At 48.4% G+C, this 72,089-nt stretch overlaps 1 long non-coding RNA gene across 1 annotated transcript; it reads left to right on the top strand.

Moving 5' to 3' along the window:
• The first annotated feature begins 26,571 nt into the window (after window positions 1–26,571).
• LOC139021585 (uncharacterized) lies at window positions 26,572–37,140 on the top strand. Its single transcript, XR_011473523.1, has 2 exons — window positions 26,572–26,628; window positions 35,910–37,140. It is a non-coding gene; the product is annotated as an uncharacterized lncRNA (long non-coding RNA).
• Window positions 37,141–72,089: the final 34,949 nt, after the last annotated feature.

Raw genomic sequence — 72,089 nt, 5'->3', positions numbered from 1 at the left:
TCAAGAGCACTATTGTGGGAGAAAACACGTTGTATTGGAGACTCTGGGAATTGCAGGGAGGTTTTGCAAGAATTCAAAGAAGCAAGGAGGAAAGAAAAGACGCAGCCAGCATTTGCTGAGTGCTTGCTCCGTGCTGGGCTTCCTATGAAGCCTTTCCAGTCATTGTTTCCAGGAATCTTCAGGACCTGCGGGGCCTGCTCCGCTCATTAACCCTCCGAGTGAAGTAATCCCACGAGGTCACCGAGTAGGTAGGAGACCGAGACGCATGTCCCTGGCAGCCACACTGTGACCCGTGTGAGATCGCAGGGTTTGTAGAGAGGAGAATGCAGGCAGGACTGCAATCCAGCCTCACAGAAGCAGCTTATGATAAAGCCAGCAGCCCTGGACTCACTCCTCACCCCTCGCCAGCTCCCGGGGCCTCGGGGCCATCCCTGTGCTGCTCTGTCCCGACTCTGCTCACTGGCAAGACTCGGGTTTCAGTGCAAGGACCCCAGGCCCAGCTGTGTACCCCATCCTTTCGCGGTCCACAGACCTGCACAGTTTGGCTCAGGAACAGGGCGTGGAGTTCAGTGGCCCATCTGAACCAAACAGTCCCGGGCCCTGAAGGCCCTCCACCACATGCCGAGGAACTCTGGGCCCTGCTGCCCGGGCTCTGAGATGGGAATGATGAGGCCAAGGCTGCTCACACCGCCTGCGGAGAGGGCCCAGCAGTCTGCCTGCCAGCCGGGAGCGCGGTCGGTGTTGGATGCATACTTACTGAGCAGATGCGGGGTTTTCAGCATCCTGTCCCCAGGTCCTTGCTCTGTTGTGGCAGGAGCAGCAGCCTTGAGCTCCTTGTCTGTATTGAATCCACCCAGTGTCCCTGGCATAGTTTTGACAGCCAGACCCTTGGCCGCCTCTGCCTCAGGGGTAGGGGATTCAGGGCAGGCCGTGACTCAGCGAAGGGAAGAAACTCATTTCTAGCAGCTGAGTTAGAGGAAGGCGCTGTCCAGTGGACTAAAGGGCATGCAGTACGGCGGCCCAGTGCACCTGGATGAACTGCTGCTGACACTCCCTGGCTGGTGACTCCTGACAAAACCCCTCCCAAGCACGCAGCTTGCTTTTCTTCTCTGAATAGATGTAGGAATCAGCCCACTGGAGTCAGGCGCCAGGAGGGAAGGGTGGGTGTGTTCAGGATGCTCACTGCAGCCCTGTCTGGAGCAAGAACTGAGAGAGCAGGGTGGTGCCCAGCAGGGGGGAGGGGTGTCAGCTGCTGCGCCTCCCTCAGCATGGAGTCCTGTGCGGCCTTGTTAGAAAGCACGGGCCCGCTGACCTGGAGGGGGTGCTAATGCAGACAAGTGTATACACTGTGACCCCATTTTATAAAATCAGGAGCAACAGGAAGTGTATTTCTATATGATTATGTGAGCACTGAAGAAGATGCATGAGGGACACTCTTTAGGCCATTCCCACTGGTTGCCGGCGTATGTGGCGATGGATTGCAAAGTGAAGTCAGGAGGTGGGAGAAAAGGAGAAGAGTGGACCAAGGAGATGAGCACACAAAGGAAGCATGGAATTAAGTTATCCATAAGCAAAGAACAGCATGTCTGTTAGGGTATTTGCATGCACAAGGAAACGGATGAAGAAATGCTCAATAGAATGCAACTCTTTTCACCAGGATGCTGACGTGTCTCAGAGAGCTGTCCTAGGGTCAGGTGATGTCATCACAGGTCAGGACGAGAGAACCATCTGAAGTTCTATTCAATCCAGAGGAGATCAGGGACTTGAATTCCAGTGTGTGGACCCCGGGCCAGTATCTCCCTCACGCCTCAAGTGCCTCACTAAGTAATCACGGACCAGGCACATTCCCGTGACTGACTTGGTGAATATGGGGCATCGATTAGTTATCTGTCAGACGAAGAGCGGAAATCAAAACAGATGACAGTCCCCTCACATTAGGTGGGTGAGTGTCACCCAGTCAGCCACGAACGCTGTAATCATGATGTCAAGGCAGCAATCGCATTTCTGTTTTAAAATAACTGGATGTGCCCACTTGAACTAAGTGTGTGACAAGCATGATGCTAATGAGTGGTACCAGTGGATGAGTTTTGACACCAGCCCGTGGTCAGACACGTGCTCAGTGCTGGGTGCTCATTCTGTGCAAAGCACTTGGCATGCGCTATTTGAAAGAACACTGTTAAGCACCCCATGGAAGTGCCCCCCTTTACTGATCAGGAAACGGAGTCTCAGTGAGGTTAGTGAACTTGCTCAAGGTCTCCTGGCTGGTGTATCATAGGACCAGGATGAAAACCCTGGGCAGTCTGATTACAGAACCCACATTCGTAACGCTACACCACATGGTGCACCTCCAAATGGGGAGAATTTTTCAGGCTCTATTCATCGAGATTGCTGGGTGTGTCCACAGTGATCTAACTCAGCTCTTCAAGCCATCAGTAGGGGCTTAATTATGGTGTACTCTTGATATGGTTGGATTACATTTTTCAGTGTGTTCATTTGCAATGGGATCTGACTCGCAGGTGTAATTTATGTGTCCTTTGGGTGTTATTAATGGCTGCTCTCAATGGAGGTTTAATTTTGGAAGTGGTTTTCCATAGGGTTGTGGAGACCTGAGAATTAATTGGAGCAACGCCGTCTAAATGAAAACAAAAGCGCCCTGTTGCTCCCGCAAAGGTCACAGTGGCCTCTGGGACCCCAGGCCAGTAGACTGGTCTCATCTGCTCCCTCCTCCACCTGCCACATATGGGACACTGTGGCTGTTCCCTCCCGATTGCTCTCTCCTCTTCCCACGGTGGGTCTTCCAGGAATATCACCATGGAGACCCAGATGTGCGGAGGTGGAGGAGTGTTTGGTTGAGTCATCACTTCCCGTGGCTCAGCTTTTGCTGGAGCCTCCTCAACAACCCCCCTGCTAAGCCGGTGTCCGGCATCGGTAGGATGCCTGTCGTCATGGTATTTGCACGCACAAGGAAATGGATAAAGAAAGTTCAATGGAATTGGGAAGCTCACTTCCTTCCAATATAGTAGTTTCACCTCTGGGCACTTTAGTGCTGTTATTTCGTTCAAAATATGGAAGGACCCAAAATACAGAGGGCTCTGCTTCTTGGTGCTAATTTGAACCCTTGGGCAGCAGACATTGTGTTTAGTCCTTTAAATAGTTGAAAGTAGAGAATATACACCTTCTGAATTTTGGGGGGGCTGAACCTCTCTACTTCCTTTTACTCTTGTGATGATGTTTGAGAATGTTCAAGGTTGTCAGTTTTCTTCCTCAACCTTGGGGCTGAGAACTGAATACAGATAAGACTCAGGGGAGACCGGACTGAGAAAGCCTTGAATATGAGGCTTTGACCTTTGTTCTGCACAATCTACTTCTGCTAATGTAACCCCCGAATGCTATGGGCAATGAGAGCTGGAGCACAGTGCTGATGCCTAATGAATGGCTGATGACCAAACTCTCTTTCTCAGGCTGCCTGCACGACTAGCTCCTTCCCCACGTTTATCACACGACCAGCTCTTCCCTATCTTTATTACATGATGAGATCCTCCTCCATGTTTATAGTAGAGGTTTGGAGACACAGTTTCCGAAGCTCACTTTTCCCCATTATTTTATTTTATTTATTTGCCCTGTAAGTTTTGTTGCATCACTACAACCCACTGAGAGCTTTCTGGATTGCGATTTTTCCATCTACCTCATTTGTCATCCCCTCCGAATTCAGCGGCTCCAGAGATTTGATAAGGAGCTTTCTCTGCCTTCATTCAAGTATTCACAAAATTTGCTTTAACAGGAGAGAGCCAAGGACAAAGCCTTATCTCAGGCCCCTGGAGAGCTCCTGAAGTGACAAGCTCACCAGGAATGAATTAATCAGCAAGCCCTGGGCATGGCTCTTGAAGTGGTTACAAGTCTACCTTCCTAGCTGTGTTATTACCTTTGCTAGAGTTTTTTATGTTACCCAAAAAGATGTCATAAAAATGTATTATATACCATGTGGAAATTCAAATAGACTGTGACCAATTGTGTTTTCCTCATCTAACAATCTAATAATTGCAAACACTACCAAAAAAGGAAGGAAGGAAGGAAGGAAGGAAGGAAGGAAGGAAGGAAGGAAGGAAGGAAGGAAGGAAAGATATCAGATTGTTTTATCAGAACTCATTTTTAAATGGACATCCTGATTGCTAGGAACCAACTTAAGTTCATGGACCATCCTTCTATAAAAGCCATTCCTTTTGCTGCTATATTATTGCTCAGGAACAACATTAGGCATGGGCCTTTCATTGTTGCCTTCATGTTATTTTTGAAAACTGGAAGAGCCTTGCTCATCTTGATCCATTCCTCATACTTTCTCAGGGACCTGCTCTCTGTGTGGCACTGGGCTAGCAGCCAGAGTTCAAAGTATGGGAAATTCATGGGGCTGCACCAATATCCTCAGCATCTTCACTTCTCCCTTATTTCACAACTCCTTCAACTCATTCTCCAGCAAAGAATGAGTGACCCCATGTTCAATTTGTCTACATGCCAAGTGGCCAGAGGTCTTGAATTAATTTAAAACTGCCAGGTGGGTTCTCTTTCCTCGTCAGAACCCCAAGCATCCTCCTTGAGTTCAAAGAACATGGTCCTGAGCTGGAAAGACAAAAGTCCATTCCCATCATCACAGATGCATCATCTTATTGGGCCTAAGCAATAGGTTAATTTCATACTCATCCTCTTAACTCTGGGTATAAATTTAAAAGCTCATTTCCCCCAGATCTCAGTCTACTCTGGACTGAAGCCCTTTTGACACTAGGGTATTAGGATTCGTGTATTCGCAATGATGGAGAGCCACGTGCAAACCAGCTAAAGCAAAAACGGGTAATGTATCAGCGTGAATAATGAAAAGTCTGAGGACAGACCAGGTTTTAGGAATTGTGGTCAGGGGTGCAAACAGCAGCAGCAGCAGCACCTGATCACTCTCTCGATGTCACTGGAGTTAGTTCTCTGGCTTCATTTCCAAAGGGCAGCTTTGGCCTCCCAGGAAGTTTCAGCTTTATCTCCACTGCTATAGAGCACAAAAGAGAAGTATCCCTCCTGGTCAGTAAATAAAGTACTAGGATTAACAGTGATTGGATCCCTCACTTGGGTCACATACTCACCCCTGACCAATCATCATCGCAAAGCAATGCTGTGATCTGATTGGCCTGGAAGAGTCACATGTCCACTGTAATAGTTGGGATTAGAGCTAGCTTCACCTGACACTTGAACTGAGCATGCGAAGGTTTCCAGAGGAACACTGGGTACTGCTACTGAAAGAAAGGGGAATGAATGCTGAATTGTAAAAACAAAACAAAACAAAAACAAACAAAAAAAAACCCAAACAAAAAACAACAACAACAACAGAAACCCCACACCAAACCTAGAAGAGTTCCTCAGTGCTTATAAGGTGCCTGGTAAAGCGTAGCTACTCAATACATCTTCACTGAATGAGTTAAAACCCTGGCATCCATTATGTTCTTGCATGTCCATCTTTCTCTGATGTCTTCACCAATAGCAAGCTGGTCCTATGGTTGTCTGTGTAAGAACCAGCCTCTCTTTCTCCCTTGTAAATAAAACCTGATTTGGCTGAAGTCTTCCTGAAGTCTTCGTGCCTAAGGGAAGATGATGTCTGAGACAAAACCTGATGAATCCAGACTAATGGTTCTCCAACTTCAGCATGCTCAGAAATACCTAGAGGGCTTCGAAAATAGATTGCTGGCCAATGCAGAGACCATGTTTTAAGAGCCATGTTCTAGAGCAATCTCTTCAGTGCAGGATGGAAGCTAAAGTTTGAGAACCTCTGTTCCAGAAAAAGCCAAGAAACAGAAAAGCCCAGATTGGATGGTATTGGTATGTCTTAACTAAACAACAACAAAAAAGGCAGCTGTCCCATATTTATAAAATACTAGAAGCCCAGTGCACAAATTTGTGCATGGGTGGGGTCCCTTGGGGTGGCCTGTGGAGATCAGGCCCCAGCTCACGCCCCCAGCCTTGAAGGTCCCCAGCCCCGCCTGGCATCCTGTCTTGGCCTGGTGCCGTGCCCTCATCTGCTCCACCATCCCATCTGAGGGGCAATTGATCAGGCCTGCCCCCCCTTCCACCTGGCTCCCTCAGTGCCTGGGAGTCCGGCAGTGACCCCCCCCCCCCCCGCCCCCGCCTGCCAGCTGCCACTGGTTGCCATCTGCAGGGTGATTGGTGTGGCAATTGGGCCCCTGGCTGGCACCCGCCTTGGCCTAGCACCGCCCACTCTCTTGCTCCACCATCTCGCTATGGTCCAGCTCTCATGGGGGGCCCATTCAGGCCGGCAGCGCCTCCACTGCCGCCTGCTGCCAGTGCCTCATCGCTGATGCCTGTCATGTTCTGCGCTGACCCTTGGTGGTCAGCGTACATCATAGCAAGCTGTCAAATTCCCTGTCTCCTGGTCAAACAACCACCCTAGGGGACAATTTGCATATTAGGCTTTTATATATAGGATAGGCCAACCCTCCCAATCAGGGCTTTTTTGGCCATACCTGGTCTTCCAGCCCCAGCCCCAATCCTGCCATAGCTTTCTTCCTGGACACACAGAACCAATGATTTCATGGATTTCTGCCTTTTCTAGAGCTCTTGTCCACCTTGTCTGTCCACTCATACTCCATGGAGAAGCTCTCTCAAGAAGGCTACCCTCACTCCTCTCCCCTCTCTTGTAAAGCCCTTAAATGGGCAAACCACCCACTGCAGGTCCCCAGTTGTCTCCCTGCCCTGGACTCAGCTTCTGAAGGACATATACCTATCTCTTCTCCTGATGGTCCAGTGCCCAGCACCAGGCTGGTGCAGGATGAGTTGAATGAAGTTTCCCAAGGGCGGAAATAACATCTGTCACCCTTTACCTTGCTGGGCACAGACCATCTGCTTACTATACACAAGGGCTAAAAAATAAGGCATCTGAATGGCCACTGCACACCTAATCTCATGCCAGGAAGCACAGGGCCAAGAGCGCCAATGTGAACATCAAACAAACAATGTGTTATCCTGGCTCTTCCTAGTTACTAGCTGTGAGATCTGGGAAAATTATCTGAGCTTGCTAAGCCTCACTGTCCTCTTCTGTAAAATGGGAATATTAACAACACCGAAATTATTCCTATTAAGATAATTTGAGTTGAGATACCTAAGGCTCTAGGCACCATGTTTGTCACATAGCAAGACTCCATACCTTGGAGATTTTATTATTATTCTATCATCATGGTTCAAATACTACAACCAAACAGGTGTTCCAGCTTGGTCAATTCTGGTTTCAGTGACCTTGTTTCTAGGACAGAATCCAGCACAGGATGGCAAGGGTCTCATATAACTTGAGGCTGCTTGATGCAGCCAAATTCACCAAGCAATCACAGGATGCCCAAACTTACTCCTAGGCCAGTGGTCGCCAACCTTTCGGACCTCATGGACCATCAGTGGTCTGCGGACCACTGGTTGGCGACCGCTGCTCCAAAGGTTTCCTTAAACCCTTGGTCGCCAACCTTTCGGACCTCATGGACCACCAATGGTCCACAGAACATCGGTTGGCTACCACTGCTCTAGGCAATCTCTGAGTGTTGAGGAAGAGAGTGTAACAGTTCATCAGAAATGAAGACACAGTCCTACAAAAACCAAATTCTTCTTCATCTCCTCAAATGTAATCTCAGCATTCTTTGTCCAGAAGCCATTCTTGCATCTTGAGTTGTCACTCAGCTTCCATGTCACCCCTGAATCCTGTTCTCACATCTGATTTAGCCTCATTTCCATTGTGTGATGCTCAGTTGTTGGCACATCTGTCTTCAGCAGTGAACTGGGAGCTCCTTGAGCCTAGCCTGGAGCCTGGCACAACTGGGGGTTGCAAAGTCGGTGGTCTTCCTCTCTGGGGAGCTGTTAGCCTCTTTGAGGAAGTCTCTATTGACCCACAAAACGACCACAGTGAGCTTTAAGCGGAGTGGTGCTTTACGATTCAGCCTGGGCTCAAGGGCCCATCAATCCTGTCACCACACTCTGTGGATGAGAGAGGAGGCCTGGCTGTTGGAGGATTCAGACAGCCACAAGATGAATGGATTTATGGAGGGGGAGGAGAAGGAGGACAGCCAGGAAGTGAGGACAGCCAGAGAGGAGGAGGGAAGGGACCTACAAGACAGGGACATCCTCAGCCCTTTGCATCGGCTGAGGCTTCCCTGGGCTCTATCCCAGCCCCAGGGTCATTGAGGCAGCTGAACCCGCAGCCCCCCAATACAGATGAAACCTGAGTCCTAGTTAAAATATTCACATGGACATTTGTTTATTGGATTTGAGCACTTGGTGCTCTGCCTTCCTCCCACTCACTAGGTAGCCTAGGGTAGGCTTTGCATCTCTGATAGCCATTTTCCTCGTGATGTCTGTCCCATATCATTGGTAGCAGTGTGGTGAGGATCAAAGCTGGTGGTGTTTGAGAGTGTTGAAAACAGGAGCACACTACGTGCATTCAAGGCATTCCTGAGGCTGGCACCTGGGCATATCACTTCAGCCTGCAAGTACGGAGGAAGAGGGAGGGACCTAGAGAGAAGAAATGCCAGGCAGGAGTGTCCTGTCATAGCCAATCATGGTACTATACACCCCTGAGCCTTTTACTAATCCTTCATGTCGCATATGTTCCTTTATGTAAAACTCTAATACTCATGGGTTATCCGAAATGCCAGAAGTCAGTGCCACCCTGAAAGCCAAGAGAAGGAAACAGAAAACTGGCCATTCCGTCTTTCTTGTTAACAACAACCCCATGACCCACTGGATGTGTTTTTAGGAAAAGGATCACAGATGCCAGTTCATGCATCAGGGGTCCTGGTGTTCCCATCAGATGAATCATTTGAAACGGGACCTCAGTTTATTTGAGCAGAACCGTGTCAGCACTCCTCACAATGAAATGTGTCCGAAAATGCATATCCATGTGAAAAAGTTCTCACCACAGCAAAGGTAGGAAGCCTGTATGTCAGCCTGGTGCTTCCTGAGCCCTGCGCTCTCTTGGTGAGAATCGACTTTCCTCAAAGAGAGGAGGGAGCTACGTATGACCGAACTTAATAAGGAAGGAATGGACCCAGTCCAGTTTCCATGGCGGTGAAGTGATACCACACCCACAAGCTGCAAAACCCCAGCCAGAGGAAAAACAGGAGGCTGACTTGTTCCCCTTGTGCCCGCGATTCCTCTCTCCCCACCCTCCTTTCTCTCCCACACACCAGGGTGTTCAAGGCACCGTGCGTTTGCCCAGATCACGCTCTCTTCTTGTAAATTTTCTTTTGTAGCTGACACCTATTAATAATGTAAAATGCCTGCTCTTCTGAACAATGATCAAAATTAAGCTATTACCCACAGGGGGATATTTACATACAGTTAGTCGGCAGCTGTTCAACAGCCTTTTCCACTCAAGATTTCTCATGACCCTCACATATCATTTGTAATCAGAAGAATATTTGGTTATTGTATGATTTTTTTTTCATGTATTTGATAAACAGCCACTGGGAATCACTTAGGAAGTAAATAAGGTAATTCCTTGTGATTTCTGCAAGCTGCTGAAGTTAAGGGAGGAGAGCAATTACTTTTATATCCCTCTACATGCAATTTACTAATAAGCCACAGAATGCAGAAACATGTAATTAGTAATTACTATAGTATGTAGTGACGCGGTGCGTACCCAGCCAGTCTATGGGCCTATAATCTAGTCGCAGAAAGTGAATTTGGCTCGGGGCACCCAGGCAAGCCCCAGTACATATGAAGGGAGGTGTGAGGATAAATGTAATTGCTGTTTAGGAATACTGTGGAGGGCATGTCAAACATTGTGATATCTGGGTCTCACCTGACCCCCACTCTAGGCTCATGTGAAATTGCCTCTTTGTCCCCAAATTAAAGGAGAGTCCAGACTCAAAAAATGTTGAAAGGCTGCCTGAGATCACAGGCTAATGAGTGGTGGGCCCAGCCCAAATCCTGAGCTGCAGGCTCAGAGCATCCCTGCCGGGCCCACGAGGGCCTGGCTTAGTCTTGCTGCTGGAGAAGTGACAGCACATCTTAGAGCTCAGGACCCAAAGGTGCATCTTCATGGCAGAGTGGGGACATGAAGAGAAGAAAGAAGAAAAGTGTCACTATAACAAGTGCCGGGTTTTGAGGAGTGAACAATGGACACGTGATGTATATTATCTTAGTTACAACAGCCAGGTGCTGTTGCACCCATTTTACAGGAGAGAAAACCAAGGTTCAATTGAGGTTACGTCATTCGGTCAGGATCACTCAGTGGTAAGTGGTAAGAGCTGGAATGTGACCCGCATACGTGTGACTTTAATAACAATGATCTCTCCCTCCTGCCAAGACGTGATTCTGATGAATGTGATCCTTATTTCAGGAAACTAAGTGTATCTACATCAAATATCTTAAAAAGGGTGTTTTTTTTTTGCGGGGGGGGGGGGGGGGGGCGGCAAATTCGAGGAACTACAGAGAGCAGGAGCTTAAAGCTGATTACTTTCACCCACTAATCTCAATTTTAGAAAATTATCCTAAAAAGAGACAATCTAAAAATTGAAAAGAGTTCATGCACAGAGATGTTTAACAAAGATGTTATTTATAATAGCAGAACCTGGAGAAAAATACAAATGCCCAGTAACACAATAATAGAGAACTAGGTAGCGTTGTAGCCATATGATTGAATATTAGGCAACCACAAAAAAATGATATTAATGAAGAGTTCTTAAAAACACAGGAAAAACCTTCAAACCTCACAAAGAGGAGGCAAAATACAAAATTATGTACACATTAAGAACTCATTAAAGTAACATATTTATGAAAAGAGAGTTATAGACCAAACCTGTGTCTAGTAGGTTCAGGGGTGACATTATTTTTATATTAAGTAACACTGTAATTGAGATATAATTCACATACCATAAAACACACCCTTTCAATGTGTAATACTTATGGGTCTTAGCATATTCAGAGTTGTACAACTATCAACCATCTTTGAATTTCAGAAGAATTTCACAATCCTATACCCGTTAACTGTCACTCTCGCCCCCCTTCTCCCCCAGCACCTGGATAACACGAATCCATTTTCTGTCTCTACACATTTACCTATTCTGAACATTTTATATACATGAAATCATATCATGTGTGGCCTTGTGTGTCTGGCTTCTCTCAATTGGCATAATGTTTTCAGGGTTGATTCATGGTGTAGCATATCTTGGTTCTTCATTCCTTTATATGGCTATATGACATTTTTTATTATAGATATTTGAATTGTTTTCATTTGGGGCTATTTTGAATATTACTGATATGAACATTGATGCACAATATATTTTCAGTTCTCTTGGGTATATACTGAGAAGTGGAATCACAGGTAACTCCATGTTTAACTTTTTGGAACTGGCTGTACCACTCTGTATTCTCACCAGCAATGACTGAGGGTTCCTACATGCTACATCATTACTTGTTTTTATCTGTCTTTCTTATTTTAACCATACTAGTGAGTATGAAGTGCTATCTCATTATGGTTTTGATTTATCTTTCCTAGTGACTAACCAGGCTGATCACTTTTTAAAATGTGTTTTATATCTTCTTTGGATAAATGTCTGTGGAAATTCTTTGCCCATTTTGTAATCAAATTATTTGTCTTTTTTAAAATTATTGACTTATTAGGGTTCTTTATATATTCTGGATACTAGTCCCTTATCAAACATAGGATCTGCAAATATTTTCTCAGTCTATCTGTTGTCTTCTCACTTTCTTGATGATAAAACATGAAAGTTTTGAATTTTGAGGATGTCCAAATTAACTACTTTTTTCTTTAGTTGCTTATGCCTAATGGAAGGTCATGAAGACTAATTTGCATGTTTTCTTCTGAGAGTTTGGCAGTTAAGACTAACATCTCCAGCCCATTTGTGTCCGGTTGAGATAAGAGTCCAACACCATTCCCTGCCTGCGGATATCAGTTATCCTAGAGCCATTTGTTGAAACAAAGACATCTTTGCCATTAAATGGTCTTGGCACCTTTGTCAGAAACCAGTGGGCCACAAGTGTAAGGATTTTATTTATGGGTTTCAGTTCTATTCCATTGGCATGCCTATCCTCACGCCAGTACCACACTGTCTCGATCACGGCAGCTTTGTTGAGAGTTCTCCAACTTTGTTCTTTTTAAAGATCATTTTGGCTGCTTTGAGTCCCTTGCCAATTCCATATGAATTTTAGGATTAGCTTGTCAATTTTGGCAGGAAAGGCAGGTGGGGTTTTGCTAGGGCTTGTGTTGAAGTCCTAGGTCTGCTCGCTGGGGTTCGCTGTCCTGTTGACAAAATGATGGCTGAGCCCACGTGGAGCCGCGTGGCTTTTCTGAGCTGTAAGTGAGCACCATCTTTGCCTGCCGGAGCAGCACGGCTCCATGGAACATTAAGGCAGGCTTGGAAATTGCATCTATATGGAGATGACCTATTAGGGCGAGGAGGCTGCTCCCCCGAGGCCAGTTCTCAGTCACTCCACACACCATGCGGCTTCTATTACTTAGGCGGCCGTGGCTTTAAATGCCTCTGGGCACCCCCTCTGCCGTTTCCTGTGGAATACTATTTCACAGTCTAATAGATCTTTCTACAGGGAATTTCCCCTGCTACTTAGCCTACATTTCCTCGTATGCTTTCCCCCGGTGCTTCCTCGGGACCAGTCATTCCAGACTGATTCACCTACTTGGGATTCCCATGTTTTACAGCCTCAGAGGCCATATTCTATCCCAAGTGTTGAGTAAACTCCGGGTTTTACAGACAAAGGCTCTCAAAGGATGGCCCCAGTGAGGGCTGACACCAAGCCCAGGGCCCTGGCTCAGGAAGCCAAAAGCAGATGTGGCCAATCTGAGAACACCAAGGAGCCAAGGTTGTCCTCACCGAGAACTCGGAGAGGACTTTCTGAAGTTTGGGGAAGGAGGTCTTGCTTCTCTGGGCCCCTCTTTTGTTGTCCAGAGCTGGGGCTCTCCTCCTCCCAGGCTCATGCTCGAGCAAGAAGGGCAGGCGCCAGGCGTCAGCTGAGTGCCTGCTTGGTAAGCTCACAGAAGAGCTGGCGATCAGGCCAAGGGGGGCTCCTTTGTCACTCTGGAGGGAGACTGGGGGGGGACTATATAGAGCCTCAGAAGAGAGAGAAGGGCCAGAATGGACAAGGGTATGGAATGAACATTCCAGAGAGCTTTTTGCACACACAATCTGTGTCACGGCTTTGCCCAGCATCCACTGAATCAGCGCACACAGGCTGGGAGCCCTAAGGGAAGACTGCTGTGCAAAGGGGTGAAGTCACCAGCCTGAGCCCAAACCCACACTCTCCCTGGTGCAGAGCTGGGCCTCAGTTTCCCCACCTATGGGATGGAATAAATGCAATATCACAGAGCAGTTGAGAGAGCTGAGGAGGAGAATCTAGGCGAAAAAAATCGGGCTCAATAGATGTTATATTGCTTCCTGCCTCTTTTCCCCCCGGATGGCTGATCAGGGCCATTTCTGCAAGTAATTTAGCAAGGCGAGTGTCTGCATTCCCTCTCCTCTCAGCCTCCTGCCCTGCACTGATAAGTTTTATTAGCAAAGAGGGAAGGGATTTTTCTATGACCAAATTTCTTTTGGGCTTTCCAGAAGAAATTGATGGAGCTGCCTGGCTCCTTGGCCAGCACCTCATTCTACCAGGATTGGCTGGCCTCAGGGACTGAATGCTACAGTAACCCGCCTAGCCTAGAGGGAGGGTTGGGCAATGTTATTCTTCTGAAGGGGAAAATCATCATTTGGCTTCTTGGGTTTATGGACCCTGGGCACAAGGGAAACAGCTGGAATTTGCCTGGAAGCTGCAATGCTGTCTGCTTGGTTCTCAATAGGTGACTGGGGACAAGATGCATTTGACAGTCCGTCACCTGCCATTCTGTTCTGCATAATAAAGATCAGTTCTCCATTGCATTGGCTCTGCTGGGCTCAGGCTGCTATTTGGTTTCCTGAAAAGGTGTGTGTATGGATGTATGTGTCTCTCTGTGTGAATGTGTATATATGAATGCATGTGGGGGGGCATATGCATGTGCTGTGGATGTGTATGCATGTTTGTATGTAGGCATGAGTGTGTACAAATATGTATATATGTGGAGTATATGTTTGTGTCTGTGTGTATGTATGCATTGGGTATGTATATGGGTGTATGGGTATAATTGTGTAAATGTGTATGTGTGTGTCTATATGTGTGGAACATATGCTTGGATCTGTGTGTGTGAGTGTATGGGTGTATATGTGTGTGAATATGTGTGTGTTTGGGGGACAAGTGTGCATAAGAATGTATATGAAGATTTATCTGAATGTGTTTGTGTGTTGCTGCTTCCATTGGGTGCTAGGAGCGGGGCTCAGAGACACCTGAGGAGGTAAAGCTTTGGGAGATGGAGAGACACATATGTGGATGCCCCACCCAACCAGTGACCTCAACCGACCTTGAGAAGCAGTAGTGTGCAAGGGAAGTTCCACCCACACTGGGTCCAGGGTTGGCCTGGTGAACAAAGTGGACATCTCAGGCAAGACCTCCTGTTCCTGCCCCCTGATCGCTACAAGGGTAACTATTCTCCTTGTCCCTCTACTTCCTCCTGGAAGCCTTTGATTCTGACTCCCATTCCACACCTGGGTGAATGTCTCTCTCTGAGCTTTCATTACATCAGCACTATAGATGCCATCCTGAATTAGCACAAGGTTCTGTTTACATATCTGCTCCCACCCGGGACTGTGGCACCCTGAGAGCAGGATTGTATCCCAGGGTCTAGTACTATAAGCACCTCTTAGGCACTCAACAAGTGTATGTGGAATGAGTAAATGAATGAACAAATGATCCTGGTGCTTCAGTGTTCCCATCTGTGAATTGCAGGTAACAATACTAATACCTGGTTCTTGGGAGGATGACCCAAGATGAACTCGATGAAAGTGTGCTTTAAAGTGTTAATAGTTAATATAGCATGCAGCCCTTTGGGGTCTGGAGCACCCCAACAGTTGAACAGGACAGCAGGCAGCAGGCAGGGTAGAAGGGGAGCAGGCTTTGGAGTCAGAAGGTTCTGGTTCAAATTCTGGTTCCTCTACTCACAGTTTTTGATGGACTCTGGGCTCTCAGCCTCCCATCTCCTCAACTGTAGAAGAGAGCCATAACATTTTTTTTACTAAGTACAGTACACACAGAGCACCCTGTAAAAGCTGGTTAAACAGAGTAATACATACGTGTAGGAACATGGGGTATATGAGGAAGAACCAGGAACCTTGAGCAGGGTAATGAATATGCCCTAGAGGAGAAGGGCCTGGAGTGGGGCTCAGAACAGGGGGCTTGAAAAAGCAGGAGGGAAGGTATCTGGATGGGTGGACCAGAGTAAGAATATGGGCTGGAGGTGAAAGTGCTGATGGGAGTTCAGGGATAAATTACCAGACACTTAGTGGCTTAGAACAACAATCATGTGTGATCGCAGACTTTCTACAGGTCAGAGTATATACAAACCTTAACAGGGGTCTCTGCTCATTGTATCCCAAGGCTGAAATCAAGGTGTCAGCTGGGCTGTGTTCTCATCTGGAGGCCTGACCGGGGAAGGATGTACTCCCTTGATTTTTTGGGAAAATTTTCCTTGTAAATCTAGAAATGATGTTCCCATTTTCTTACTAGCCATTGGCCAGGAGTCCCTTTCAGCTCCTAGAAGCTGCCATTAAATTCTAGTTGCATATTACTTTCTTAACATTGCTTACTCCTTCCTTACTTCTTGCTCCCTTTCTAGGAGGGCAAAGACCTTACAGTAAGTGCTTTCACCTAATTAGGTCAAACCCACCCAAGACAATCTCCCTTTTGATTAACCCAAATTCAATGGGCTTGGGACTTCAATTACATCTGCAAAAGCCTTTCACCCTTGCCAAATGCAGCCTTATTATGAGTTTTATCCCATCATGTTCATAGGTCCTATTCCCACTCAAAATAAAAAGATTATACGGGGTTTGTGCCCTGAGTCTGGGGGAGTGGCCATCTTATCATTCTGCCCACCAGAGGGCTATCAGGCAATCTCCTCTGCTGGGCCATGAGGCTAGAATTCTATAAAGAGCAGCTTTGCTCTCTGTTTTACACCAACCCCCACAGCTGACAAAACCAGTAGTGGGAGGGTGACCATGTCCCCATTGGCTTAGATGGCCCTGGTTTGGCCTGTTTTGGGGGTGTAATTATTAACAGTTCCCCCTTTTATCTCAAAAGTCATCCCGCTTGGAGGAAACTGTGTATTGTCACTTGGGCTAAAGGAAGCAGCTTCTCCCAGAGTCTTACAGGCTCTTCAGGAAGAACAAGTTTGAAGGCCTGTGCGCTGTTGTCACAGGCGACCTGAGTGAAACTACTCAGCCAGGGCCATACTTTAGAAGGAGAAGGTAAAGGACATGAGCATGTGCAGAGGCCTTGCAAACACCCAGCAATGTGGGTAAGGTCCTACTGAATTCCCACGACAATCCTATGAGAAAAAACAGCATCACCCAAAACTTATGGCTGAGAAAATTGCGGCTCAGAAGGTGACACTGACTAGTCCAAGGTCACACCACCAGGAAAAAGATGATTTGATTTTTCTCGACCTCTCTTCAAGTTTGCTGCCTCTGCCCCATCCTGCTGCCTGTCCCCTCATAGGCTAGTCCAGAAGCTCACTTGGGCCCCTTCCCTGACGATCACCTATTTCCTTCACAGTGACTTTGTTTTCCCACCGAGACACCAGTTATAAGGCTGAATTGTGAGATATAATGAGCTCAAACCATGGGTGCTGGGACCTGCTCTTCTCTGGGGGAGATCAGCCAGCTCTCAAGCACTGGATTTTATCCCGAGGGTGAAATAGACAGACTCTGCCCAGAACAGACTCAAATGTCAGGTCCATGGCAATGAAATCTACATCTTCATCAATGCCTCCCCAACGTCTAGCAATAGGATACTACGTGGTCCTCACTAAATATTTGTTCAAGGGATGAGTGAATACGCTCTTGACTCAAGGGAAACTCAACTTTAATATCAAAGCCAACTTATCTCTTTGAAAAGCATTCTGCCCAGGAATCAAGAGTGGCCCACATTCTTCCACATGTCTGGCTAAACCTTCCTTTCCTAAGACCCGGTGTCATGAGAATGGAATAATACACACTTTTAAATAATGGCTAAGACCATTGATTTATGTGAGTTCTCCAAGGCTGAGAGCAAATTAACCACTCAACACCAATTCAATCAATGCACCGGTGATTCACGTGAGAGATTTGCATGGTATCTGGAACAACGCACGTGAGTGTGCTGATTCTGAAGGCTTTGCGGTTTGTGTGACGTGGTCCTAATGGAGCTGGTGGATCTGAAAACCTGATGGGATGGGGTGATGATGCTGATTACTCACCTCGCCTCCATATCCTCATGGGGAGCCCTGATTGCAGGGTGATGCAAGCCGGAGCTGGGCTCCTCCCTGTGGAAAGGGGATGGCGGGGCGTCTGATGGCATTTGCCACAAATCCCTCCTGATTAATCAGGTGCTCCAATTTGTGAGTCAGAACTTCTCAGGGAGGGAGATCTGCCTTGAGTGCAGTTATCTGAGCTCTGACGCCAGTGAAGGGAAAGTCTTCAGGAAGCAGAGGCAGCTCCCCGGAAGCCAGGCCTCCTAGTGCTGGACAAAGTCTGGGAGGAGAAAAGGGCTGCACAATGAAGATGAGAAAGGAAGGAAAAGGCGGGCTACGGGAATGACACTTCCAGTCATCAGGATGGCCAGCCCAAGGGAAGGGACTGTATTTTTCCATTGAAGACAATTGTATGTAAAGGCAGACGCATAACCACAGGGGTACTCCTAGACCCCTGGCTGGGCTGACGCCATTGGTACCACTTGTTGGCTGGGGGCCTGGGGGAGTTGTAAAGGCTCTGAGCTTTGATTTTCTCATTCATTAAAGGGGGAAAATAACAACCACCCCACTCCTGGTTTTTTTCGTTATTTTTTTATTTCTGTATTTTTTTAGAATGGCCTACTATATGAGGATGCCTCTCTCTCACAGCAGGACTTTTAATGAATGTTGGGGTCCTTCCCCATCACACAAACCAAGCAACAGTAACAAAGGCATATGTATCTGACAGGCTATTTTTTAAAATTTAATAAACATATTGTAGGAAAAGTTTTACCGTGGTATACACATTAACTCACATTGAACATATTGTTTTTACCAAAAATAATAGAATTACACACAAAAAAATCAGAAACCCGGGGCAGTAGGGCTGCTCAACACTCCGCTGGCCGTGGCCATGGGCTCTGCGGCCTGTGTTTGTGAATGTAAGCGAGCCAGCCCTCACATGAGCAGAGCCAAACTGGTGTGCAGCCCACCTCGGGCTTTTGCTCCAGGCAACCACACCTGACTCCAGGTAGGAGGCCACCATCAGAGTAGGTGAGCTTCCAGCCTGCAGCATGAAGTCTTTTCCCTACTGCTTCCTGACTCCACTCTGACCAGTTGCTTCTCTCTCCATCTGTGACCCTCTGCCTTCTCACCTTGAATGCACCCCTCCTTCCCTCTCCTTGATCTTAGACCTACCCCTAGAGTCCTGCTCTCTCCAGTTCATTGGGAACTCTTCCCATTCCACTCAAGGAAAGGCATCAAATAATCAGGGGTGTGTCCCCCTGAAAACAAGATGCTGATTTTTGCATTGATCACAGGTCAGCACCTTCTTTTTCTTCAAAAGATAGATGAAGCATAGAGCCAAAACCAAGGAAACCCGGGAGGCAGCAGGGTCTGTGAAAGGGAAGATCACTCCTGGCCCTGGAATATTTGTAGCTAAGCCACCCGAAGCCTGCCAAGCAACTGAGTATTTTTTAATCATTATTACTCTCTTCTCGGGGAGAAAAAGAGTCATTTGTAGCCTGGCAACAGAGATCTGCATGTTCTTCCTTCATGCCAAACCGTAAACACAGCCTTCTTTCTGCTAAAGCTAATGATGCTAAAAGGCCAGTGACCAGGAGAAATTAAGGCGGCAGCATTGATGGCTGCAGGCACTGGTGGTGCGAACAGGCCAGCAGGGAGTGTCACAGGAATTGGCACAGTGACCGGCGGGCATTCAGGAGGAACCCAAAAGCTCGTTGGAAGAGTCTGGCATTCATGGGCAAGGAGTTCCTATCCAATCCAGGGCTCCATATCCTGCTCTGGTCACTGAGGAGGAGTGGGTGGGGCAACAGCACCATAGAGAAGGGCTATGGCTTGAGCCTGGACTAGGGGCCATGCTCACCACGCTGCCTCTGCCCTGGAGGCCTGCCAGCCTCCTCCAGAGCATGGCCACTGGTTGCTGTTGTCACTGCCCACCTGATCTCCATGCATTGCTCCTCTGCTTGTCACTCTGGCCCCGGTCCAAAGCCTTCACCTCAGCATGCCACAGCAGGCTTGGATGGGTTCAAGGGAAGTGTTCTTACAGGAAGGAAGAAACAGGCCGGGAACCCTCATTCAGGTATTAGAAAGGTGATGCGGAGGGAGGAATGGCTAAGAACGTGCCTTGGGGTCAGACTCCCTGGAAGCAAATCCCAATTGCTAGTGGCATGGCAGACTTCCCTCAGAGACCCTGTGTTTTTCTCTAAGAAGTGGAGATAAATGTAATTCCTATAAAATAAGGATCTAAGTGAAGCACTTAGAACAGTGCTGGCAATAGGAAGTACCTGCTATAAAGATATTAGGGATTACTGATATTATTCCTATTCCTATTCCTATTCCTATTCCTACTATTACTATTATTATTATTACCATTAATATGGTGTTAACAAGTAATGCAGGCACTTGGTTTTCTTCTTTCAGGGTTATTATGAGGTTGAAATGAGATTATGCATTGAACTCAGTTAACACAGGTACAAAGTTAGTTCTTCAATCAATGTTACCTATTGGCTCCCTGTGCCTGCTTCGTAAACCATGATACTCTGTTCCCCCAACAGAGCCAGGCACAGAGCAGGAGGACACAGAGGCAAGTATCTTCCCCCAAATTACCTTCTCATTCACAAAGGCAAAAATAGTCATTTTACAGTGAGGAGACCTGGAAGACGCTACCTTCACCAAGGGATGGAAGCAAACATGACCGTAGCAGGACAGACCCACACACGTGCCCTGTGATGTGATGCACCAAGAGGAACACAGGGCATTTCGGTGGGATTTTCGCCAGGACCCTGAAACCTGAGTCTTACCTTGAGAAAATACCAGGTAGACCCAACTAAGAGATAGTCTATTAAGCAACTGGCCTGTATGCAGAAATATTAAGGTCAAGAAACAAAAAGGAGCCCTGAGAAACTGTTCCCAATCAGAGACTAAGAATACATGAAAGCTGAATGCAACACATGAATCTGGGTTGGAACCAAGAATGGGTCAAACGAGTATAATGGCAATATTGGCATAACTGATGAAATTAGAATATGGGCTGGGGACTAGATAATGCTATTACATTAATGTTATGTTTCCTGCTTTTGATCACTGTACTGTGACTACATAAGAGACCATCCTTAGCCTTCAAAAATATACACTGAACTATTTAGGGACAAAGGGGCAGGAGATCTCAACTTTTCAATGGTTCTGAAAAATTGTTTTTTTAATATCTATCTATCTATCTATCTATCTATCTATCTATCTATCTATCATCTATCTAGAGAGTTATATTTCCATATCATTATATATATTGATTTATCCATCTACCATCTGCTATCCATCTAGACCATTTTAGTTATTACTCCCCTCCAAGGATACCCATTCTCCTGACCTCTTCTCTGGTTGCCTTCTTTGGGACTTTATATCAATGAAATCACATGGCATGTACTCTTTCAGGTCCTGCTTCTTGGCTTACATTATGATTAGGAGATTCCTCTGTATTACGCATAGGAGTGGTTTGCTAATTTTTATTGCTGTATAGAATTCCATATATATATGGGTATATATATTTAATATACCCATTCTGCCATTGGTGTCCATTTGGTTTGTTTTGTCTTTTTAGCTATTAGGAATGATGTGTCTGAAAACTCCTGCACATGTCTTTTGGTGAACATCTGTATGCATTTGTTACATTTATTCACAGAAATAGAGTTGCTGATTCATATGTGTATACTCCACTTTATTAGCTACAGACAGTTTTGACGTTGGTTGGACCATCTTAAACTTCCAGGAGCAGTGTAAGAGTTCTACTTGTTCCACATCCTCATCAACATTTGATATTGTCAGCTCTTTGGATTTTAGCCATTCTAAAGGGTGTACAATGGTATCTTATTGTGGGTTTAATGTGCATTTCTATAGTGACTATTAAAGTTGAACCTCTTATATTTGCTGAACATTTGGATGTATAGTTATAATGACATTTTAGTCAATGATACTGCATATACCACAGTGGTCCCATCTATAATAATAAAAATGAAATATGCTAATTATACTGGACGTCCTTCCAACGTCCTTCCAACGTCCTTCCGGATGATCTTCCGGATGAAGCCAGGGCTGCAAGCGAAGCCTGGTCCTGGGTGCCAGAGGGGAGCTGGTGTCAGCAGCTGGGGAAAGGAAGGCCTATTCTTGCATGAATTTCATGCATTGGGCCTCTAGTAAGATTATAATGGAGTTGAAAATTCCTATCGCCTAGTGACATTGTAGCCATCATAATGCTGTAGCCTGAGCATTACTCACCGAGTCATATTGCACTACCAGTCATATAAAAGTATAATACATACAATTATTATGTACAGTAAATAATACTTGATAATCTACACTAATAAAAGAAAAACATGCAAATTGGTGTCACTCCACTACGCCCACCAGCCAATCAGAGCAACTATGCAAATTAACCCAACAAAGATGGTGGGTAATTTGCATATGCAGGCGCAAAGCAAAGACTGAAGACGACTGAAGATGGCGGCCATGGAGCTGGAGCGAGCAGGAGGCTTGGGTTGCTCCCAAAGATGGAGGAAGCCAAGCTTCCCTCCGGGCCTGGACTTCGCTCAAGGAGTGGCTGGGGGCCTGGGCTGCCGGGGGGCAACCCAGGCTTCCAGCCAGGCCTGGCCTCCACTCGAGGAGCTGGAAAAAAAAAAAGGAGGGGCTGGGAGCAGCCGGAGAGGAGAAACCAAACCTCGTTGCTGCGGCCGGACCAAAGGCCTGTGTCCCGGGTACCGGAGGAAAACCGGTGCCGACAGCCAGGGGAAGAAAGGCCTATTGCATGAATCTTCATGCAATAGGCCACTAGTACTAAATAATACATGACTGTTACTGGTTTGTGTATTTACTATACGTTTACTATTATTTTAGAGCAAATCCTTTCTACTTATAAAAAAGTTTGCTGTAAAACAATATTCTGTGTTATGATGGCAGCAGCCTCATGCATGCTGTGTTTACCAAGTCTCTTGATTGTATCATTTTCTCTCATGCTTGATTTAATCTCATGTTATTTTGTACAGTAACATGCTATAGAGCAGTGATGGCGAACCTTTTGAGCTCAGGGTGTCAGCATTTTGAAAAGCCCTAACTTAACTCTGGTGCCATGTCACAATAGAATTTTTTTGATATTTGCAACCATAGTAAAACAAAGATTTATATTTTTGATATTTATTTTATATATTTAAATGTCATTTAACAAAGAAAAATCAACCAAAAAAGTGAGTTCACGTGTCACCTCTGACACACGTGTCATAGGTTCGCCATCACTGCTGTAGAGGCTTGTAGCCTCGGAGCAATAGGCTATACCCATTGCCTAGCGGTGTAGTAGGTTTGTGTAAGTGCAGTCTGTGATATTCACACGACAATGAAATCACCTAACCACATTTCTCAGAACGTATCCCTGTTGTCAAATGACACATGACTGTACTCTTTTGTGAAGTGTTTATTCAAGTCTTTTGCCCATTTTTTGTAAGCATTCATTTTTGTTGATTTGAAGGATTTCTTTATATATTCTGGATAGAAGTTAGACACACTTATTGTAAATATCTTGTGCTTATGGCTTGCCTTTTTCACTCTTTTTGTGGTATCTTTTGATGAGTATGTTTTAATTAATCCCAAATTACCATGTAATGAAAGTGGAGATGATTTAAATACAGGCCCCATCTTTGAAGAGGAGAAAGGGAAGAACACAGCTAAGAGCTCTGAAAGTTGAGGAGGTCAAATCCTGGCAGACTACATAGAGGAGGTGGCATGGGAGCTAGGCCCTGAAGATCCTGCCATTCCCTCAGCTGTGGAGGAAGCATTAGGGGATCCTGCTGAAGGTCATCAGGAAATTCTGAGCTGGTCCCCGATGTGGCAATGAGGGCTGGGACCCTAGCAGGGACTTAGAGGGAGAGGAGTGGACATGGCATGGTGGGGGAGCTGACCTCTGCCCCTCAGAGAGGCTACGCAGGCTGCTTACCTGCTTCTGCGGACTGGTAGCTGCATTAATCCCTTTTTTTTACAAAAAGGTTACATAAAGTTCTAGCTGCTCCTGGGAGAGCCTGCTGAGCAGAGCTGTTCTGATGTGCCCCTCGGCCCTGAGCGGGGAGCCAACATGCAGGTCAGCAAGCACAGGCCCTGTCTATAGATGTCAAATAACGAATTTTCCTGCAGAACACATCCCCCACACACATGCACACACATGTACCACAGACACAGGCACAACATACACACATGCCTCTCCACTGTCGTTGTTTCCATCTTCTTAAGTACCTAAAGCTTGAAATTGGAGCCAGAATCAAAGACTAGAACACTTTATCACTCTCTTTCCACTGTCTCATTATGATGTTTGCTCGTTTTAAAAAAATGTTTTTGTTACCCTTTTAACAAACCCTTTTCAGATGCACAGCTGATATCAGTGCATTTTTCTGTCTCTGTCTCAGTCCCTGTCTCTGGTTTCCCCCCAGGTGGTGGAGAAGGAGAGGCCTGCAGGTGGGTGTTGCAGTGGCATTTCGCAGTGGCGCTCACAGGCTTATGGGAGCACATCTCTTCTCAGCTCCATACTCAATGGTGCTGAGCAGGGAGCTTGACAGTGGCCATGGGTAGGGTTTACACCACAGAAATTGTCAAATGCTACAAATCCAACTTTTCTTTTTTTTTCCAAGAGAGCTGGTTGTTCAACATTTACCAGGAAGCCACTGGGACAGGTGGCTCTCTTGTCACCTGGCTCACCAGCAGCAGACGCTGGGCCAGGTTGGAGGTTCACTGCTCAGTCAGCTCCCTTGCCTGTTGTCCTTATAGATGTTCGTGTTGAGCACAGCCCTGCATGATGTTTACTGTGACCATACGTCTCTTCTACGGAGGAGTTAACATGCAGAGGGGGAAAGGCTGGGGTGCCTGATCCAGCTGAAGCCTGCTTCCCTGAACACCCTGAGCCAAATGGAAACTCCGGCTGGATGTAATGTGATTTCCCACCAATGTTTTTCAAGTATCCATTTAATAGGAATTTAGAGGCAAGGGAGAGCTCTGCGGGCAGCACGATGCAGAGTGGGGAAGGGTGGAGCCTGCCTTAGTTTCTCCTCTCCTGCTCCAGTTGTTCAGCTCTGGCCCAGACTTGCACATTCCGCGTAGCCGTCAGAGGTCTGCAGCCAGTGCCGTGCTCACCCTCCTTGGAAGGCCTGCCCTGGGGTTCTCCCCACCCCACCCTTCACTGCTCACAGGTGCTCACAGTGGTCTTTTCATCCACAGTTGCAGGCACCAGGCGAGTTCTATGAACACGATCTCCTGTCTTGTTGCATTCCCAGGGATGGTTAGGGCTCCTCATAGACGTGCACCCATGCTGTTGTCCAGCTGACCTGTCCCCTAAACTCAGGTCACCCCGTAGACTCAGGAAAGCTGTAGTAACTATGCCCGCTCTCACTGGCAGCCTTAGAATTGGACCAACTGACCTCAGCCTGCACCTTTCCTCCTTGCTTCTCTCTTCCTGCTTCATTCTTCCTCCACCAACTACTGCCCTGCACACCCTCCTTGAACTTGGATTGTATCAAACAAGCTCATTAAAGCTCTGGTAACTGCAGTCCCATTCAGACCCTCAGGCTGGGCCATTTGGTTGATGCCACAAGCTGCATTCTCTGGCCTTCTGTGTCACCTTGGTGCCAAAATATGGCCCAGTGATGAGAGAACACCCATGGGAGTGGTTGGAACACCACAGTCACCGTGGCTCGGATTCAAGCCCTATCAGCTGACTACACAAGTGTGGGTAAGACATTCCATTTCCCAGAGCCTCAGCTTCCCCACCTGCAAAGTGAGGTTAATATTCCACCTCTTGAGTGTACCAAGTGTCTTTGACGAGTATGTAGCCTAAAGACATCTATTACTTCATTCAAATATTTTGGGGCAACTCTAAGTGGCAGGCCCAGAGCCAGGAGCACAGTAGGTACCTAATTGATAGCCAGTTCCCCTGCACCCCTTCCTTTCTTGCAGATGAATTGCAGAAAACACGAGGAGGAAAGGAGAAGATGGCCATACCTTCTTCTCTTCTGGGCTCTGGAGGGGACTGTGTCCAGCAGAGCTTGGGGCCACTATCCTAAGAACAAGACCTCAGGGCACAGTCCCTGTCTCTGTGGATCATGGGGTCTATGCTACTGGGCAAAGCAAGTGTTCCTTGGGTGGCCCGGGCCTCTGCTCTCAGCCTTGCAAAGGCATAGCCCTGCTGAACGGGCCTGTAAGCCAGCCACTGGGCACCAGGAAAGGCGGGGAAAACAGCTGCAAATTCCTAGAAAGTCTGACCCCTGGCGAGCACTGTACCAGCAGGTTCAAGTCTGGCCCAGGTCAGAATAGAAAGTCCAGGCAGGTTCCAGGACTTGAGGGTGGGGCCTGACGGGGCTGAAGGTGGATGAGCAGTATGCAGGGCAGAGAACACTCAGCCCAGCTCAGAAGATGCTCACCAGCACCAGGACCAGGCTTTGCGGAGCAAGAACATTCACAGTGACCAGCATGTTCTACACATTATTTTGCCTGATCCTCAATTAGCCCATTTTACAGATAGGAACACTGAGGTTCAGTTGGAGTCAAAACCTTGCCTGCCATCCCTTTACGTGGCAGAGATGTGATGAGAACTCAAGTCTGTTGCTTCATAAAACTGACCTGAATCACTGGGAAAATTTAATCAGCACCTGAACTAAACCAGACCCTGAGCCAAAACCTGGAACAATCCATCTGTAGTGAATGTTAATGTGAATAAAACCAGCCTCCTGTTTCCCACCCCAAGCACCTACTTCATCTGTGCAGACAAGAGCCACATCCACATGTTTTATTATTGAACTGGAGCTTAAGTGTCAGTGAAGGTCACACGCTGGGCTCCCAGTAGAAGGCCAAGGCCTGCTCCCTACAGAGTCCATATGTCCAAGAGGAGGAGCCTGGGGGCTGGGCTGGTGGAGAGAAGCCAGAGAGAGGAAGGCAGTGCAGGGCGAGGGCCTGCTAAGCCGGAACGAACCCGCTCTAGTTCCAACCTGGAACATGGTCACCAGCGTGTTAAAGGCACCAGGGCCAGGGTTTGTGCGCCAAGCCGGGCCCAGCATTTTTGTTGAAAGGAAATCACCAGCACAGGCTGCTCACCAAGCCTATGCTGGTGGCGCATGATCTCAGGGAGGGCCGCCTCCACCAGCCCTCGCTCCCTGGAGGCTGCACAGCTTTCCTGCTCCCATCTCCTCGCCAGGGCTGGCACCACTGGCTGGCAGCGGCTCTAGAACTGGAAATCCCAGGTGGGTGCAGGACCTGCAGCCTGAAGACACATGGTTCTGGGGCTCTGGGGCTCTGGGGCTCTGGGGCGTTCCTTAGCAACCCAAGCTGCTCTGCTCGCATGCAGCTCCACCGCTGCCGCCCTGCCATCCACTTGCACCCGCGTTGGTTTTAGGGGCTCCAGGACGCTTCCCAATGTCCTTTCAAAGGGTCCACCCACGAAGCCATTTGCTTCTAAAACCTCCCTCTGCCTCCTCCCGCCCCCACCCCTGCCCTTACACCAGCGTTTAGTGTAATGAACCCTCTGCCGCAGACTCAGCTCACAGAGCCTGGGTGGCTTGTTGAACAAAGCGCTCCGTCCACAGTGACGGCAGCGTGGGGGACCCCTTTCTGTGCTGCTGTCCTGTGGGCTGTGCTAGGGGGTGGGAGGGAATGGATGGGATCCAGAGACAGAAGCAAACAAGCCCAGCCAGCGCCAGGCAGAGGGGGTGGGGGATGAAGGGGCTGAGGGGGGAGAGGAAGAGGAATAGGGGTGCAGGAGAAAAAGGGGAGGAGAGGAAAGAGGCGGAGGAGGGAGGGGAGGGGAGAGGAGGGGGAGGCAGGAGAGGAGAGGCCACTTCATTTATTTATTATGATGCCAGTTGTAGTGTTGGTCTCATGTGTGGGGAACAGACTGTATTTTATGTTTTAATCCTCCAAGCTGTGTGTGTGGGCTGGGGATAATTACGTTGAAAAATGTGGATAATATGCGGAAGGTTCTTTTTGTGGGGAATGGGATTGCTCCAGTGGAATATCTTCCTCATGGCAACCAATGCCTTTTCCATGAGCCGCTCAGGAGGTGCCAGTAATTGGGAGCGTGGTGGAAGCCGAGGGCCGCCCCCAGCCCGCCAGTCCTCCTCCGTGGGCTGGCAGCCCTCACCCCACCTGCCCACCAGCCCCTGGATGACAGGCAGGATACAAATGGGAGGCCTGATTGCTTTCTCCTTGCAGCCTTGGGGCCGGTGCTGAGGAATCCAGGAGGGAGATGGCAGGCAGGCTGCTAGGAGACCGAGCAGGGGGGTGCGTGCTGTCTGCTCAACACACACACACACACACACACACACACACACACACACACAACACATGCATACGCACACATCCATTCACCTCCCATACCTGTCCACAATGCTACATATGTGCATGTGCACAAACTCACACACTGCACATACAATACATGCACACATGCACATCCACACTCATACCTATTCATACACACATAGCCATATATTTACACATGCAAACACAGGCATATGCACACTCACACAGCCCTATCTTCACACACACTTATTCATACACAAAACATACACACATACACACACACTCGTGTGCTTACATGCACAATAATACACACACATATGCACTCAAATGCCCATTAAATCGCTTTCACATGCACACATATTTACAAATATCCATACATGTCCCCTTAGCTATACATTTGTCCACGTACCTTCCCATTCTCTCAGAGGCTCACACACATCCTCATATCCAGGGTGGGGCATAAAGAGGTTTACAGTACGTGAAGCACAGAGTTTATTCTTATTATTTATTAATCATTGTATTTTTTTCCCTACAAACAACTGTAAGCCTACTTTGTCCCCACACTCTACTCTCACACACACATACACAACTGCCTTCCTGGGGCTGACCATTGAGAAGTAGAATCAGGAATATCGCCAGTGACATTTTTATTTGGAATTAAAAAGAAAAAAAAAATGACATCTGTCTTCCCTAAAGAGCCACAAAAGAATATCCACAACCCTGACATTCTAAATGTTTACTTTTTAGTACACATGCGTTAGTGACTGCACAGCTCCCTTAATTTGAGCCACATGGCGAATTTGCAAACTTTCCTTTGGCTCATGCAGACCGCTGATCTGCTGCCTGCTTACCCAGAAAGTGCAGATCCAGTGGAAAAATACCCCAACCTACTGCGGTGCCAATTAGCTGCTCTTCCCACGGTGGACCAGCATCCCACAGAAGGAAATTCATGGGCAGAGCAGCATGGGCCCCGGAACGCCTGGCTGTGATGAATGGCGCTTCTGGCTCCCCTGGGACTCGACTGGTTATTTTGTAGGAAATTGAATTTCTTGGTACATTAGAGGACGTGCTAATGAGCACTAATGTGGGGCCGGGCGGGCTGGGGAGGCTCCGACCTGGGCATCATCAGCTGGGTCAGCTTCCACGCTGCCTCTGGGATCCCTGTGTCCTCCCCTCTCCCTGCACCCGCTCCTGGCTCCCTCCCAGCACAGAGCCACTCCACCCCAGTGCGCATCCCCTGGCACTGCTCCTTAGTCCAGGCCCTCTTGTCTCCCTTAAGGGTCTATGCTGAGCTCAAGATGCCCTCTCAGCATCTGGCCACACCCAGCCATCTGTGGGCAGGAGCCCCTTAGACAACTTCGGGCCTACAGAATTTAGCCAGAACTTCTCAGCTTCTCGAAGCCTCTTAAGGACACTTTTCAATGACCAGCCTTATCTTCTACTATTTCTCTACTTGTGGTCTCTTGGTGGGCCAGGCAGCATTGGTCATTATTCCCTGAACTTGCCCTGGTCTTACAACTTGGCCAATCCCCACTCCCAATCAATTGGAGAAGGCTCCACGCACACCCTCTGCTAACTCCCATCACAGCGGGAGCAGATAACCGGCAAAGTCCCCAGTGTGGGGAGGATCTGGCTCCCTGCAGCTGCTCTGAGTTGCCTCCTGTTATGCCGCCCCAACCCCCCCACCCCACCCCACCCCACCCCGCTTTGTCCACTCTGCCCCAGGTCTGTGGCCGCCCTCACATGCTCAGGGACACCCCCAGTGCAGGCCTCAGTGCTGGCTCTTTTTGCTGTCTGGAAGGTTTTCCACCCACACATGCACATGACTTCCTCTCCACCTAGCAAGCTCATTCCTGGAATGTCACCTCCCTGAGGCCCTGCCTAGACACCTTGTTTACAGAGCCACCCTCCCCCAGCTCTGCTCCTCATGTCCCCTTCCCTGCTTCCCCACTCCCACCCCACCCCACAGCCCTCAACACCGGCCATAGTGTGCGTTCCCCACAGTGAGCTTTCCAAAGCACACACTGTGACTGTCTCAGTCTCTGGTGTGTCTTCTGCACCCAACACAGAACAGTTACTTAGCTGGTCCGCACTGTCTATCTATAATAATAAAAGCGTAATATGCTAATTAGACTGGACGTCCTTCCAGACAAAGCCAGGGCTGTGGGTGCCAGAGGGAAGCTGGTGCCGGCAGCTGGGGGAAGGAAGGCCTAACTCTTGCACAAATTCTGTGCATCAGGCTTCTAGTTGAAAAATAAGCGATGAAGACCTGTCCAGCCACCAGTGCTCAGAGCCTTCCCAGCCCTTCTCCAGCTTGGCCTGCTCTGGGTCCGTCTTAGGCTGGCAGAAAGCTGAACTTTTCTTTCTCCGTGCTACAAACTCTGTTGAGGGTTCTTGCTGCATATTGACCCATTATTTTTTTAATTGAATATATATTAACAATTAATTGTGTTTTTAGGTATTTCACATGCATTATCTGATTTGCTATTCACAAAAATGCAGTGAAGTTGGTACTATTATACCCATTTGACAGATGAACAAACTGAGGCTCAGAGAGGTGAAGTATCTCATCCAGGGCACACAGATTCCACCTTCCTGTGCTTTTCCTGATGGGCCTCCCACCCCAGCACTATTTATAACCGCTCTCTCAGGGCCCATGATCTCTGTTCCTCAGCTAGCACACGGCTCTCCACAGTTGAGCTCGGCCATGTCTGAAATGTGAGCCACTAGAGAGAAGGCCCTGCTCATCAGCCCAGACAGCACTGCCACATCTGAGCCCAGCTAGAGAATTTGTTCCCACTGCAGAGTGGGTTTCCCTTTGAGAGTCTCTAACCCAGAACTTCCTGTCCATGTAACCTTGGGCATCATTCTTTACTCTTTGGGTCTCTGTGTTCATATCTATAAAATGGGTTAATGTCTGCCTCCAGGGTAGTCATGGAATGGCATACACCTAAGTAAAGTTCAGGCTTGTTCTAGCCTTCAAATAATCTTCTATAAATAATTTATGAACTCCTGACTCAGGGAAGGCCATCTCACCAACTGATGCCATTGCCCAAGACGGCTTTCTCTGTGTTGGGCAGCCAGCCATCCTGTGCTTCGGACCCACAGTGTGAGCAGGCAGCTAAATGCGCCCGCCGTTCATCCTCGAAGCTGTCCTTTAACACAACTCCCACCTTTGAAGTGGCTGTGGAGTCTGGATGCCGAGGAGGGTTCCATAGGGATACCCAGAGCGGTGTAGCAGGGGATGGGATGACACCCAGACCAAGGAGGGGTGTCCAGGCCCAAATCCAGACCCGGGCAGGAGGTCAGAGACACAGGGGCAGGAAGGAGACCCTCCCCCACCTCCACCCCCCAAGAGCAAGGATAAGACGTAGGGCCCAAGGCTAAAAGCTGGTGGAGATGGATGTGTTTGTAGCCCCGATCCCGGGGACATGCCCACGCCACAGCCTCTCAGCCGCTGTGAAGCAAACAAAGCCAGAGGTGCTGCGGCAGACATTGCACGCGGCTGGGAAACAGGGGCCGTCTGTAGCTTTCAATGCTCTCATCTCATTAATCTTGTACCTCTGCAGTCCTGAAGCGCGCACTCACAGCGGCTCATTCATTACCGCTCTAATAACGGCGGCAGGCATTAAAGCGCTGGGCTGCCGAGGAGCTGGCCTCTGCAGCTGCAGAAAGCCAATACCTTTTTAAATACATTTACACAGCAATAAATAAAAGCGGTCTCAGTTTACCTCTTTATTAAACTCTATTTGCTCGTCAGAGTTAAGGGCCGCATTTGTGTCTTGCTATTCAAATTTATTCGTGCGCGTCTCCTAGGCTGGCCACATTTATTCCATAACGCAATAATGGTGGCGGAGGCTTAACAGGGCCTTTCATCACCAGGCAGCCCTCATTAAGGGCCTTGCTCCAGGCTCCTGGGCTCAATTTGACCACCAGGAAGACCACCCCCATTATCCAGAGGGGAAAGCGAAGGCAGAGAACCAGCACGCCTTCATTAGTCTCGCCCAGCAGCCGGCCGGCTCATGACCCGCGGCTGATGGATCAGTGTCCCCTAAAGCCCGTTCCACAGAGATGGTCCCTTAAAGGGGGCGAGCACCTTACAGCGCCCCCTTTCACCGCGTGGGAGATCCTCAGGCGGGTCAGCACAGCTAAGGCCCTAAGGAAACCTGCAACCTGTGCAAAGTGATCTCAACGTTGATCCTCTTCATCTTCCTCTCTCTCACACCTGGTCTCACCCTAAGGCACCGCCATGCTGTGCGTGTTTGTGGGGCGTGTGGGATTGGCCAATCTGGAAGGTTTCCCCCATTTGACTGCTCCCATCATGGATTATTTCCTGCCTCCACGAGCAGTTAAATGGGAGTCCTACTGCCTCCCTCTATGGCCTTGTCTTCTTTGAGACCCTGGGCTCTGAAAAAGATCCCCGAGGATGGGGAGGCACACGCACTGCCATAAACCCCTGTCCCGAAGCTCGTGGGGTGCAGTCATTGTTTGGATGTAGTGCCCCAAGGCCTCAGGGCACAGGCCACTGTCCCCAGACTCAGAACAAAGCTAGTGGGAACCAGGAGGCCGGCTGATTGTGACGTGTCTGGAAGACCTCGGTGGGATGGGACTCCCTGGGGAAGTGCTGAACACAGGGTTCTGCAGCAGCAAGATGCGGAGAATCTGGGAGGCTCACGTGAGGGTGCCTGGATGCCTGAACCTGGCCTCCTGCGGAGATGAGTGGTGCCTTATCCCCCAGCGAGGTCCAGCAATGACTGGACTGCTCCTCAACTCACCTGCGGAGTTCTTACTCTCTGAGTGCGCTGTAATGGCTCACCTGTAATGACAGTGAGTGACACACCAGGAACACATCACTCCCTCCAAAGAGACAGCAGACCGGGGAGAGAGCAGGGCGATTGTCCCAATTTCATGAGCAGAGAAAGTGGGCACAGAGAGGTCTGATGTCTTGCTCAAGGCCACACAGCTAGTCAGGATTTCAATTCAGGAAATCCACTCCCCTTTCTAACTTCTGCGCGGCCACTTCTGCAGAAGCAGTGTCAGGAATCATGTCAGCGCTAAGGGGCCACTGAGAGGCACCAAGTAGAGAGTGAGGAGGTGCTATGGGGTCAGCTCCCTGAGTTAGAGAGTGAGGGAGGCCCTGTGGGGTCAGCTCCCTGAGTTAGAGAGTGAGAGAGGCGCTTGGGGTCAGTGCTGAAGGGCCCCCAGGTCCTGAGGTCAGTTCCTTGCTCCAAGTTATGCTGAATATTGGAGTCCTCCTTCCCCAGGATTTCCCACTACTTCTCTTTCATTCCCCCACCCCATCAGTCCCCCAAGAGCAACCTGGCCTAGGCCCAGTGGAACTAACAATGATCAGGAAACCAGCAGAGGAGGATTCTGGTCCAAGATTCACAGATCTCTAGCTGCCAGACCCTGGGCGGCTCCCCTTGCCTCTCTGACCCTCAGGAGTCAGAGCACGAACCCACACCCGAGACAGTGTTCCACGCCTGGTGCAGAGACTTGTCTTGCAAGAGAGAGGCCAAGCAATGGTCTCAGGCTGGCCTCCAGTCCTGGCTTGCTGACTCACAGCTGTGCTCTTCCAGGCAAGCCGCTCTACCCCTCTGGGTCTGTTTCCACATCGGAAAAAGGTGAAAGAATGCCACACCATATACATATGTACACATGCCATATACACAAGTTCCTCTGAAGGATGGGGCACATGGGGGGCACCCAGCACCTAGCAGACATGGGGTACACCATAAATATTGATTTAGTTTCCTTCCTTCATCTCAGCCTCAAGGCAGCTAAGGCAGGGGAGGAAGTTTTTGTTCTTCTAAGTGTAAGTTCCTAGCAGAGCAGCCTGCCCATTGGCTGATGGCACCCAAACACTGGTGTAACCAGGTCATGCCCACCAAGTGGAGAGGGTGCTGATCACCAGCTGCATGACCAGGGGGCGGGCTGTCCCGCTCACTCTTCCTTCCCCAGGTCCGAGCAGTAGGTGGGGCAGCCCAGCACTCACGCTCCATTCTCTTGTTCCCTTGTCCCCTGGAAATCAAAGTGGCGACTTTCTCAGCCACCCTGCCGTTAGGAGTGGTCACGGGGTTGGGTTCTGGCTAGTGAAACAACAACAAAAGGCACAAACCTTCAGGCTGGGCCTGGCTTCTGGAGACAATGCCGGGGGAGAAAATGAGACATTGGTGGTCTTGGCTGTGGTGATGGTTTCATGTATGTACATATGTTGGAAATGATCACAGTTGACAACACTGTGTTGCATATTTGAAAGTTGCTAAGAAGGTAGATCCTAAATGTTCTCATCACCAGAAAAAAACATTGTAACTGTGTATGGTGATGGGTGTTAGATTGTGGTAATCATTTTGCAATAGATACACATATCAAACCTTGTTGTACACCTAATGTTATTTGTTCATTATATCTCAATTTTTAAAAAATGGTCAAATTGTCCACTTTACATGTGCAGTTTATTATCTGTCAGTCAGACATCAATAAAGCTGTTTTGTAAAGTCTGCCAGGGGTTCAGGGAAAGACAGGTGATGAGCAGATCCCACCACTTCCCTACACTAGACCCTCGACAGGTGTCTGTCCTCGCGGTGTGGCCACAGGGCCACTGGCCTCACCTGCTGCGGGAGGCATCCCTGGCCCACCCTGGGTCTTTCCTCATCAGCCCGAAGCAGTTCCTCTGGTATCACCAGGATGGCAACACACTCACGGGACCTGAAAATGTAAGGGGGCACCTTGGTGTACGGCCGTTCTCCACACTAACGTTTCTCAGCCTTCTCTGGACGTCGGAGTTGCTTGGAGAGACTTTAAAAATCCTAATACTCAGGCTAAACCTCAGACTAATTCAGTCGGAATCTTTTGTATGTTCCCCGCTAACTCCCAGGACCATCCAAGGTGAGCCTGGAGTATCCAAATCGAGCTCTCGAATGTGAGCGGGCATCAGAACCACACGGAGAATTAGCTGAAATCCAGATCCTTGCATCCACCCCAGAATTCTCACCTGCTCCCCGGGGCTGTTGATGTCACGTGAGCCCCATTCTGAGAGCCACAGCTTCAGTGATCAGGACCCCTCAGACTCACTTGTTCTGGGTTCTAATAGAAAGCAAAGCATTTGCACCAAGAGCCCATGAATCCCAGAGAATGCAGCTGAGAACCCCAGTTTGAGAAATATCCATGCAGTGGACCTAGCATTAAATTTTGAGTTTAAAAACAGGGGCTCAAGTCCTATTTGTACTCCTGTATCACCTACTCACCTCTCTGAGTTGCAGTCTATGACTTGGTGAGAAGGGAATAATGTCTGTCTCAGAGAGTGGCTTTGATGTCCAATGTCACTAAACATCAGGGAAATGCAAATCTAAGCTACAGTGAGATTCCACCTCACATCCATAGGATGGTAGAAATGTAAGATGGCGCAGCTGCTATGGAAAACAGTATGTGGTTCCTCAAATAATTAAAAACAGAATTATCATATGATCTAGCAACTCCACATCTGGGCATATACCCCAAAGAATTAAAAGCAGCCCTTGATGATATATTTGTACACCCATGTTCATAGCAGCATTATTCACAGTAGCCAAAAGGTGGAAGCAACTCAAGTGTCCATGATGGATGAACTGATAAACAAAACGTGTTCTATACACACAACGGAATATTAAGCCTTAAAAATATTCTGACACATGCTACAACATGGATGAACTTGAGGACACTATATTAAATGAAATAAGCAAGACACAAAAAGACAAATCCTATATGATTTCATTTACATGAGGCACCTAGAGTAGTCACATTCATAGAAATGGAAAGTAGATGGGTGGTTGCCAGGGGCTGGAGGGAGGGAGACATGCTGGGAAGAAGTTATTAGAGAGAGGGGGGTGGAGAGAGAGAGAGAGAGAGAGAGAGAGGGGAAGAGAGAGAGAGAACAGCTTGGAGAATGCAGTGGGATACTATACTGCATGGGTTAGGTGGAGAGAAGACTCGGGTTTTGGTCCCAGCTCCATGGCTTGCCAGCTGTCTGACCTTGGTCAAGGTGCTTATAAGCACTGTAAGATGAGAAAAGGGCTAATGATGGCTGACAGGCTTATTATGAGGCTTGGGTAGATGTAGAAGTACCTTTTAAAGCGCAAAGTACTACATGGCTTATTTTGTAAATGAAAACATATTTCTATGGTTTTGGGGACACTTGCGAAATAATTTGCAAAGGCCACACTAACCCATCTCCTCTGCCCATGTTCAGGTGCTTTTCCTAAAGGGGCCCTACGAGCAGTTGGTTGAGAAGTCCCCTGTGTTTGCAAAACTGAAAAATACTATCAGAATCCCACGGATGGTTGTTGATGGGGGGCCCATACAAGGGGACCTACCAGTTCCTCAGCATCTGCGGTCAAGGAACCCGTTAGAATGAGCCTCTCTTCATGACCTGCCCCCTACATAACTGAAGCTCAGCGCAAGTTAAGTGAATGCTTCCAGGAATGGAACGAATACAGGGTTTAAAGACATCCTCCATGGCACAGTTAGCCCAGAACCCAGGAGCTTGCTGGCGCTTCAACATTTGTAAGACAGCAAAGACCAGAGCACTGCATTTTATGAGGAAGCCAAGAGGGATCTTGGAAAACCAAGTAACTGAGTAACATGACAGCAGATGAATTTCACTACAGAGAACAATGTAAAGCGTTCACACGAGCTGATGGATTTTGAATTACGTGTAACCTTTGAGGAAAGAGAAGAGGAAAAGATCCTGGTGTCACTTTGGACAACTCGGTGAAGAAACCAGAACACAGTGGCCGGCTTCACAATTAAGATGTTCAATCTGCCTGGGGGAGGGAGGAGAGAGATGGAATTGATCTTAATGTCTTCAGGAGAAGTTCACCAGCAGGGGCCTGGACCACCTCCTTCCCCAGATGCCTGGCCCCCAAACCAGAGGGACGAGCATCAAGGTCCAATCTGCAGAAAGCAGCAGGTCAAAGAGCGTCCTCTTTTTTGGAAAACTGAGAAATAGAAGCTGGGAACAGAATGAGGCGAGTGCGCATTTATCTTTGTCCATTTGGCAGAAGTCAACAGTTACTCAGAATGAAAAGCCCAAAATGTAAGGCAGAAAGAAAGAAATGGCTTTTTCTGGGCCATATCTAATTAACCCTTGGAGCAGCACCGCCATTTTGTTTTACGGAGACGTCTTGCTCAGGAAGACTCCAAAATAAAGATTGAACGTGGGTGTTGCTGGGTGGTTGTTCTCTCCAGGACGTGACTCCCAGAGGCCATCCATCCTTGTATCCAGAGGAGCCGGCAGAGCAAGCGGAACACCTCTGCCCCTGTGCATCCTACGTGGAGAATGTGATGCCTTAAGCAGCGGTTCTCAACCTTCCTAATGCCGCGACCCTGTAATACAGTTAGTTCCTCATGTTGTGGTGACCCCCAGTTTCATTATTACAAATTGAACATAATTAAAGCGTAGTGATTAATCACAAAAACAATATGTAATTATATATGTGTTTTCCAATGGTCTTAAGCCACCCCTGTGAAAGGGTCATTCGACCCCCAAAGGGGTCGAGACCCACAGGTTGAGAACCGCTGCCTTAAGGGAACGAGCGTGTCTTCTGGAGCCTTCGCCTATGGTTCTAGTTTAAACAAGGATATGAAAAATCAACTGTGTACCGACTGCTGCCTGTTCTTCAGGGCGAGTATGAATTGCCTTTGTCTGGTGTATTCCGACCGTGATCCTGACTCTCCCAAAACAAATCTTTGTAAGTAGACCCACACATCTCTCTCATTCTCCTGAGGTTTGGGGAAGGATTTCCTAAACCTTGGAAAAGCTAGTTGAAGGGCAAAAAAGAAAGAAACCCTTCGCCCACAGGTGATCGATTGCTTTGGGCAGAAGCCATTTGAAAGGCTCTGCAGTGAGGGCCAGAGCTGGTGTGAATGCTGACAGACCTGACAGCTCACCTTGCAGGTAAAAGATCCAGTTCGGTATAAACAGCCGCATTAGCTCCACAGGCAGCGAATAACACAGCTCCCCCTTGAATATGCTAGACGTCCTTGTGATTCAAGAGGCACACGGGGTGGCCAGGTGCTCGGTGTAAATGAAGAGACAGCGTGCAAGCAGCTGCATGAGAGCCCTAGATGGCTCTCTTCAGGTGAAGAAGATTACTTTATAGAATGTCTAATCTCCAAAGATGATAAAGCAGAGGACTAGGCGTGATGCCTTTTTGGACAAAATGATCACTGCGACCTCTTCTCCCTGTGGTATTCTATGAGTTTCCAATCTTTAGGTTGTGTGTGTACCATGAGTCAGAAAGCAGCCTCTACTGGTGAACTGCAATACTGCAGCCCAGCCCAAGGAGCCATGGGAATTACTAGTAGAGCCAGCTTACTTAGGAAATGCTTCCTATGATATTAACTGTTTATGTGAAAATCCTTGGTTGAGGATGAAGAGAAAAGTAGAGACTCAAAGGTCAATTGTTGCCCATGCCATATGAATTATGACCCTGGCCTGTGTGCTCAGTGGTTAGAGCAGAGGTCCTCAAACTTTTTAAACAGGGGGCCAGTTCACTGTCCCTCAGACATTCCACACATGCGCACTGCGGGCCCGGGACGAGTCGGCTGCTACGCAGGACAGGCAGCGGCGGCAAAAACACCCAGCGGGCCGGATAAATGTTTTCGGCGGGCCGCATGTGGCCCGCGGGCCGTAGTTTGAGGACGCCTGGGTTAGAGCATCAGCCCGCACACCAAAGGCTCTCTGGTTTGCCCTGGTCAAGAGCATGTACCTGGATTGCAGGTTCGATCCCTGGTCCTGGTCGGGGCACGTGTGAGAGGTAACCGATTGATGTGTCTCTCTCACACTGATGCTCTCTCTCTCTCTCTCTGTCTCTCTTCTCCTTCTTCTCCCTCCCTCCCTTCTAATCTCTCTAAAAGTCAGTGGGGAAAAAATATCCTCGGGTGTGGATTAAAATATAAGAAAAAGAAAAGGTTAAATATGGAACAATTCTGAAACAAGAGAAGGTCGGTGGGGCGCTGAAAAGATAAAAAAGCATACACAGCACATTGTGATTCAACCACCACACCCTCCTGCACACTGAGGGGCAGATGCTGGCACAAGCGTTTCCTCTACAAAATAGCTTCGATTTAGCATTTTGAGATATACACCTCACTTCGTAATAGAAGCCATCAGAAAAGTGATTTGTTTAGTTATCTCCTCACAGCAATTAAAAAAATGTTTTATATCTCATGTGACAGTCACACAATGGGCATTCTCTTAGTTTTAAGGCATATAAAGTTGGTCCCTGAGAACAAAGGCTGATCTTTCAAGGTAGTTTAAAAATCTCAAGTCGGAAGGGCAGGGTGTGATGCATGGAAACATAGCGCATCAGGATTGGGAGGGTCTCAGAAGTCCATCTTCCCCAACTTCCCCATTGTACAGGTGGAGAAACTGAGGCCCAACGAGCAGTGGTGATGTTCCAAGGGCCTTTCGGCAAGAGGATAATGTAATCATAGGCAGAGTCAAGGTTTATTGCTATCAGCCCAGAGCTCTTTATAATTTGATAGCCCAGCTCCTGGATTTTCCAGTAAATTAGGCCGTCCTGTAATCCCACCAAAGTATGATTACATATTGGAAATTCCAATCATTCTTCACCAAAGTATATTTCCCAGTTGGTCTCTCCCTGCAGGAGGTGGGCCTGGTTTTAACTCAGAAATTATGGTTATGGAAACAGTACGCCCCTCTAATCATATTAACCCGAGGTCTGTGTCAACATGGCAAGGTGCCCCTGGAAGGTTAACCACACAAGAGCATGAGAAAAAGAAGCTGACCCTAACCCACCCTGAGCCCTCTTCCTGCAGGGGGAGCAGCTCCTGCCCCCACCCCCAGGACCCTTTGCAGGAGGAATGCTGTGCCCTTCCACAGACATGAGCGTCATCTTAAAGAAAGCTGAGTTAGGGAGAACGAGCCTCCACAGATGCAAGGGCTTCTTCCCTCCCAACATCCCTTATGTTCCTCATAATGGATCCTTTCTTTAACCATTACACCCCTCAATTAGCTCATAATTGCTGTCCGTGCCGTATGAATTATGCATTGTGCAGTGCAAATCCAGGTTCCCTGGCCCCGGACAAATCAGAAGCTGTTGAAGAAGCTGGAGTAATTACCAAAACAATCCCAGGAGACCTGGAGGAAATGAGCATTATCTGGTCCACAGACCATTCTTGCAGCCTGCCTTTCCCACTTGCAGCCTGGGCTCAGCCCCGCCCCCTCCTCGCCCCCGCCCCCCCCCCCCCCCCCAGGCTTTAATAGGAAGTTGCTGGAGTTTAAGCCTATACTGAGTGCCCAGCAATGTGCTAACATGTTCCATGCTTTACCAGCTTTGTTCCTCGCAACCCTGAGCGGCAGGGTGCTATGCTATAGGTCGTACAACTTCGCTTGCAGTGCCTTCTCCGTCTGCAGTTGCTGGGCTCCACACGCTGGGGCTTGGGTGAGGTTCACCTTGGGACACGGGTGGAAAAGAGGCTGGTTTGAGCAAGTGACAAATGTCATGACAAAGGATGGCTTAAAGCTATATTTTTAAAAAGGACAAAGAGGGCACTTTGGAAGCACTCAATGCATTAATTACTAGTCATATCACATTTATTAAAACTACTTCTTGAGAACCTCTAAGGGAGGGTTAATATAAATCCAAAAGCCTGAAAATCGTACTTCCTATTCATTCAAATTCGCGTACACAGATCCTTGACCATCAGTCCTTTCATACCACCATCTCAAATCATTTAGCCAATTCTACACATATGTATACACACACACGTGTATGTGTTGGTTGTATTGAGTTTAATGGTAAGAAGAGAACATGGGCCCCTTAGTGGTTGCTACCTTCCTTCCACCACCGTCTCTAGATTCCAATTTGGAGAGTAACATATCGCTGCAATTATACCCAAATCCAGGTTGTTTCAATAAGATATATCCAGAGTTTTATATCCAAACCATTTGCAATAAAACAAATTATTCTCTGCAAGTTCATTCAACTTAAGGAGGTAAATGTTTATCTTCAGCGTCTATGAATTTTTTAAATAAATGTACAGCTTTCTCTTCTATACTCTACCCATCTTTCATGGGAAGCATGCTGAGCTAACTGCTGCTTCAGTTAATTATTTATCATTTCTCAGTCATTTATTCATCCCTTAAAGGTTTATTTAGGGCCTATCGTATGCTAATATATTGAGTGAGGAACTGGTGTCGCCAAAGAGAAATAGCACGTGATCTCTCTTTTTGAGCAGCCCGTGGTCTGCCAGAGGACCCACAGCTGCCACAGTGTGAGATGACCCCCTGTGCTGTGGGCTCACAGAGTGAGGACCACGGACTTGGAGGCAAGCAGGCCCCCAGCACCGCTTTCTCATTTCATGGTCATTATAATGCTGTTTCCTCATCTAAAAAATGGGAGTAAGTAACAGTACACATTTGTAGTGTTATGATACTCTTAGAATCCATTTAGAAACTTTTGAAATGTCAAGCACGTATCAGATTTTAACTTTAAAAGCAACAATAAGCAGATGCCGTTTTGAAATGAATGCTGACACAGGATGGATTCCTGAAGGGACAGCCAGAGACTTCTTTTCATCCTACTCTCTGCACAAGGACATGTCACCTGTCTTGTCGGATTGCTACTTTCTTCACTGGACAAAAGATGAAGTCAAACAAATGGCCTTTAAGGTAGCTTTGATGTTGAAAAGTCAATGATTTTATTTATAGGTAACAAATCAGAAACCCCTTTGGTGGTCTTTCCATCTGCCAGATAGATGATTGGGATCAGGCCTGATGGGGTGGATGGAGAATGGGTCGTGGTGGCTGTGATGGGGGGCGGGTTACCTAGTGGTCTGTGAGTGATGTTGCCAAGGGTGCCAGCAGGGAGCTGAGGTGAGGAGATGAGAGACGCCAGAGCATGCATCAGACGTGAAGGGGGAGATGAAGTTTAAATAGAAGAGCGACATTGAAGTTGATAGCAAACGATCTCACAGGATTGATGTAGGGCCCAAGCAGAGGAGGCCAACTTCTTAGCATGGAAATTCATTCATTCCTTCATTCACTCAGCCAACAAATATATACATGTATTTTTTTAAATATATTTTATTGATTTTTTACAGAGAGGAAAGGAGAGGGATAGAGAGTTAGAAACATGGATGAGAGAGAAACATCGATCAGCTGCCTCCTGCACACTCCCCCCTGGGGATGTGCCCACAACCAAGGTACATGCCCTTGACTGGAATCGAACCCGGGACCCTTGAGTCCGCAGGCCGATGCTCTATCCACTGAGCCAAACCGGTTAGGGCTATAGATGTATTTTTTTTAGCTCCCGCTACTTGCCAGTTGTGCTGGGTGTTGCATGTACGGGATGAGTGAGACAGGCATGGCCCCGTCCTCATGGGGTTTACAGTCTCATGGGAGAAGCAGACATTAAGAAAAGAACCACTTAAACAGATAATTATCAGCTCTGACAACTGCTCTCATAAAGTACTCCAGGTTGTCATGGAAGCAGTAACGGCAGACCAGCTCAGTCAGGGAAGCCCATCCTGGAGGCAGTGACATTTCAGCGATGACATAAAGGATACATAAGAACTAACTAGGTGAAGCCCAGGGAATAATTCTATAAGTGACAGGCACTGTGAACATGCTATTTTATATGGACTTTTCTAAAGGACGAGGGAGGGACATTCCTTCAAAGAAAGGAATCAAAACAGAAGGGAAGCCCTGGCCAGTGTTGTTAAGTGTTTAGAGTACCAGCCCACCCACCGAAGGATCACAGGTTCGATTCCTGGTCAAGGGAATGTACCTGGGATGCAAAAAACAGCCAGAAGGACCATCACATGTTGTCTTCATGTATAAATGGGCTTATATATAAATAGAGAGAGAGTGTCAAAATATTTCTTGTTTATCAAAGTTTCAGAAACTGCTATAGCAATATCTGTTCTGTTTGTTCTTCAGGACACGAGCCCTGGTTAGCCTCCCACTCCCCCTCCCTGTCCAATGCTTTTCTACTCTCCGAGGGAAGGGTGGGAGGCAAGAACTGTTTCCCAAGTGTGTTAAATAGCAAAATAGTTCCACCAAATGTTAATAAACGTTAAGTAGGAATAAAAGAGAGTCCAAAATCCAATATGCCCAGGAAATAGATTAAATGGCTATGCATACTTTTATTTCAGAGCTTTTGCTATCATACAATTTGCATTGTAAGTCTTTAATTGGGAATATGTTTAATAACAATTTACAAACGTATTTGACCATGGAACATGCTCTTCCAGGAATATCTCTTGGGTGTGTTGTGCTTCAGAATAAATGCTGTTTAAATAAGTAACTCAAATTTTGGATTTAAAAGTGAAATGGATCTTAGAGGACACCTCATCCCAAACTCGCACTTTACAGAGGACTATGAGTAACAACTTTGGGTTTAACTACACTTTTCCAACATTACTACACCCTGTGGTTGCCCATCCTCTGAAGTTGCAGGAGGGAAAGATGTTATAAAGAGATAAGGAAACTGACAGAACCATGTAACTTTGGGCGAGTCACTGCCCCGGAGCCCAGTGTCTTAGGCTGGAAGGAACACGAGACGGGTCCTTGGGTTGTTGAAGAGCCAGTGCCGTATGAAAAGCACCTGGGACGGAGGAAGCACTCAGTACGTTATTAGCTCTTCCCTTCCCACCTGGGAAATAAGCATCATGCTTTATGTAAATCTTATATGCAAATATTCTATATTCTATATGCAAATATTCAAGACATTTTTTATCATGTTGGGTTTTATCCTCACCCCCATGGGAACACATTAATGCAAAGTAAAATACTCTGTTCAGTTCTGCTGGTTTAGTATGATGCCTCATTTTCCCAGGAAACCCTTCTCTTTTATAACCTAGTGTTAAACTACATTAAAGACAAATATTTTGCAGTTTATCAACCTTTACAGGAATCCATGCTTCAGAATTAGAGCATTTCAACTGCAGGTTCCCTTACTCTTTAGAAGAGTAAAAACAGACTTCCTGAGGGAAGTGACTGGTCCCGGGTCGCTGTGAGACCTCGAAGCAGCCCCAGCCCCAGCCCCAGCCCCGTCAGCCATGACACTTTGCTCCTGGATTCTCTTACCTCCGTGAACCCAGGAAAACTCTGAGAGATTTCTGTGTCCTCATTGAGTTGGGAAGATGCAGTTGTTGAAAAGAGGAAAACCTTCCATTGTCGGTTTGGCGTTTTGTGCCACATGGAGGATTTGGCAGGTTGGAGAGGGGTTTGAGCTGGAGTCCAAGCTGGGCACAGATCGCTCCCTCTCTGAAACCAGTTAGGAGGGAAGAGAAGATGCTGGACCCAGAGAAAGCCTGCTTTCTGAGTACACACAGCGGAGTGGGTGTCAGGCTGCGGCCGGCACTTAACGCAAATCAGTTGTGCAGACTTTAGAAACAAGAACAAAGGTAAACTGAATCTGGCTGAATGTAACTTTTTATGCAATTGAGCATCTCAGCTCTCTGACATGCAGTCAGCTGTGGGCTTGGGCAGTACTGCAGACAGGATAACAGCAGACCTGGAGCTGTGGGTCTGGGTTCTAGAGCTGCCCCTTCACTCTGGTCTGATCCCTCAGCAGTTCTATGGGAATCATAGCTGCTTGCATTTTTATAAAAAATAACTGAAAGCCCTGCCAATGTGGCTCAGTTGGTTTGGCAGTTGTCCTGTGCACCAAAAGGTTTCTGGTTTGATTCCAGGCCAGGGCACATGCCCTGGTTTGAGGGTTCAGCCCTCAGTTGGGGGGGTGGGGGGTGCAGGAGGCAACTGATCCATGTTTCTCTTCCTTTCTCTCTAAAAATATTTTTAAAATATTTTTTAAAAACAAAAATAAAATAAAATCAATAAAAACATATTCAACCCAATGTATGCCATAAGCATCTGTAGACGCAAGCAGCAGACCTTCCCCACACACCACGCTCGTCTATAAAAAAATGTTTTCCCTAAGTGGTAGCCCTGACCAACTTTAAAATCATTTTTTGTGAGAATTTTCAGCTGAAAATATTCAAGAACACCTGAATTGTGAGTAATATATTTATTTTTATAATATTCATTGCAAATTGATTTTTCTTAATTAAATTCAAAATATCGTGGTGTGTGGGGAGGGTTTCTGTTTTGAACATGTGGTAGCTAACTGGTTAAAAAACTCTATATATATAAAGAGCCAGAAGCTGTCACATCCAAAACAACCAAATGGATGACTGGACAGGCTGAGTGGGGCAAGAAGGCTGGCAGGGGGTTAGTGAGAAACGACCAAACTACTGAGCAGCAGGCTGCGTGGGGCAACCAGGTCGGGGCGGGGGGGGGGGGGGGATAGTGAGGGGTGACCAGGCTGGCAGAGGGGGGCAGTGAGGGGTGACCAGGCCAGCAAGGGGGGTAGTTGGGGGTGACCAAGCCAGCAGACTGGGCAGTTGGGGGTGATCAGGCCGGTGAGGGGGGGGGCAGTTGGGGGTGACCAAGCCAGCGGGGGTGGGGGGCAGTTGGGGGTGACCAGGTTGGCAGGGGGTAGCTGGGGGTGACCAGGCCAGCAGGGGGGCCAGTTAGGGGTGATCAGGCAGGCAGGCAGGTGAGCAGTTAGGAGCCAGTGGTCCTGGATTGTGAGAGGGATGTCCAGCTTCCGGTTTAGGCTCGATCCCTGGGATCAGGCCTAAACCAGCAGTTGGACATCCCCTGAGGGGTCCTGGATTGGAGAAGGTGCAGGCTGGGCTGAGAGGACCCACCTCTGTGCATGAATTTCATGCACCGGGCCTCTAGTAAAAAAAATAATTAGATGAAATCAGACATCTACTCCAATAGCGCATTGCTCCTCTAGGGCAGGCACCACACTCAGGGCTGTAGGAATAAGAACATCCTTTGCCATCCTGGCCCTTTCTGCCAGGACACTTCTGTTTTCTTTTTTCTAGGAAATGATATTTACTTAGATTGAGAAAATAAGAAAGCACAAAGTTTTAAAAGTTGACATACACCTCAAACATCACAAAATCCAGAAATCATAGATTTTTATTAATTGCCTGAAATGCGGTGGGACTTTCATCCCTGATTCTGTGATAGGTGCACTCACCAAGAATTCCTACAAAGTGCTCACCAAACAGCAAGCAAGATTCACCAAGCTGATGCATTTGCTTATGCCTGGCCCTCACCAGAGACCTGGGCTTTGCAGCCACTGTACTCTTGAACCCAAGAGCCAATGATGGGATTCTGTGAATGACAGTTGAGTCTCCTTGAGCATAACCTGAGAATCTGCCAGGCAAGTAGGAAGAACAGCAGATGGGTCCCTGGCACCCGATGTAAAAGCAAGTCACCCTGGCAGTTGGTGCTAAGCGGCTATGTCTCCCAGTTCCTAGGTCATAGGTCCAAGCCCCACATGTGACATGGGGTTTCAGGGTGCGAGCCCTATAGTGAGCCATGTGTTGTAGCTTGCCAGGAGCCGGTCCATCCTTGCTGTTTCAAGGGACCTGGCGTATATGGCATACTGTTCTTAATATGTTTGCTCCCCTTCTTGGCGCTATGTGTTTTAACCAAAGTCACCTCTCCGAGAAAGGTTGTTTCCCCAGGTAGGAATTTTTCCCTGAGGTTAGGGAGGGGATACAACCCCTTAATTAAGTGCCAGGCGGGTAGTTAAGCTACATAATCTTTACTCCCTGGAATGGAGATAAGAAACGCCCTAACCTTTGTAATAGAAATTGACAGGATTAAAATCAGCTGGTATAAATACGGATGTAACAAGACAATAAACATCAGATCATCGTCAGATCCTAACCAGAACCTAGCCAGAGAACATGGCAAAAGATCCTGGACAGAACCTGGCTACAGAACTTCACTGGAGAACCTAGACAGAACATGGCAAAAGAACCTGGATAGAACCTGGCTAAAGAACCTGGCGACAGAACCTGGCTGGAGAATTTGGAAACCCTGGCTGGAGAACCTAGCAAGAGAACATGGCTACAGAACTTGGCTGGAGTTCCTGGCTGGAGATCCTGGAGGGAGAACCTCGCTATGCTGATCAACTGAACGCTGACCCTGTGCCATTCCTTCTTCGCAGACTCCGTCCACACCTTTGGGATCCCTGGACCTGTTGGGGTTGGACCCCAACAGTAGCTAACCTGGGGGGGGGTGCAGCACCAGGATGGGAGCGGGGCCTAGGAGATTGGAAGACAGACTGGCCCTGACAAGCTTGTTCCATCTCGTCCAGTGATGGTGAACCTTTTGAGCTCGGCATGTCAGCATTTTGAAAAACCTAACTTAACTCTGGTGCCGTGTCACATATAGAAATTTTTTGATATTTGCAACCATAGTAAAACAAAGATATATATTTTTGATATTTATTTTATATATTTAAATGCCATTTAACAAAGAAAAGTCAACCAAAAAAATGAGTTCTCGTGTCACCTCTGACACGCGTGTCATAGGTTCGCCATCACTGAATTCTAGTCAGACTCCAGCCGGTAGCAGATCTTGGGAAGGCTCCTCATTGGAAGGAGGGCAGAAGGCACCATAGAAGGTGACCAGGTTTAGTCTTCTCAGATCAAATGGCCCTGGAGTCACCCAAAGAACCTCCCTAAAAGGTTTTCTTCCCACCTGGAAAGTTAAGTCCTAAATGCAGGGAAGTCTTGCCAAGGAGCAGAGCAGGCTTGGGGTGGGCTGTGGACATCACCGAGCCCACCTCCAATGCTACAGGTGAGAAACCTGAGACAGTAGTGGGACATGCAAGAGGACACACAGTGAGCAAGTGGCAGGGCTGGTTCTGAAACCCAAGCTCCTGAGCCCGGGGGAACCTGGGAAAGCCCCCAGGGCCAGTTCTCTGAACACCAGCCGGTGGTAGTCAAGAGCACACCTGGCAGGAGATGCCCATCCCCCTGGTTAGGAGTTGGGTTGAAAGCTCACCTGTAAAGCTAAGGCTTGCTGTGTAGACCTGCTCTCCTGTTCCTCCTCTCCAGCAGCCTCTGCCACCCGCTCCCAACGAGATCCTCCTGGCTCCCTGGCAGCCATAAAATGATCCATCCCAGATGAAAACACACGCGTTCTCCCTAAAACTCCTACATGACTTTGCTCATCTGGACTGGAACCCAGACAGGAGACATGGCCTAGCTAAACGCTCGTCGACTGGAGATACTGGGGGTGGGGCAGAGAGACACTTTGTAAAGTATATGATCATCTAACCACTGTGCTGTACACCTGGAACCGATACAAAATAATACTGAATGTAAACGATAACTGAAAATAAAATTTAAAATAATTAAAATGATGTGTACTAAAATAAAAAGCACCCAAGGCACCTTAAGTTTAACATAAATACGTAAATAACTGCAAAATGGCCCCCCCGGGGGCAGGGGAATGGAATTGGTAATAAACCAGAGAAATGTGCCCATTCATCTTCTCAGACATTTATTGAGCACCTACTATGTGCAGGGCACAGGATGTCACTGTCCCAGACACTGAATCAGCACTACAGGCAGCGTCCAGCCTTCTTTCTGAATGTAAGCTTCCCAATCCTGGGCTGGCTTGCTTTCTTTCTTTCTTTCTTTCTTTCTTTAGCCACCAACAAAACTCTGACCTCTCCCCAAGCACACAATGCAGGCAGTCACTCATGCATTAACAACCACCAGGCCCCAAAGGTCGTTTCTATGACAACCCGGGGGTCCTTAATGACCCTGGCAGGCCAATGATTTTGTTTTGTTTGAGAGTGAAGGAATAATAAGTCAGGCTGGCTTGCTCAGGAGCTCTCCCCCTCCCCCTCGGACTCCCCCATGCCCCTCCGCCCGCCTGCGCTGATATACTGTTATCTGGCTGCGCATCAGCCCCAGAGACGGGGAGGCAGCCAGCAATGAAAGACAAGAGCCCTGCTGCAGACAAAGAGCTGTAAAGGACCAGAGTGTGCCCTGCATACAGGGCTGCCAGGCTTCATTAATTCCATCGCTGGCCAGCGAGTGGGAACCCGGGCCCTGGGATCCAGGCTGCTGGAGTCAAAATGTCTGTGTGAACCCCAAACCACCTCTGGGCTCCTTAGAAAGATCCAGCATGTGCAGGCCCTACCCAGGAGCTGCACCAAATCACAGCTGGGCGGCAGGGCTCCCAGTGGTGGGGAGAACAGGCAGTTCCTGTGCAGCCCACCAGCTTCCATTCAGTCACTGGTAACTTTGGGGACTGGTTAAGCGCCCAAAGTGGGCAGCATGGCCTCCTGGCTGACTGCTGTCCACCATCCACCCTTGGGGCCTTGCCCCTCTAGCTTCTCCAGTCTGGTTCTGGTTTCACCCTGAGAAACTTCCTGCGGAGGGAGCGTGCATTGTCTTCCGATCTTGGGGCAAACGGGCCTCCAGCTTGTCACATTAATTTTCCAATGTGATGTTTGGCAGCATGGTATTTTGCTAGCAGACACTTGAAATTATTTTGGTTGTGTGTGCACAGCTGAAATCCCCTAGAATAAGTCATTATCCTCTACAAAAAAAAAAAAAAAGAAAAATAGCTTCTACTGGCTGCCTGGTGACCCAATCGGCTGACTCATTTTCCATGCTTTCCCTCAAGTAATTAGCGTTTTCATTTTTCCCAACCTGCCTATTAGAGAAACTCCAGGATCTCGTTCGGTAGAAGCATATTTTTGTTATTCTGAGTTGACTTGCCTCCGCCTCCAAAGGAGAGGCCGGGAGAAAGGCACAAAGAGATGTGGGATTGAGGCCTGTGCTCTCCTGCTGGGCTGCTGATCAGTCAAGGACTTGCGTGGACAGAAAGGGCAGGGTGCTGTGGTCGAGGACCCGAGGCAAGGGGCCCTGCGGGGATTCCGGCCTCGCTCTTGGTCTCAGGCCTGTGTCCGCATGACATTGGGCCAGGAAGTCTGGTCACTGCACAGCAGTCACCGAGTCCCTCTCAGCCATTGAAAATCCAAATGGGGCAGAAGCAAGATGCTGCTGGTTACAGGGAGAGCACCCATCATCCCTCCCTCCTCTGGCCTCAGTTTCCCCTCTGTCGAGCAAATGGTTTGATGGAGATCAGGAACGGAAAACTCTGAGGTCCCACAGGCCAGCAGACAGCATTGAGGAGGTGGGTGCCCGGATGATGTTGGCAGCACCAGCACATGCTGCCAGACGATGTAGGCCCAGGGTTGCCAGAGTTCCTCAGGGTCTCAAAGGAAGACAGAACTCGAATTTTTAATGTGAAATGGTCAGAGTTTTAAATCTTGTCAGAACATGATGCTGATCAAACAAACAAACAAACAAAAAAATCGCCCTGCGTATAACCTGTGGTCCCAGGGCCACCAGCTTGCACCTTCTGCTCTAGACCTTGGCGGCTCCAGCCATAAGGAGATACGTAATTTCGGAAGCAATGCCATGCATCTCCGAGGTCTTTGAAAACTGTGTCTACCTTTCCTTCACTGGGACATGCTCCAGAACTTGCCCTGAGTGCAGGCCTGTCGCTGTGCCCCCTGTCCCACCTTTTGTTACCTCCCAGGGTAGAAGAATGAACTCATCCCAGGGCCCTGCACTCACCTCCAAACCTCTTCCTCAGGCCAGGGAAGAGGTGAGCCATCCGACCTGGGTTCAAGCAGATGCTGCTTATGCTCCTCTCCAGGGAACAGGTCACTCAAGCTCACAATAAATGCTGCTTCTTCAGTCCTCACTTTCTAGAACTTACAGTCATAGACACAATCGGTCATGGTTCTGTCTCGCGAGCCATATGCAGCTCTTTGGCCCTTTGAGTGTGGCTCTTCCACAAAATATCAGCTCTTCCACAAAATACTGACTTCTGCGCATGGGCCATGAAGTTTCAATCGCACTGTATGTGGTATTTTGTGGAAGAGCCACACTCAAGGGGCCAAAGAGCCTTATGTGGCTCACGAGCTGCGGTTTGCCAACCACAGCTCTAAACCTTCTCAGTCTCCTCCTGCATGTCTCCTTCCTTCTCCCACATCCTAACGTGGGCTGTCCCCACGGCTCGGTCTTCTCCTGTCTCCACGAGAGTGTTCTAAGCACTTATGCCTCCGGTTCTACTTTCTCAGCTCAAAGTCTGAATGATAGTGGCAGTTTCCCACTGCTTGGGGCCATCCAGGCTCAAATGATCCAGAAGGAAAGCATTATCTTTGCCCCAGAATCCATTCCCGCCTTGGTCACATGGTCACCTTTAGTGGCCTCCTTGCTTGAAACTGGGTGGCAGCTTGGCATAACAGAAAGAGCCCAAGTCCTGGGGCCTGATGGTCGCCATTCATCTTAAGTTTCCTCATTTCGAGATGAGACTGTTCTAGGAGTAAGCAATCTAGAGATTGACAAGTCAGCAAAATGATTTTATAAACATATTTTGCTTTCCACTCTCGGTTATAATATTCATTTCCCACTCTCCTCTCATCCCAATCCAACAGCTACAAAATCCGATCAATGGCCCCTCCCTCCTGTGTGTTCTCGCTCACCTTTTCTCCCAGGTGGCGCCTCATGCACTCTCACCAATACCCCTGCCGCCTTCCAGGCTGGAGCCGCTCTGAGACTTCCCAATTGCTTGCTGAAGGCATCGTGCTGAATGAAACTCCATTTGTCTACAGCTGGCAGTGTGTCCTCAGTGCATGCTAAACGAAGCCCACAGTCTTCATCCCGACTTTCCCAGCCCTTCACAGCATGGCCCAGTGTGTCCCACACTCTTCGATATCACTTGCTAGGCTCTCCAGACAAATGGAAGGTGTGTGTTTGTCTATTGCCTGCTGAGCCATAACACTTCCGTTAGCTGGACTGGTCTTCACTATCATTTCACCTGACTCTAAGGGCTTCCAAGTGTGTAAGGCTCCACTCAAGGTCACATTCTCTAGCAAGTCTGTTCTGCTCTCCCAGTCATTCTCTCCCCTCCTAGTTCAAGGCTACTTTGTTCTTTCTCCTTCTGGCACATTATGGACCTTGTCTTAGTCTGCTCAGGCTACCATAACAAAATACCATAGACCAGTGCTTAAACAGTAGAAATATATTAGGAGGAAGTCTAGGGTCAAGGTTCCAGCCAATTCAGTTTCTGCTGACGACCTGCTTTCTGACTTGCAGATGGCTACCTTCTCTCTATATCCTCAGATGACCTTTCCTCATTTCATGGAGAGAGAGAGAGGGAGAGAGAAGAAGAAGAAGAAGAAGAAGAAGAAGAAGAAGAAGAAGAAGAAGAAGAAGAAGGAGGAGGAGGAGGAGGAGGAGGAGGAGGAGGAGGAGGAGGAGGAGGAGGAGGAGAAAGAGGGACTCTCGGGTGTCTTCCCTTCACTAGTCCTATAGCATCAAAACCGCACTATTATGATTTCATTTAACCTTAATTACTTTCTTAGAAGTCCCATCTCCAAATACAGCCCCTCTAGGGTTAGGGTTTCAACATATGTGTTTTGAGGGGATGCATATTCAGTTCATACAGATCTTACATTGTCTGGGCACATATTATTCCCCCTTCTAAGTCCTAAGCTTTTCTAGGACAGACTCTGTGTCTTGTGTATATACAGAGTAAATGGTATTTAATGGTGCCATTCATGTACTAGGTGCTCAGCAAATATTTGTTGGATGAGTTTGCAAACAAGGTCTCCCTCTCCAAGTCAGCAATTTTCAACCTTTTTCATGACTCACATAAACTACTACAAGTCTGCGGCACATCAAAAAATATATTTTTTGCTGATCTGACAATATATATATATATATAAATTTTGATTCATTCATGCTGGGTGGCAATTGTTGTGTTGGCTGTTGTCATTATTTTTATTTGACAATCTAAGGGAAAAGAGGTCAGTGCCCTTGACTAAATGGCCAGGTACTGCATGTTTTAAAAATTTTTTTGGCACACCAGTTGAAAATTGCTGCTCCAAGTCATCAGAAACCAACAGCTGGCAGATGGTTGGGGTTTTTTATGTCAGTGCCTCTGCCTACATGCAGCCACTTACCTAGATCCGCCTGCTCTGCCTCTCCCTGGGCCGCAGGAGGTAGCTCACCTATCACTTCTTTTAGAGACTCCACCTGAATCTACAAGGTAAATGGAGGGTTTCTCACCAGCCTGGCGAGTCCTTCCGTCTCAGTCTCTGTTGCCTAATGACCCACATTTGCGTATAGGCCCATCTTCCCTAGTGCGGTCCTTACAGGCAGGGGCTGAGCCGCTTCAGTCTTGTAAACCCAGCACCTGACATGTTGCTTGACAACTAATAACAGCACAATTAAATATTTTTGGAATAAGGAAAGAATAAAAATGGGAACATTAAGAAAAAATTTCCCTATCTTTCCTATAAACTTCCTGAAATTACCTTTTGAAAGCAAATTTATTTTAACACTTCAGACAATTACTTTATGTGACTGTTCACAGGATATTCTCATTTCTGATCTCATGACAATGAAAAAAAATAATTAGTATACAAAGAAGTTGAAAGAAGGAAAACTGGAGATCTGTATTAAATTTGAAAAGAAAATTTCTCAGTAGCAGTAGCTCCTTGCTATTCATGAGCAATGTGTTTAAAACCACAAATCTTCAGGTTCAATTGTTCTAGGATAGTACGTAGTTTCTCTCAAGGCTAACACGGGTGAAACGTATGCGGCTATCAGCTCCATAGCAATTCTAGTAACAGTAACACTAAATTATAATGTTAACACTTACAGAGCCAAGCACTCGGCTAAAAAGTATGAACATATTCCCATATAATGTTCACAACAATCATAAAAGGTCAGAATTATTATTATTTCCATTTTTCAGATATAAAAACTGCGACTCAAAGAGATAAAGTAACTTGCCTAAGGACATGTAACCTGTCAATAGCTAGCATGACCAACCAACTGGTTTGCCCATGATGTGGGACTTTTAGTGCTAAAATTGGGGCCCACAGCTTCCATGCACACTGTCCTGGGACCCCTGTACAGGGGAATTACTTACCTGGTGTGCATACGCTGGGTGCCAAAAATGTAAGTGCAACTGGTGATGAGCACAAGATTCAACACAGTACAACGTTTTTGTGTTTTCCCTAATTTAGAGCTTTGTAAAGGATTAGTCTATATGGCAGAGATCACAGATTGTCACCCAATATTCATTTTCCTTCTCCCATTGGAATAGAATGTTTACCAGACTGCATGGCTGCCCTGAACCACATCTCCCAGCATCCCTTGCATGGCCATGTGACTAAGTTTTAGCCAATGGGATGCTAGCAGAAGTGTCTGGAATACTGTCCAGGACCTTTCCTGAGTAGAGCTGATGTGCACACTTTATTCTTTCTTCTCCATCATTTTCTCTCTTCTGCAACAGAAATGCCACTTGGACTACAAGGACAAAGGCCACACTGCAAGGATGGCAAAGTGGAGATCTAGAGGGTTGTTGGGCCTCTGAACTAGTTGGGTGCTATACCGGCCTTTGATCTGTCCCCCTTCACCCCCAACTTTTATATAAAAAATAAACAAGCTTCTGTCTTCTTTAAGCCACTGTTATATTTTACTTTTTGTTTAGTTGCAGTTTTAATCCTAAGGAAAATAGTTGCAGTGATCGAGGTTGTTGCATGAAAAGAAGCATGTGTCCCACCTTATGCTCAGTTTACACCAACAAAGCACAGACACTGCTCAGCCTTGATGGTCACACTATGCAGATGGAAAAACAACACCTCAGGCCCAGCCAGGGTTGCTCAGTGGTTGAGTGTCGACCTATGAACCAGGAGGTCACGGCTTGATTCCCCATGGAGGGTATGCAGAAGGCAGCCAATCAATGATTCTCTCATCATTGATGTTTCTATTTATGGCTTCCTCTCCATTCCTCTCTGAAATCAATAAAAACATATCTTTAAAAAAAAAATAAGACAACATCTAGCACAGAAAACATATTCTAGTAAAATGTCTAGCACATAGTAGGTGGTCAAAAATGTCAATCTTGAAAAGAAAGAAAAACAAGACCTCGGTTGCCATGGGCTCGGCTACTTCTCCTCGTGGTTTGGTGCCATTTTTTCATCCCCTGTACCCTTCGCTGTCCTGTCGTCCCTGCTGAGCTGCTTGGGAATGTTGTGTCTGGGCTATTATTCGAACAGCAGATAATGTCTTCATCTGTGATCACACACAGTTTACACTTTAAGTGGAAATTCCTCACCAGCTCGGTGTCTCTCCCTCCGACTTTCATTCCTCTTGGTTAGCCTGGGCCCCGTAGACAATGGAACCGAGAAGAGCTCCCCTTTTGCGCAGATTCTGCTGGGTACCCCAGGGGCGATGCCCCCGCTGAGCAGCACCCCGCTCTGCCCACTCTCACTCCAGTGCACTTCTGATCTGCATCTCAGCGGCAGACAAGATGTTCGTAGCTCCTGATTTTTGATGCTTTTCATGAAACAACTTCCAGAGTGAACACAACATGAAAATGGCTCCCTAAGATGCTGCAGTCAAAACAGCACACGTGCCGTCCCCACAACATAATGGATAGAGGCTTCTGCGCCTAGTGTACAGAAGCGACCAAGCTCCAGACAACGGCCCGGCCTAGTGTCGCATAGGGTGCATGGCCAAGCTAGCCGAATGGGAGTCACGGTTCAGGTCTGAAGTGTTATGTCTTCCTTCATTTCATCTCTTGCAGGCACATGCTGTCTCCTGCCCTTTATAATATAAAGCTTATATTAGTTTTAACCAGTAGTTTGTTATATAAAATGTTCCACATGACAGCTCAGCTTTGCCCTAATTCTCCTATTTCCTGCAACCTCTTAAAGATCTTTCTTAATGTCCTTGCTCTGTAATCCATTAATTTCTGCTTTATGAGTGAGACTTCCCTTGATATTTCTTTGCTACTAATCTTTTTTTTCCCCGTCTTCTTCAGTCCTTTCCCCTCCTCTTGATATCCTCTCTTGCCAAGCTCTTCTCCACACTGGGTACAAACCTCTCTTATTTTAAGTTAGGTCTTTCCCCCAATATTTCATCCTCCACCAAAGGGGAAAACAAATGGTCAAGATGGCGTCCTCAGAAACACAAGCAAAACAAGGTTTTCTTCAGACAGTTCAAGGTGAGACCTAGTGCAATACGCCCACTTCACCTTGCTATCGATTTCTTCCCCTTTCTTCTATGAACTCCATTATGTCTTGGTCTTGATCCTTTCTCGCAGCGCTGATAATGCATATCTAATATAATAAGGCACTCCAGACTGTGCAATGAGCATTTTGAAACCAGGAATCATGTCTTTTGCTTTTTTTTCCATGGGGCCAAACAGTATTAGGTTCTGCATAGATGTTAGATGATTAGATCCTGGAAACTACTCAGCTCTCTTTGTTATAAATTAATAATTTTATGATCATGATCTAAGAAGTTACTGGACTTTCTAAAAATTACCTGGTAAACTGGGCTTTGTCAAAATAAAACTCCGCTTTTTGAAAGGCACTGTTAGGAGAATAAAAAAAAATAAGCCACAGAATGAGAGACTATAAAGGCCTTGTATCTGAATATTTGAAGAATTTAAATAACCAATAGTAAGGAAACAACCCAATCAAAAAATGGGCAAAATATTTGAATGGCTATTTTATGAGTGAAGATATATGGGCAGGATATAGGGAGATCATCCTCATTAGCATTAGGAAAATGCAAATTAAAAACCTTAAGCAGACATCATTTTCTACTCTGTGGCTAAAACTACAAGATTGCCCACGCAAAGTGCTGATGAGAGGGGAAGGAGCCAGAGCATTCACACACTGTTGATGGCCATGTAAAACTTTGTTAAGTTTCTTAAAAAGTTAAATATACACCCATCATATGACCCAGCCATTCACTCCTCAGTCGTAACCTGCAGGAAATGACAGCTTATGTTCCTACAAAGACTTGTAAATGAATCTGCATAGCAACTTAATTTGCAGTAGCCAAAACCTGGGAAAAGCTCAAACGTCCATCTGCAAATTAATGGATAAACTGTGGTACCCTTACACTGGATACTGCTCAGCATTATAAAGGAATGGATGTTTGATACATATTACAACATGGATGAATCTTAACATAATTGTGCAGAGTGAAAGAAACAGGACAAAACAAGTGTACACTCTGTGATTCCATTGGTGTAAAACTCTAGGACATTCAATAGAATCCATAGTCAGAGAAGGCCTCTGAGTGATTGCTTAAGACTCGGGCAGGAGAACGGGGAAGGGCTAAGAGGGGGGAGAAGGGATTTTGGAGGGGTGACGGATATGCTCACAATCTTGATGGTTTTATGAGTGTGGATAGATAGGTAGTTCATTGTTTTTGATTACTGTCCCTCAGTCTTTCAATTGCTTTGGTTTTCCTCAAAACCTCCTCTAGGCTAGCTACCCCCCGCCCCCCCCCCCCCCCCCAAAAATCAAGATGCCACTCACAGAGCTACAGTCCAGAGGCCGATTTGGCCTGAAGTAAAACTGGCTGCAGGGTGTCCTGACTTTGCTATCAAACATGTGTCTGAGAATTTGGGATATTGTTGTATTTTGTTACTGACAAGTACGTCTCATGTTTTCCTCAAGCATCTTGTCTTCAGCCCCAATTAGGAAGAGTCAAGTGGAAGGACCTGCAGCCTGGGCTCCTTTGAGAGTCTGGGTGTTAGTAGTCAATGCATGAACGATCCTGCTAAGCAGAGCTGGCTATGATGTCACAGCCTGGACCCCCATCAAGTGCCCAAACAAGCAGAATTCCCTCTACGGATTGTGGAGCCTCTTCAGTGCCAGGACACCAAGGTGAATCTGATCATGTGGTGCAGTGAGATTTACCTCCCAGAAAGCAGGGAGCCCTCAGAGTCCGAGTTGGTGGAAGATATTCTCAGAGTATGTGTAGGATGGGCTGTTCTCAGGAGGGAAAACTGGAAAATTCAGGTTCCAGAACACCTCTCAGAGCCACGAAGCTTTACTGATTATATTTCAAGCATAACCCCCCTTCATCACCTCCCAGCTGCAAATTGGGAGTCTGCTGCAGTCTTTTCACACCAACACTAAAGATGGCACCGAATGTAAGAGGCAGACATGGAGGAGCTCTGGGAGGGCGTTTTCCTTTCTTCCCCCCAACCCCTCTGTGCTGAACCGACATCCCAAGCAGCAGGCCGGGCTTTCAGGGAACAGTGCGAAGGGAGGTGCTGGAGTGTCTGGCTGACTCTGAGGGGATCCGACCCAGCTGAGGCCTGGGCCCAGCATTCCAGGCCTCACACATCCCTCATCACCAGCTGTCCAGTTTGGTTTTCCTTTAGCTTTTCCAATGCTCTGCAAACACAAAGACCCTCTTTCCCACCATCTCAGGGTTTCCTCTTTCCAACAACCTCTCAGCACGGGCTTCCATGCTGCCTGTCTCAGAATGTGCTCCTAGGAGGGGGTGGCCTGCTTGCAGCAGTGTGGGCCTAGGCGGAAAGCACGGGATTCCAGACACAGGTCAATCAGATCCAATCAGAGGGCGCGGGGACACCAGGTGGGCCACGGCCTTTCTCTATCCCTCCAGCTGCTTCTCTGACCAGCCTTCTTCCCCTGTGATTTATGTATGTGGACAGTTAGTGAAACACAGCAGTGGCTTCCACCCAGGGACCATCTTGCCCCCAGGGAATATTCAGCAACGTCTTGAGACAATTTTGGTTGTCACAACTTGGGGTTTGCTACTAGAATCTGGTGGGTGGAGGCCAGTGATGATGCTAAACCTCCTACAGTGCCCAGAACAGTGCCCACAACAAAGAATTACCCTGCCCAAAATGTGCCGAGGTTGAGAAACCTGATACACAGTGAGGCCCTGCAAACCATAAGGTGAGAAACCCTATTCCACAGTCCATGCGATGACCCCAGAGAAGAGAGACACTCCTCCTCCAGGGAGCCTCAGACACGTAATTATTGTGAAAAGATAGGAACCCTGAGGATTTAGTAGAAGTGACAGCTGAGAGCAGAGAAAGTAATGGTTATTTGTAAACAACAAGGAGAAAGAATTAATTGTGGCCGATGTCTAAGATGGGGATATTTTCTAGAGAGAACTGATGTGTGCACAAGACTTAACAGTTTTTATGAAGTGCTTTTTAAAAACCTTATCAAAAATATTTAAAGCACTTTTTAACCAAAATAGGAACATCAACAGCAAAACCCACAGGCTTTGGCATGTAGAAGTTTAGTTAGATTTAGCCAAAACATAACTCAGACAAATGAGGTGCTGCCATGTGTACTTTGGAGATTTCTGGATTTTTAGATGACAGAAATGGCTACATAAAAATTATCTTGTTGACATGAGAAACTTTATTTATTGCTTATTTTAGCAGGAGGAACAAGATCGTAATGGGAAGGTATATAATACATGCAAGTTAAAAGAAGAAAAACCCATGATTCTAATATGGAGAGATGAATGCTGTTAACGTCTTAGGGAGTAAATTCATATCTTTATTATAAATGATTATCACATTCTGCATGCTATATTGTGGATTTAAAAAACACATATTATACACTTCTCCCCACCTAAATATTCATATAGACAACATCAGTCCTGGAGCTGGCTGGCTGTGCTATATCATGGCAGCCCGTGCTGTGTGAACACCAGGCAATGTCGTTAGATAATGTGAGTGTGAGGAACTCCCTGAGGTTTGAGGAGGGGTTTGTTTGTTTTTTTGCTGTTGTTGTGTTGTTGTTGTGTTGTTGTTGCTGTTGCTGTAGTTCTTTGGAAAAAATCTCAACTAAGCATGACTGGATCCCCAGTCTCTCCCGCCTTCTGTGTGCCCTGTCTTTGGATGGGAGGTAAGCTGGATATGATAATTTTATGTGTCTACATAGCTGGACCAGGGTGCCCAGGTATGTGGTCACACATTATTCTGACATTTCTGTGAGGATATGTTTAGATGAAATGGATATTTAAATGGATAACCTTTCAGTAAAACAGAATGCTCTCCACAATGTAGGTGGGCCCCATCTCATCAGTTGAAGGCTTGAATGAAACAAAAGTCTGACCTCCTCCATGCCAGAAGGAACTTGGCCAGCAGACTGTAACATCAGCTCTTCCTGGTTCTCCAATAGACTGCTTTTGGATTCAAACTGCAACTCTTTCTTGAGTCTCTAGGCTTCCCCATCAGATTTTGGAATTGCCAGTCCTCTACAATCATACAAGCCTCTCTTCTGGGTGTTGTCCCCCTCAACTGCATCTACAGGATGAATCACAGCTGACTCTTAGAAGGAGCAGATACACAAGACTGACCACATCCCCACGGCCCTGGCAATGGTACCCAAAAGGATGCCTCTTCTTTGTCAATAGCTGTAATAGAATACGGGGGCCAACACACAGTCCTAGAGTGGGCCTAGACCAGCCGTGGGCAAACTACGGCCCGAGGGCCGGATCCGGCCCGTTTGAAATGAATAAAACTAAAAAAAAAAAGACCGTACCCTTTTATGTAATGATGTTTACTTTGAATTCATATTAGTTCACACAAACACTCCATCCATGCTTTTGTTCCGGCCTCCGGTCCAGTTTAAGAACCCATTGTGGCCCTCGAGTCAAAAAGTTTGCCCACCCCTGGCCTAGACTCACCTGCATGCCAGTGACTGCACTGGAGTTACACACTCGTACAGCACCTGGATCATCCCTTTTTCCAGGTGAATAAACAGGCTCAAGGGGATGTTACAGGGAGACCCACCCTGGCCACCAACCCAGTGTGTCCAACTCCTATCTAACGGTCTCTCCCCACCCTCCACCCCCCAACCACACTTGATGGTGCATCGCGGGAGCCGATTTCCTCCTGGAACAGAAGGGAGTCCAGAGGGTGATGGACCAGAAACTCAACTGCACAAGAAGTGGGCTGACAGTTGAAGGGACGGGGACATTTGGCTGAAAGAAGAGAGCAAAGGAGGACTGTGGTTGGTGGCTTTACTGACGAGCTTATTATGGAAGAGAAATGAGGTTTACATATTTCAGGAGGCAGAGCTGGGATCAGTGGGTGGAAGCCAAGAGAGGCATTTCAAAGCATCGCAAGCCGTTCGGGACAGGTAAAGAGCTTCCTTCAACGGGAGGAATGGAATAGTCAGGCTGCTGACCAAAACTCAGCCTTTGTTGGGAGGGCGATCTTTCACGTCCTGTCCAGCCATGGACTCTGTGATATATAACCACCCACAGCCTGGGTGCAGGAGAAGCCACCCCCTCCCTGCCCAAGCTGGGTGGGTGAGGGATAGGAAGACAGCCGCTGCAGAAGAGGCATGAAGTCATCTATGACGTGTTTCTAAGTGGGCGGCCTACATGAGCCCAGGCTGTCACCCAGGTTCCTGGTTCCGCCAGCCCGCGGGGACACGGACTTCTGACTCACCCAGGGCGCCGCTGATGGTTTCTGTAAACAAGGCTTCGCTTGGCTTGCAACCCAAATGGTCTGTGCCTTGCGAGGCACGAACCTCTCGGCGCCCGGGGTCTGCGCGTGTTTACGGTGCTGCCGAGCTCTGGCCAAGTGGCCAAGTAATTGATGACGAGGCCGGGGATGTCAGGCACTGAACTGAGAAAACTGCTCCCTGAAACCGATTCCGGCTCATTCCAGCCTGACTCCCTCGCCCTACCAGGGCCTAGGAGGGCCTCCTCCACCAGGCCAGGGCCCGAGCGGCTCTGAGATGAATAGTGTACAGCTGACCGAGACCGCCAGGACTGGCTCCCACCGCTCAAGCCCCGGGGGCCCAGAGACACAGCTCCGTCCGTCACTGCTGCCTGCTGATGCTGGTCTGCAAATGCCTTCCTCTGCCCCCTCCTTCCCGGGAACACTGGCTGCAGGAACGGTCAGGAGGACCCCTTTCTCCCAGGTGCCTGGGGAACGGAAATCGGAGGCTCCAGGAGGGCAGAGGCCTCGCGTGGAAAAGCCATGTGAGAACTGCTCGAGCTGTCTGGGGCGGGCTCAGCTGTTCTATGGCTGCAAGAGCACCCCCTTCTCCAGAGCATCGCAGTGTGGGGAGTGTGACAGTGACGGCTACGCTCTGCGCTCTGATCTGCACACACCAGCTGTTGCGTTTCCCTCTGGTCTCAGAAAGGCTTTTACCAGGAACTGCGGTGGGGGTGGAGGTGGGGTGGTTGGGGAGGATGGTTGGTAGGTTGCCTGTGGAGCACACAGCGCTCCCTGCCCTCCTTCAGACGGGCTCAGCTGGTGTGCTGGCCAGAAACAACATGGTTCTAGAGAAAGGGGGGCGGGTTCTGCCCAAGTGGAAGGACTTCGTGGCTGAGTGTGGTAAGGCGGCCAGGCAGACGCAGGGACAACCCCCTCTGCAGTACCACTCACATTGCTGCCTCCCTGGCCAGGGCCAAGTCCCCAAGGGCCCCGTCCGGAGAAGTGGCTTCCGTGAAACCATTAGCCTCATGTTTTCTGGGCCTTCCCAGCATTTCCCCAGAACATCTCGTGTCCTTGGTACATGCAAATTGCCATGGGGATGGGCATGTAGATGATGCTCTCAAGACCAACACAGTCTGACGGAGCGGAGAAAACTGCCAGCAGCGAGGTCACACAGTGACCACTGGACTGTGAGGACACAGGAGTGGTCCATGACTCCATTTCACTAATGCATGTATGTCGGGGACTGTGTCTTTCCCTCACACCTCGAAGGGTACCGGGCACACAGAAGATGGTGAATAAGTGCCGACTGAATAGATGATGGTCAGGTCATTCTGAGAGGTTATGTACATCTTAGTGGAGAGGAGGGAACACGAACCAGTCTGCCCTACAGATCTTGCGGTTTTCTAGCCAACCCCCACAATTCCATAAGCCAGTGCCCTGCAATAATTCACTTGCTATGTATCTCCCACTGGTTTTGTTTCTCTGGTTGAACCTTGGCTGGTACAGAATATCTGGAGGTCAACCCAGTGGGAGGGCTGGGGAGAAGGTCAGGGCACGTTAGGGGTGTGCCATAGAGAATGACAATGCGAGGAAAGGAAGGGCACTCAGTCCAGTCAGGCCGGGACACAGTAAGTAATGGTTGAATTAAGTAGTGTAATGCTTTAGGGTTGAAATGCCAGGCTAAGGAGTTAGAGCTGAGTGCTGTGAGTGATGGGAGTCATCAAAGGCTTCCATGCTGGGTACAGACTGATAAAAACCTAGACCTCAAAAAGGTTCCCGTGGCTCTCGGGCCAGAATGGGCTGGAGCGAAGAGAAACTGAAAGCAGGGAGAGCAGGGAGGTGCCTCTGATTGTTCTGTTCTAGAAGGAGAGCTAAGTGCCCCACGCAGGAGTTTAACTAAGTATCATTAGTTTAACAGGAAGTAACTTTGTGCATCTCTGATGAAGGTGGGTGGAGGCAAAGATGTAGACATGATGGCAGTATATTGACTCAGGGATGGGGATGGGCGAGATGGGGGAAATGGAGTCATCACGTGGTAGATTGGGTCATTACTGTCAATTCTCAGTAGTCAGCCTCCCTGTACTAGCATTCTACAGCCATGCCTTTGCCAGGAGACTGCTCACCGATCTTCCTACCAGAGATGCAGCTCCCTCTGCCGTATTCCCCTGGCCCGCTGATGCGGGGTGGCTTTCTTTGGCCAGTGTAACGTAGCTGGGAATGATACGCTAGTTCTGAGCCAAGGCATCATGTTTCTACTCACTCTCTTGTATGTCCCTCATTCACGGTGAGAGGCTTTCCAAGGTCGCTGCCACGCCCTCGGCCTGAGCCTCAGATTGAATGCAGGTGGAGCTTCTCAGAACCCAACATGCAGCAAGGAGCCAAGTTCAGTCAGCCCACAGCCGGAAGTGGGCCTGTCTAGCCTCGTTCAGCCTGGATGAGCCAGTTCTCAGTTCACCTGCAGACCCATGAGCATGAGCGTAAACCCTTGCTCTTGTAAACCCTTGAGTTCTGGGGTGGTGTGTGACACAGTATTATTGTGGCCATTGCTGACTAATACATTCCACCTTCTGGACGGAGGAAGTGCGGAAGCCTCTAACTAGCGTGGTGTATTCTCCTGTAGCTCTGATCATGTCTATGGCTGAATACGTGCCAACTCCAGAACTCTGGAACTGGGAGGAGGAATCTGAGCTGTGGGCCAAGCTAGGGGTAAAATCTGAGAAGCTGCCAGAAAGAGAAAGTACAGGAGACCCAAGTGCCATGGTTGCCCCTCTTGGAAGTTAGAAAGTGGGGATGTCATACGTCACTCCTGGGGTTAACTGCCCCCCATGAGAAAGCTGTACGCAGGGGTGTGTGACCGTGATGCTCCAGGGGTACCTGCTGAACCGGAGGCCTGTGGAGCTGAAGCAGGTGCTGTTGGGGGCTCCTGGACCTGAGAGATTTCTACCCAGGACCAGCACGCCTGGTACCCAGCAACACGTCCTCTGATATTTTTCAGCGATCAAATAAGCAATAAGGATGTGGCTCCCTTGGGTGTCTGGGAAGGCGTATGGGAGGCATATGCCCTGCCAACCTCGGCTCCCCCATGGCTGCCCCTGGAAGCCCTCATAACACTACTAACCACTGTGCTTCCCGAGCCCTGCAGCGGCGAGGTGCAAGGGCGAGCACACACCGCCCTCCAAAGGGCTTGGGAGAGCAGCACAGAACTGTCCGGGAGACGCTGGGCCCCAGCTCCGTCCACAGCTCCCTGTGGGATCTTAGGAACGTGGTTGGGCTTCTCTCAGCCTCAGGGTCCTTGTCTCTAAATTGTGACCATGCAGCAGAGGTAAGAACCAGGAGATGGGCCTGGGACTCCCCTGACAGCTTCTAGGCCAGCGATGGCGAACCTTTTGAGCTCGGCATGTCAGCATTTTGAAAAACCCTAACTTAACTCTGGTGCCGTGTCACATATAGAAATTTTTTGATATTTGCAACCATAGTAAAAAAAACGCCATTTAACAAAGAAAAATCAACCAAAAAAATGAGTTCGCGTGTCACCTCTCACACGCGTCATAGGTTAGCCATCACTGTTCTAGACCCTCAGTTTTTATGGAAATGGAGTTCAGATAGGAGAAGCTTTAGAACAGGAGACTGAAGGGTGTGAGTCTAGAGCAGCGGTTCTCAACCTTCCTAATGCCACGACCCTTTAATACAGTTCCTCATGTTGTGGTGACCCCCAACCATAAAATTATTTTCGTTGCTACTTCATAACTGTAATTTTGCTACTGTTATGAATCATAATGCAAATATCTGATATGCAGGATGTATTTTCATTGTTACAAATTGAACATAATTAAAGCATTAATCACAAAAACAATATGTAATTATATATGTGTTTTCCGATGGTCTTAGGTGTCCCCTGTGAAAGGGTCGTTTGACCCCCAAAGGGGTCGTGACGCACAGGTTGAGAAGCGCTGGTCTAGGGTCTTTAAGTTATAAACGGCAGAAACACTGGCTTAAGGAGAGAACCGTTTTGGTTCATGTCACTAACAAGCACAGGGAGAGGGTTGGCTGCAGGCTTGGCTGGGTCCAGGGTAATAGCACCATCTGACACGGACACATCCAGCACCCCCTCACGTCCTCCGTCAGGCTCCACTCAGTCAGGACTCCTCCACACGGCGGCTTTCATCGCCCTCCGAAAGCACCAGCCAGCAGAGAAAAAGCTCTGTTTCTCCCTTTTCTCTAGCAACAGTCCCGAGATCGTGTCTCATTGGGCAGCTCAGGTTCCGTGTCCACCCAAGAGTCAATCACTGTGACCAGGGTGGGGCGCGGCCCCAAGCCAGGGTTGACCCGACTTCTAAATCTGTGGACAGAGAGTGGGAAAGGGCATGAAAAGAAGGGGGGATGGATGCTGGAAAGACAAAACAACAGATATGCCTACCATGGAACAGGGGCTCTGTGTGTGTGAGCTGACAGCCGACCCAGCCAGGAGACATTCCTGAGGCTAGGAAAACCAACAAAGAAAAAAGCTCCCAGTCACTCATTAGCTGGAGCAAAAACACCAGCCAGCATGCATGTGGGCGTCCCCCATGCGCTCAGCACCAGCTAGTGACTGTTAGAATATTTTTTTAAAAGTGCCATATTATGAGACCCAGTCATTAAAGACAAGCAATGTAGTGGGGAGACAAAGATTAGCACCAAGCAGTGAATGGGGTACACTGATATGACCTGAGTGTTCTCTTCACATCACTGCCCTGGGAAGTGAGGGAGTGAGGGGGTCACTGTGACCGGAACAGTGAGGACAAGGGCTGCGATAGAGACTGGGTTTGACGAGGAGGAAGGCAGGTGTTCTCGGTGTGGGGTGGATGCTGGAGGTGTCAGGATGGCTTAGGGCTCATGGATGCAGAGTGGAGCAGGCTAAGCAGATAGGAAAAGGCAGGACCCGAACAGTAGTAGCTAGGGGATTAAGTTTACTCTGGTGGCAGTTGGGAGCCATGGTAGGCTTTAGAGCAGGGGCAGGACAGGACACTGAGCTCTTATTGCTAGCTCTGCAAGTCAGCCTGGCACATCCCCAAGGACTCAAGAGTGCCAGCATGAAAAGTGCACACTTTCAAGTGTAAAATAAAAGGGGAAAGTACAACACTGCATGCATTGTATGACCCCAATTTGGTAAAGAATCTAAGCACTCTGCCACCAGCTAGCTCAGAGTGAGTCCTTATATTTACTGAGCGCTCCCCGGAACAGCTGCAGAGCATTCTCGGTTAATTAGTCCTCACTCTACGATGCGGGTATTATCTTCCCCTTTGCACAGTTCGAGAACTAAGTGTACATGGAGCGAGTGGCGAGGCGGGGAGTGACGTCAGGCGTATCTAAGCCCACATTAGCCCGTGTGTTGAAACGTTAACCGTGGTTACGACTCTGTGGACGGATTACAAGGGATTTTCATTTTCCTTTTTATACTTTCTGTAGTTTGCAAATTGTCTATGGTGAATGGATGTTACTTTTGTCAGTAGAAAACAAATATCTATTTCAAAAAACACTCTCTAGTCCCCATGCAGGGGGCCTCAGGCCTCCAGGGAAATTACCACCCAAACTAGACTTTAATTCCCCGGCCCCTCAGCCATAACACGCCACTCGCACACTCACAGGGAGGTTCAGCCCTCGGACTCGCAGTCCCAGTCTTGTCACAGTGTCCACTTCATTGTTTGCCATTTCCTTTCATTTTAAAATTAATTCTAATTACATAAATGATATCAGCATGCCTGCTCCTTATAGAAAACTAAACGATTAAAGAGAAGACTAAGCTATCATTTGACCACCACCCTCCCCACCTAGTGACGGTTGCTTAGTAGAGTTATGGGTTGGGTGGGTCCTTCTAGACTTTTGGCTGTGTGTTCACATATGTAAAAATGTACCCAGAAAAAATAGGTTGACATGCTTGCATTCTGTTGTGTGTGCTGTTCTGCAACTTGCTGCTTCCATTCACCAGGACGCCACTCCTGTCCTGTGGACTTGTCAGGAGCCAGAGATGTCATGGCGCAGCGTTAGGCCCGGAGAGGCGGGCCTTCCCCCAGACTCGCTAGCCCTGCCCGTGCTCTGTTCTGCCTCTGGAGGGTAGGGCAGTGTCCCCGAGGCCGGCAGAGGGTCTGCACCCAGTAGGTGACATCATTAGTGCCCCAAGAAGGGAGTCATGCCACCTTCATGAAAACCAGGGCACGATTGTTTGTCCTCGCCAACAAGGCGCCCAGTGTCAGGGATCTGGCTTAGACACACGGAAATGGACTTGGACGGGAAGCTCCTTCACACAGCAAGTATCTGCTTCACATGGCAAGTCAGGAGGGGAGGAGTGTGGGGGCACTGCCTGCAGAATTTGGCCTTTCTGAGATGCTCCGTGTGCCTGGGAGAGTTCGCAACAGAGACAATAAGCTGCCGGAGACCAGGAAATGGAGCACGCCCAGGTGTTTTAGCCCCATAAGCACGAGGGTCTTATGTGAGGCGAGGACTGGGGAAGGCGCTCTGCAGGGACAGACGCTGGGTCCTCCTGGGCCCTGGCGAGTGGGGACTCCACCTGGATTAATCTGATGTAGGAAACAATGCAGACACCTTGCCGTGTGTTCGCAGTGTCCTGTGGAATTTACAATTCCTTTCATGTCCCTGGGAGAGTCCAGAAAACCCCTCACGGTGAAACCTGAAAGAGGGAGGCCTGACTGCCTCCCAGGTGAGGTAGCACGTCTAGGAGGCCCCCACTCTGAGATGCAGCCTCTCACTTGCACCACCTGAGAGCTGGCCCCCTCGGGCCTCCCTGCTTCACCCTCTGCCTCCCAGACCAAACCCATTAGCGATCATCAGGGAGTGTGGACAGTGGAGAGAAACCTCATGGAGGGTTCAAACACACCCACGTTCAATTCCCAGCTCATTTCTCCCAGGGGCTGCATCCTCTCTGAACCACGGTTTCCTCTTCCGTGCAGCCTGCTTTCCTGCTAGACCCACGTGCACCTGTCCGGGCCTGGGCAGGTAATTTCTGCTGTGGTTGCATTGAGGGGGAGCGCCGGGAGAGACCACTCAGGGCGATGTTGTTTGTTTGTGCGGCTGATGCTGTTACCCAGCAATGGGCCGGCAGGAGCCCAGGCGCGCTCCCCAGCTGCTGGCTGGGCCGGTTCCCACTGGAGGTGACATCGTGCCAGTGCACATGCGTGCCCCTGCGGCTCCAGCTGAGTTCCCAGGATAATTACTTATGCCCAGTCCCTTTGCCCAAATGTTTATGCAGCTGGGGAGGATGAGAGTGCTGGAGAATCAGATCAAAAACCGCAGTTATTGCGAGACGCACTTGGGAAAACAGACGCAGGTCCTTTAAGCCAAGTGCTGGCAATGCGGGTGTGTGTAAGCTACTTACCTCACTGTGTGGTGAGAGACGCCCATCGTCCTGGGTGTCACCTTTTCTGAACCCCTTCCTGACTCCACCACCCAGCGGGGCCCTGTACAAAGTCCCTGCTCCCTCGGTCCTGCCACCATCTTTCTCTTACTCTGTTGCGTCTTTCATTTCTGAAATCTCCTCACAGAGCCGGGCTCTTTCAGGCCCACAGCCCATCTGGTCCAGCTCCCTACCCCGGCACCAAGCACTCGGCTGGAACAGAATTCATTGTAATAGTTTGTTAAATTAAAAAAGAAAAGAAAGGAAAGGAGCCCAAACTGGAAGCCCTGAGTGGAAGATATGACTCCAGGCAACCCCCCAGCTCCGTGTGGCCATGGGCCCGGCAACCAGAGGCCAGAGGGGGACCCCAGGGGACCCCAGCTTAGTCTCTAGCTTCTGCTGAGGCAGTCAGTCCCCCTTTGCCCATCCCACTCCACCCCACGGCCACCATCCTTGTTCCATCCACTGTCCACATAGATTCAAAACACTGAACTGTCCTCAGTCTCTAAATAAACATCCCTTTCCACAAGCCCTCGGAAGTTGTGGCTGAGTGTCTGTGGGGTGCAGGGTGTCGGATGTGCTGAGGCCCTTGGACACTGGTGCTGCTGAGGCGACACCCCAGGGCTGCCCTTCCTCACAGGCTCCCCACAGCCCCAGGTGCCTGCCGCCCTCTCCTCTCACCCATCTTTCCGCAGAGCACCAGGCTAAACCTTCTTACAGACACTCCCCTCAGACCCAAAGCCTCCTCCGGGGACCGGGAAGTTCTACCATCATGCTCTGAAACATCAAAATTTTTTTAAAAAGAAAAATAATCGCGTGGCAATAAAGGTTCCCAGGCTTTGAGAAACACCATGCTGTTTTCTCCTGGGTGAGAAGGGAGGCGGGTAGGAGGTGCTTTCGTCTCCCTGGTAAGTCTGGAACCACCACCCACAGAGAGGAGCCACCAAGTGCCTTTCCCTGGAAGCGGCTCTGTGAGGAATTCAAATGGCCGTCTCACTCCATGGTCGTCGGCACCAAGCCGCGCCGTAGGGGTTGGACCCTGGAGCGTGGTCAGTGGGAGAAGAGCCAGGTCTTGCCTGATCGGGCCAGGGATTGCAAGGTCAATGTGTCCTGTGACAGGAGTCCCTTCAGGGGTGGCACCCATCGTCAATATCATTAGTAGAACTTTCTAGGCCTATCACGCTAACAATTTGGCTTTGACTTGAATAAGTCTGATTCCTTGGGAAGAAGTGAGAGGGAGTGATTGGGTATGTCTGGCACCAACTGTAGAAACTGCTGCTACACTCAGTCTGGTTAGCTCATGAACAGGAGCCATGGGAACACAGGGGGTCTGCCCGCCATGCTGCTGCTGCTGGGCCCCTGGCAGAGCAGGTGGCCATCCCTGGACTGGAAGCAGCTGCCCTACATTCTAGCTGAGGGCAGGCCTCCCCCTCTGCCACCTGTATAGGTGTCAAGGGCTGGTGAGATGGGGCCTGCCCTGGCCCTCCTCCCGGTACCCCCTGTGCCAAGGGCAGGCAGGAGGAAACAGGAAGCAAGCGTGTGTTTGACTTGAACCCTGGGATGTGGATGTGTTTTGTGTCTGGCTCGGTGCAAACAGGACCTCCTTCCCAAAAGAGATCCAGGGAAGGGATGAGGGCATGTTGACACCCATAGGGGGCCTTTGGGGCGTTGCCTTGCTGGCTCAGAGATGCTTTCACATTTTCCAGGAATTCACTCCCCCTTCCCCCAAATGTTTAAATCCTGCTCACCTTTTAGTTCCATGTTGTGTCTTTTCCAGGAATCCCTCCCAGCCTGCAGTAATTCACAGGAGCTGTTTTCACATTTACCAGACTTCTGGTACAAAATCTTGCACTCATTTTTCCTCCCATCATTCACACTTGTTATATTTTTCTCTGCACCTAGCAGAGATAAAGCCACACCTCACCCTGTTCATGGTCCACCATAGAAGGGCTGGCTGGAAGTCACCAACCGTCAAGGAGAAGTACCCCCGTTCCCTCCATATTAGCAGAGGGCTCCATGATCAGCCACTTGTGTCCAAAGTCTTCATTGTACAGATGGGGAAACTGAGGTTCCAAGAGAGGATATGCTCTAGCTGAGGTCACCGATAGAGAGTCAGTGGTGGGGCTGGATCCAGAGCCCACAGCACTGCAACCTGAACCTCACAGCCAAGTTGGAGTCTTTCTGAACCCCCCTGACAGATGGCCTTTGCATGGCTGCTCCCAGCCCTGTGCAAGGCAGCGTGTGCAGTGCTGGGCAGCTATCAGAACCTGTTTCTCTGAGCAAGTAAACATTGACTTCTCTGCAACCTCTTTCCACTGGTCCGTCTTTGTCATCCATCCACTTGTTTGTTCTCTCATTCATGCATTCATTCATTCATTCATGCATTCATTCATTCATTCAACCACATGTTGATCACCTGATTAAATAAGGGTGTTGTTCTCAGCAGACAGCTGCAAAGAGGATTAAATGCTTGGGGTGAAGCTAGGAGCTTCTGGATGGCAGGGGCCTCTTCTGCATCTTCAGGGCCAAGCGCAGGGAGGAGCACTGCAAAGTGCCAGTAAGTAAATGCTTGTGGGATACGCAGAAATACTCGATGGTACTGATGCAAAGCAGCAGAAGGTTTTGGGGGGGCTGGGGGGTGTGGTGGTAACAGAGAGAGAGCAGCAACTGCACTTGGGTTGGGGGAAGGAGCAGTCAAGGTGGAGTTTGAATTAGGTGGAGGGAAAGGTGGGGTTTTAGCAAACAGAGGAGGTGGGAAGGCTCAGCAGCAGCACAGACAACACCGCAGGGAACCGGGTATGTCTGGCTCCACTGAAACCGTCTGTTGGAGCCATTAAAGGGGAGAACGGGGAATAGGAAGAAATGAGGCAAATAGGAGCAGCTGGGCCACCACCAAGGGCCCTGAACGCTGGGCTAAGGTACCTGGAGTTGGCCCCGAAGGGAAAGGGCGGCTGCAGCTGTTTCTCCAAGGTGAGTGACAGGCCGGAGCAATGCTTTGGGAAGATCACTATGGTGACTGCGTATGGAATGCATCCGTCAGCTCACGCGGGGACCCGCTGGGAAGCCGGTGCAATTGTCCAGGTGAGAGATGATTACAGGGCAGCCAAAGACCAGTCATTTCCCAGTTGAATGGTAATTGGGCATTCTAAATGCAATCCCAGGGTCGTCCATGTCCCCAGCCACAATTTCCTCTCTGCACGCTGCCGGCTCGCCCCGTTCGCCTGGCGTGAGTGGCTTACAGGTTCCCGCTCATCCCCTGTGCCTCTCCTCACCACCTGCAGGCTTGGCCCCTGGCGGGTAGAGCTGTGCTTCTCCCTGTCCCCTCTCCAGGCCTCCATCAGTCCCCAGAGCTTTCTCAGCGTCTCTCTAGCAAACCAGAGGTTTGCCAGACGCTGGCAACACCAAGATGGCCTCCACGGCTCTCAGGCCCAAATTGATTAATCATCACTTTATTCCAGCTATCAGCCCTGCTGCAATTGGCATATTTATTTCTAATCAGCTCTTAAAAATGGCATCATTCAAAGGTACTTAACCACATTACTTAATTCTCAGCCTGTATTGCTATTGATTTCAAATATTCTCCTCAAGATATGGCTCATCATTCAATGCAGAAGTCTGTTTATATAATAATCTTATCTGGTTACTAAAATCTGTGAAATCTCTTCAATTGCCTCTAATGCAAGATCGGAGGCTGGTTGCTAAATGAGTCAATTTCACTTTAATTTGGTTTATTTACAGTACATGTTTTAGTGCTCCGCGCTCCCGTCTTTCACAGCGACACCGAAGAGAAGGCAAATATCTGCAGAGGGAGAGGCCTGTGCTTTTCTCAGTCTGCAGGA

This window comes from Myotis yumanensis, unplaced genomic scaffold (genome assembly GCF_028538775.1).
Source record: "Myotis yumanensis isolate MYYU_CA2020_CCGP unplaced genomic scaffold, mMyoYum1.0.hap1 SCAF_13, whole genome shotgun sequence".
Lineage (NCBI taxonomy): Eukaryota > Metazoa > Chordata > Mammalia > Chiroptera > Vespertilionidae > Myotis > Myotis yumanensis.
This window is presented reverse-complemented; position numbering and strand designations above follow the sequence as displayed.